The sequence below is a fragment of the Pelophylax lessonae genome (genome assembly GCF_965119305.1).
Source record: "Pelophylax lessonae genome assembly, chromosome: 2".
Taxonomy (NCBI): domain Eukaryota; kingdom Metazoa; phylum Chordata; class Amphibia; order Anura; family Ranidae; genus Pelophylax; species Pelophylax lessonae.
This window is the reverse complement of record NC_138769.1, coordinates 565,050,883-565,122,971: the sequence shown is the minus strand read 5'-3', so window position 1 is coordinate 565,122,971 and position 72,089 is coordinate 565,050,883. Positions and strand designations below refer to the sequence as shown.

The window sequence follows — 72,089 nt, the reverse complement described above, 5'->3', positions numbered from 1 at the left end:
TTTTATAAGTGATCACATTCCCTCTGTTCGCAGCTGCATAAGAGCTGGGGGAGGGGAAACAGCAGTACACTGAGCTTCCAAGTGAATGGCTGTGCAGTAGGGGCATGTCAGGACAAGTCTGATCATTGGAGGAGTTCCCAGCATAGCTAGGGAACTGACCATTGTGTGCTCTCCTGCTTAGTGTGGTCAGCTTTTAATAGAAAAGCAAGGGGATTAGCAGGAACACCAGGGATTTCACATAAAGAAAACAACACAAAGAGAATAGGATACTTTCTTATACAAGTACATAGTACAGCCGGCTCATATAAGGAATATACATTTTTGGGGTACAAACCGCTTTAAGTTTATGCTGGTTAGATAAACTTTAATCAAACTGTTGCTGTTTATATACTGTACATCCTGCCCCTGGCTTACAGCACCGCATTGCTGTGCATGTGATTACATATATTTATTTAATTGCTCCATCTGTCTAGCAGACTTTAGTCATGTCCTGAAATGTGCATGATGCATTTATAGGAGTTACTTCTAGTGCTGCTGTGAATCCCCTGTTACTTTACTACTACAAAAGTTGAACATGAAATGTAAAACCTGGTTATGATAAAAATACATACTTTTAATTTTTCATTTCTTCCAGTTATAAAACAAAGCAGCCCGTGTAAAGAAATCATGTAAAAATGTAATGTCACTGTTTTAATTATTTCTACTCTATAATAAGGTTATTCATCTTTTTCTGATTTATGCTTCTGTTTAAATGTAATATATTTCAGCTTACCAGTCCTTTGATGACGTGGCTGCATTAATTTTCTTATTTTTCAGCTGTTTTTGTTTTCTTTTATTTGCACCTGGGAATCTTGCAAGTAACACACGTCCTGTCCCTGGATGGCTATGCTCAATTACCTGTATCTATAGAGGGAGCCAGGGTTTTAACCAGAGATGTATAGTAACTAAGTAGAACTACTTCACTACTGTACTTAAGTACCGAAAGGCGGTATCTGTACTTTCCTAGAGTAGAATTTTTTTCTCCTACTTCCACTTTTACTTCACTACATTTTTTCGATGATTTCAATACTTCTACTCCAATATTTCTTTTTTGTGCTGCATAGTTACTCGTTACTATTATAAAAGTTACCACTGCCAGAACAGTAGATGGCAGGTTTCATGAAGCTCAAAACGTGTATTATCAGCGCATACGAAAATAAATGCTACTGTATGCATAAATAAAAGCTGCATTTGAAATAATAAAAATCAATATGTTGTTCAAACTTTTGACTTCTTTCTTTAATAACTACATAACACAGTACTGGTACTTTTACTTTCAGTACTTGAGTAGCAAAATTTTTTAAAAAAAAAACTACTTGCAATACTTAAGTAACTACTAATATGCCTGCCTTTGTTTATGTCAATTCTGTGGTGGCTGATGGGATTAGTATTTTACTTGGTGGGTTCTGCTACCCTCTACTGTCTGTAGGTGGCTCTGCTGCTTAACGATCACAGAAAGTATTTATATACATCACTTCCTGTCTCTGGGGTTTGGATCAGAAACTCCAGAATGAGGAACGGGAGACAGAGAACTGAGCCACATGGCCTTATATACACAGAGGCTGCTACTACTGCTGTATTTTTACCCAGACCGGAAACATAGACTTATAAAGCTGTGCGTCTAAATCTTTGTGACAGCCTTATCTCTGTCCTATTGCTATTATCTCACATGCAGGGTGCTAGATAGCTAGGTCTATGCTACTGTATGTGTGCAGTGGTCACTTTGAACTTTGAACTTTTTTATTACAATAGAGATTATATGCAGCTCCTGTTATTTTAGTTAACCCTGCTCCTTCTGGTCTGGGATTCTATAGCATGTTTAGGGACTAAAATGCAGATTAGATAGGCAGACTCTGAGTTCCAGTGGTATACCATGTTTTTTTTGCGTTTTTTGAGATGCTACGTTCCAGGCTGGTTGGATAACAACTAAAGGGGCTCCCCATCACCACAGGTCTTGTCTTTAGGTCCTGACACTAGGATGAATGCTGCATCACGATCATCCTCAGGGATGCAACATTCATCTGGAAATATCTCTAATAATAACTACTCAGAGATGTATAGTAACTAAGTAGAACTACTTCACTACTGTACTTTAGTACCGAAAGGCGGTATCTGTACTTTCCTAGAGTAGAATTTTTTTCTCCTACTTCCACTTTTACTTCACTACATTTTTTCGATGATTTCAATACTTCTACTCCAATATTTTTTTTTGTGCTGCATAGTTACTCGTTACAATTATAAAAATTACCACTGCCAGATGGCAGGTTTCATGAAGTTCAAAATATGTGTATTATCAGCGCATACGAAAATAAATGCTACTGTATGTATAAATAAAAGCTGCATTCGAAATAATAAAAAACAATATGATGTTCAAACTTTTGACTTCTTTCTTTAATAACTACATAATACAGTACTTTTTTTTTTTCAAAACTACTGGTACTTTTACTTTCAGTACTTGAGTAGCAAAATTTAAAAAAAAACTACTTGCAATACTTAAGTACAAAAAATGTTGAATACTTTAGTACTTCTACTCAAGTCACTTTTTGATCGAGCACTTCCACTTCTACTCAAGTCACTTTTTGATCGAGCACTTGTACTTTTACTCAAGTATGGGTTTCGAGTACTTTTTACAACTCTGTAACTACCGTATATACTCGAGTATAAGCCGAGTTTTTCAGCATTTTTTTTTGCATGCTGAAAATGCACCCCTCGGCTTGTACTCGAGTCACTGGCTAGAGTGTCTTTTTAAAAATGGCGCTGCTCGGCGCCGACGCGTCACTGCGCATGTGTCGCATGCCCGGGAATAGCCGAACGTGTTCGGCCTTTCCGGAGCATCGGCGGCACATTTGCGGTGACGTATTGGCGGTGCCGGGTGGCACGATTTTTAGAAAGAAGACGGCGCCTCACCGACAGGTAAGTGAGACTCCTCCACAGATGGGGGAAAAAAGTTGGCGCAATCAGACAGTGTGGGTAGCTGCCGCAGTGTCACCTGTGGGCAGAAAATGGGGGGCAATCCGATGGCTGTGCACTGGGATGGCTGCAGGCTTGTAAAGGGTGAAGTAACCCTGTAAGATACCAAGAAAAGAGAGAGAGAGAGAGCCCAGCGCCGATCTGAGTGTAGCACAGCAGTACTTTAATGACACACAAATTACAATGCTACTCACAAGAGGTAGATAAAAGCAGGCATCTAAAATCAATGGGGGGAAGTCTCTGTGGTCGCATCCACGGTGGAAGGTCCGGTCAGGCGGGAGCGCTGTGATGAGGGAGGGCAGCCGATGTCCTCATATGGGAGGCGGGGGACGTGCCGATCCTCTTTGATGTTGATGCAGCGTGGGACCGCCGGTCGGATGGGTGCGACGTCACTCAGGAGACACCAGGGGATCAAACGGCGACGCGTTGCGGAGCTCAGCTCCTTCTTCAGGCCGTGCGGGGGCCATGTTGGTTGTGGTATTTATGCCAGTAGTCCGGGGTAGGCAGTATGGTGGCTCGGGAGGGACAAAAATGGGGAAAAAGCAAACCAGCAATGGGATAATATGTTGAACGAAGGGGGGAGGAGGCTAGGGGGCGGAGGAGGGGAGGTGTGAATGTGTGGGAAAGGGGGAGGGGGGGGGAACAGGGAAATGGATGCTATTGAATTAGAGGCAATAAAGGCAATGTAGGTGTGGCCATACAGAATGAAGCTGTATGGAGAGGAGAATGATGTACATGAAGGGGCCAAATTTTCTTTTGGGTGCACTCGGGTGCGTGTATAGAGCGACCCGAGGGATGGGAGCGCACTTATCTAGGTGTCTGTGAATAAGGATGTTGTTATGATGTGAATGAGTATGTATAGGGTGTCAGGGAATGTTGGGAGTTTTTAACATGACAAGATAGATGGAATCCAAGTGATGTTAGTGAGGTATATGGACCTACGCTTGGAGGCATACACGGGGGGGGGGGGGGGGGGGAAGAGGGGGAAGGATGGAAAATGTGTGTGCGTGCTAGCATGCATAACTGTGCACGCATGTTGACAGGTTCTAGTTCATGGTCGGAAGTTACGGATGTCAGCCCACAGGCTTGCATGTATGTGTATATAGAAACGCATACTCACAAACATGTACGTGGCGCATTGTGCATACAGATACCGAATTGAAGGTCCAACCACACACGCACAAGCACATACATGGGAATCGTTGTGCCAGTGCGCGGGCGGTTATCGAGCGGGGCATGTCAAAAGAGAGTCGTGCTGGAACTAGGATGTTGGTAAAGAAACTGTATGAAGGGGTTAACTTATATACGGTACTTACTTTGGAGTAGACTTGGTGTAGGGAAGCATATGTAGGAGGGTTCACAAAGATCTCTGGAAGGCGGAGGGAAGAACCTGGGCAAAAAATGGTCATGTTAGTAGAAGGGTTAATGCTTGGGGAGATGGGCTACAGCAGCACATTGATTTCAATTTCTTCGTTCAGGCCTCCAGGCGAGAGCGTTTCAAGGGAGTAGATCCAGAAGGTTTCCCTCTGGCACAACCGCTTGAAACGCTCTGTCCTGGGCAAGGTGTTCGGAATTGATTCGATTACCCACACCTTGAGTCCAGAGGGAGATTTGTTGTGGGACTCTGCAAAGTGTCTGGGGACACTGTGTTTGTCCTTCCCTTTTTCGACCAGCCTGCGATGCTCGCCGAAACGTTTTCTGAGGGGCCTGATGGTGCGGCCTACATAGAATAGTCCACATGGGCAGGTTAGGCAGTAGATTACATATTCTGTGGAGCAGTTGTAAAATTGTTTGATGGGATATGTTTTGCCTTTCATGGTGAACTCAGTCTGGCCGTGTTGGACATGGGCGCAAGTGAGGCACAGAGGTTTCCGGCACTGGTACATCCCTATGAGGGGGATGAGGCAGATGGTGGTGGTGGGGTGGGGAGTGTTGGGTTTGAGTTTACTCGGGGCAATGAGATTTTTGATATTTGAGGATTTTCTGTAGGAGACTTTGGGTACAGGTGGGATGGAGGATTTTAGATGGGGGTCCTCTGATAGGATGGACCAGTGTTTTCGTAAGATCTTTTCCATTTGTTTGTGTTTGGTATGGAATTGTGTGGTAAAACGGAGTGGTTGGGGCAATGAGTTCTTTGGTCGTGGTGAGGCCTGGGGAGCACTAGGGTCATATTTGGACAGATAATCTGAGTGAGCTTGTTGGACCAGGGATGCAGGATATCCTTTATCTACGAATTTTTGGGTTAAGAGGGCACTTTGTTCGCGGTAATCCTGTTGTTTTGTGCAATTGCGTTTCAAGCGGCAGAATTGACTCTTTGGGATGTTTGAGATCCACCTGGGATGGTGGCAACTATGGTAATGTAGGAATGAGTTTCCTGCGGTGGGTTTTGTGTAATTTTTGGCTACGATGTTGCCTTCTTCATGATATAGGGTGAGATCTAGAAATGCCAATTGAGCCGAATCACATTCAGAGGTGAAGGATAGATTGAAGGGATTTTGATTGCAATGTTGTACAAACTGTGTGAAGGTGGGAAGTGAGCCGTCCCAGATGACGATAATATCGTCTATGTATCGGCCATAGAATATGATGTGAGGTGTGAAGGGGTTGTTATGCCAGATGTATTGGGCTTCCCAGAGACCCATGGTGAGGTTGGCATAGCTGGGTGCAAAATTGGCGCCCATCGCTGTGCCAGTGACTTGGAGATAGAAGTCTCCGTTGAACTCAAAGTAGTTCCGGGTGAGGCAGAATTCAGTGGCATCTAGGATGAATTGAGCTTGCTGGGGGTGGATCGTAGGGTCTGCAGATAGGAAGTGTGAGACGGCCCTGAGTCCAACTTGATGGGGGATGGAGGTGTACAGGGAATTGACATCCAGGGAAGCCCACATGTAAGTGGGTTCCCAGGAATAGTGGCTGAGGAGGTCGAGTAGGTAGGCTCCGTCTCTGATGTATGAGGGAAGGCTTTGTGCTAATGGTTGTAGGAATAAATCAATGTATTGGGAAAAGGGGCTGGTGATGCTGTCCATGGCGGCTACGATAGGTCGGCCGGGGGGGTTGGTGCTGTTTTTGTGGATTTTGGGTATGTGATAGAAATATGGGGTGGAAAAGAAATCTCTGTTGAAGAATGAGAGTTCATGTTTGTTGATTATTCCCTCTTCCATAGCGTCTCTGGCGAGGGACTGCGCCTCTGCTTGGAACTTAGTGAGGGGGTCCTGTGGGAGGGGGCGGTATGTGGAGGTGTCTGAGAGAAGCCGGATGGCCTCCTGGATGTAGTCGGCCCTGTTTTGGACAACTATGCCTCCACCTTTGTCCGCGGTTTTGATAATGAGGCTATGGCTCTGGGTGAGGTGTTTCAGGGCAAGTTTTTCTGCTTGACTGAGATTGGAAGCTGGAGCATGGGAGGGATTTTTTGATCGTTTGCACATTTTGAGGATGTCCGCGTAAACTACTTGATAGAACGTTTGGAGATACGGACCTTTGGACTGGGTGGGGTTGAATGTGGATTTGGGCCTGAGTGAGGAATGGCGGACTGGGGGGGAAGAGGAGGGGTGGAGGGTAAATGGAATGAGGTCCTCATCATTATGGTGTTCTATGTGTAATTCTTCTAAAATTTGGAGGGCCAGTGCGTCCATAGAGGAGTCAAGATCAGGAGTGGGAGGGGGGGAGGGTTGTGGGTCAGGAGGAGGGCCAAGAGTGGCCTTGGAGGATTGGATGTTGTAATAACGTTTCAGGGTGAGGTTCCGAATGAACCTGTTGAGGTCTTTGAACAGGGTAAATTGGTTTGGTGGGGTGGCCGGGGCAAAGTTAAGGCCTCTGTTGAGTAAGGAGGTTTCTGCAGGGGATAGTGAGTGGGAGGATAGATTATATATTTTTACTGTGTTAGTAGTTTTGCTCTTTTGTTTATGTCTAAGTCTGCCCCCCCGCTTTCCTCTGTGTCTAGTTTTCTTTTGTTTGTTTGAGGAGTCGGTACATGCGGGGGGGTTGATTCTAAAAAATGGTCTGTGGGAGGGCAACTGGCGAGTTCGTTGGTGTGTTGGTCAGGTGGCCTGTTGGGATCATGTGCTGGGGATGGGGGGACCCTGTCCGTGCCAGTGGAAGAGGGCTTGGATGCGGGGGCGGGGACCGTATGGGGAGGTGTGGGTTTTATGTGAGCTCTGGGGGAGCTGCTGTAGCCCGTTTTGGGGTTGGATGTCACCACTGCTGGGTTGGAGGGGATTTTCTGGGGGTTGGTAATGCGGTGTCCTTCTTGGACCCTGGGTTGGGGCAGTGTGGTTCTGGGTCTTCTAATTCTTTTCGGTTTGGGGGTGGGGGCTGTGGGATGTGTGTTTGCTTGCGGGGTCCAAATGAGATTAGGGCATAGAGGGGGTATAGGCGGGGCAGGGGGTGGATGGAGGGGGCGAGGGAGAGGACCCAGTAGGGATGGGGGTTGGCCTGGGGGGCGTGGAGCTATGGGGCGGCTGGAGGTCTGGGGTGGTAAAGGGTTGGGTGGAATCCCTTGTTTATTCTTTTTCTTTTTCCTCACATCATATTCTATGGCCGATACATAGACGATATTATCGTCATCTGGGACGGCTCACTTCCCACCTTCACACAGTTTGTACAACATTGCAATCAAAATCCCTTCAATCTATCCTTCACCTCTGAATGTGATTCGGCTCAATTGGCATTTCTAGATCTCACCCTATATCATGAAGAAGGCAACATCGTAGCCAAAAATTACACAAAACCCACCGCAGGAAACTCATTCCTACATTACCATAGTTGCCACCATCCCAGGTGGATCTCAAACATCCCAAAGAGTCAATTCTGCCGCTTGAAACGCAATTGCACAAAACAACAGGATTACCGCGAACAAAGTGCCCTCTTAACCCAAAAATTCGTAGATAAAGGATATCCCGCATCCCTGGTCCAACAAGCTCACTCAGATTATCTGTCCAAATATGACCCTAGTGCTCCCCAGGCCTCACCACGACCAAAGAACTCATTGCCCCAACCACTCCGTTTTACCACACAATTCCATACCAAACACAAACAAATGGAAAAGATCTTACGAAAACACTGGTCCATCCTATCAGAGGACCCCCATCTAAAATCCTCCATCCCACCTGTACCCAAAGTCTCCTACAGAAAATCCTCAAATATCAAAAATCTCATTGCCCCGAGTAAACTCAAACCCAACACTCCCCACCCCACCACCACCATCTGCCTCATCCCCCTCATAGGGATGTACCAGTGCCGGAAACCTCTGTGCCTCACTTGCGCCCATGTCCAACACGGCCAGACTGAGTTCACCGTGAAAGGCAAAACATATCCCATCAAACAATTTTACAACTGCTCCACAGAATATGTAATCTACTGCCTAACCTGCCCATGTGGACTATTCTATGTAGGCCGCACCATCAGGCCCCTCAGAAAACGTTTCGGCGAGCATCGCAGGCTGGTCGAAAAAGGGAAGGACAAACAAATTGTCCCCAGACACTTTGCAGAGTCCCACAACAAATCTCCCTCTGGACTCAAGGTGTGGGTAATCGAATCAATTCCGAACACCTTGCCCAGGACAGAGCGTTTCAAGCGGTTGTGCCAGAGGGAAACCTTCTGGATCTACTCCCTTGAAACGCTCTCGCCTGGAGGCCTGAACGAAGAAATTGAAATCAATGTGCTGCTGTAGCCCATCTCCCCAAGCATTAACCCTTCTACTAACATGACCATTTTTTGCCCAGGTTCTTCCCTCCGCCTTCCAGAGATCTTTGTGAACCCTCCTACATATGCTTCCCTACACCAAGTCTACTCCAAAGTAAGTACCGTATATAAGTTAACCCCTTCATACAGTTTCTTTACCAACATCCTAGTTCCAGCACGACTCTCTTTTGACATGCCCCGCTCGATAACCGCCCGCGCACTGGCACAACGATTCCCATGTATGTGCTTGTGCGTGTGTGGTTGGACCTTCAATTCGGTATCTGTATGCACAATGCGCCACGTACATGTTTGTGAGTGTGCGTTTCTATATACACATACATGCAAGCCTGTGGGCTGACATCCGTAACTTCCGACCATGAACTAGAACCTGTCAACATGCGTGCACAGTTATGCATGCTAGCACGCACACACATTTTCCATCCTTCCCCCTCTTCCCCCCCCCCCCCCGTGTATGCCTCCAAGCGTAGGTCCATATACCTCACTAACATCACTTGGATTCCATCTATCTTATCATGTTAAAAACTCCCAACATTCCCTGACACCCTATACATACTCATTCACATCATAACAACATCCTTATTCACAGACACCTAGATAAGTGCGCTCCCATCCCTCGGGTCGCTCTATACACGCACCCGAGTGCACCCAAAAGAAAATTTGGCCCCTTCATGTACATCATTCTCCTCTCCATACAGCTTCATTCTGTATGGCCACACCTACATTGCCTTTATTGCCTCTAATTCAATAACATCCATTTCCCTGTTCCCCCCCCCCTCCCCCTTTCCCACACATTCACACCTCCCCTCCTCCGCCCCCTAGCCTCCTCCCCCCTTCGTTCAACATATTATCCCATTGCTGGTTTGCTTTTTCCCCATTTTTGTCCCTCCCGAGCCACCATACTGCCTACCCCGGACTACTGGCATAAATACCACAACCAACATGGCCCCCGCACGGCCTGAAGAAGGAGCTGAGCTCCGCAACGCGTCGCCGTTTGATCCCCTGGTGTCTCCTGAGTGACGTCGCACCCATCCGACCGGCGGTCCCACGCTGCATCAACATCAAAGAGGATCGGCACGTCCCCCGCCTCCCACATGAGGACATCGGCTGCCCTCCCTCATCACAGCGTTCCCGCCTGACCGGACCTTCCACCGTGGATGCGACCACAGAGACTTCCCCCCATTGATTTTAGATGCCTGCTTTTATCTACCTCTTGTGAGTAGCATTGTAATTTGTGTGTCATTAAAGTACTGCTGTGCTACACTCAGATCGGCGCTGGGCTCTCTCTCTCTCTCTCTTCTTGAGACTCCTCCACAGCCCCTGCATTTCCTCATGCAGTTCTGCGGGCATGGTACAGGACATTCTCCTGTACCATGCCCGCAGCACTGCATCTCCTGTGCCATGCCTGTACATACTGTGCCATGCATGTACTTACTGTGCCATGCCTATACATACTGTGCCATGCCTGTACATATTGTGCCATGCCTGTACATACTGTGCCATCCCTATACCATCACCTGTGCTATGCCTATACCATCACCTGTGCCATGCCTATACCATGCCTGTACCATGACCTGTGACATGCCTGTATCATGACCTGTGACATGCCTGTACCATGACCTGTGACATGCCTGTACCATGACCTGTGCCATGCCAATACCATCACCTGTGCCATGCCTGTACCATCACCTGTGCCCTGACCTGTGCCATGCCCTTACCATGACCTGTGCAATGCCTGTACTATGACCTGCGCCATCTCCTGCACCATGCCCGCAGCCCCTGTTTTGTGTCTCGTGGTGGTCCAGTTGGGTCCAGTAGCTGCTACATTTCCCACCCTAGGCTTATACTCGAGTCAATAAGTTTTCCCACTTTTTTGTGGTAAAATTAGGGGTCTCGGCTTATATTCGGGTCGGCTTATACTCGAGTATATACGGTATATATACCAGGTATATGGGTACAATATTACCAGGACACCAATCAAGCTCTTTGCGGATAATACCTCTTTGTACATTGGATGTTAATACTACGATTATAAATCTATTTCCTATATAAAACTTGTATTTTTTATATACTGGTGTAAATCTATATACTTAGGGTTAGATTTATATACTGGTTGCAGTAGTTCTGCTTCAATCTACTTTGATTAGATTAGCGAATAAATTCCCAGGAAGAGAATCCCCTCTGTCCTCAGAGGCCTTGTCCTGGGTGGAGGCACTGCCAACTTTATTATCAAACCAACTTTTCTTCTTAATGAAGGTTCTGGTTCTCCTATTTACCTACAGATTTAGTGCAACATCCTGTTTGGGTAGGGTCATTTGTCATAACACCCCCAAAGCAGGGCTACATACTTAAGAAAGAAAACATTTTCTGTGCTCAGTGCATCTCACAGAAAGTGACATGGACGCAGTATTTCTTGCAGAATCAACAGGTATTTTCTGCACTTGTTAAAATGTTCTTAACCTGACAATAGAGAAGTAACAGACACCACGTCTAAGGACTGGTTAATTGCAATATGTTACATTTTTTTTTATCGGGTTAAGTTATGCTTAACCTAAAAAAAATACTAATTTCTTCTTTATTGCTGTCTGTGTGCCTACTGGGGAGATGTCTCAATAGTCCGGACAGGAAGTGGTGGTAAACAACTCCAATGGGGGCACAGGCAAAAAAAAAAAAACTATTATTGTAATTGTGACTATAAGTGTTTTTATTACTGTTCTTGGCTCTCCGCATTTCTTGTCCCGTTGTCACAGGGAGAGGAAATGGGGGAAGATCTCCTTAATGGGATCATAGACAGAATTTTTTTTTTGTATAACTCCTGCCCTCTCAATTTTAAACTAATAAGAATAAACTTTTGGTTGGATTTAGGCTTTAACAATTCATTCAAGTTATCTAATTCAGTAGATCAAATAAAAATGACATATATGGTGCAGTCTCTCACAAGCATTAACACAGTAGTCTGCATTTTCCCCAATATAACAGTTCTAATACCTGGTGATCCTACCAGTAAGTCTGTTATTTTGTAAGTTCCTTTAACAGACCAAGCTGTCCAGCAAAAATGGCTGATAGAGGGTTGTGACAAAATAGCTAACACTGAGAGGTGCTTATAATGGTCAGTTTTCATTCATTTCTATATACAGTATAGGAGAGGAAGAACCTACAAAAATAATATCCAGTGTATTATGATATACTGTATAGTATTGTGCAGAAGTTTTAGGCAGGTGTGAAAAAATGCTGTAAATGAAGAATGCTTTCAGAAATAAAGTGTTAATTGTTTATTTTTATCAATTGACAGAAACAAAATCCAATTCAAATCAATAATTGGTGTGACCACCCTTTTCCGTCAAACCAGAATCAATTTTTCTAGGTCCACACAGTGCTTGTGCACACAGTTTTTGAAGGAACTCGGAAGGTAGGTTGTTCCAAATATCTTGAAGAACTAACCACTGTTCTGTTGTGGATGTAGGCTGGCTCCAATCCTTCTGCCTCTTCATGAAATCCCAGACAAACTCAATGATGTCGAGATCAGGGCTCTGTGGGGGCCAAACCATCACTTCCAGGACTCCTTGTTCTTAATGACATTGACTGTATGTTTAGGGTGATTGTCCTGCTGCAGAATACATTTGGGGCCAAACATAAGCCTCCCTGATGGTATGGCATGATGGATAAGTATCTGCCTGTATTTCACGGCATTGAGGATACCATTAATCCTGACGAAATCTCCAACTCCATTTTCAGAAATGCAGCCCTAAACTTGCAAGGACCTTCACCATGCTTCACTGTTGCCTGCAAACACTCATTATTGTATCATTCTCCAGACCATTGGGAAATAAAATAGCTTCTGCTACAGCCAAATATTTCAAATGTTGACTTATCAGTGCAGAGCACCTGCTGCAATTTTTCTGCACTCCAGTTTCTATGTTCCTACATTGGAGGTATGGCTTTTTGGCTGCAATTCTTCCAGGCAGTAGATAGGTGTACCTGGGTCCTACTGGTTTCCCCCCAGTTCTGTGCTGATGGCACTGCATGACATTCTCCATGCTGCATTAGATTTCCTTGACCAAAAACTGCATCTACGATCCTCAATGTTGCTTGATCAATGGTGTTCTCAATGCTGAGAAATACAGGTGGATACTTATCCATCATGCCATACCATCAGAGAGGCGTGCAATCGGCCCCAAATTTATTCTGCAGCAGGACAACAACTCCAAACATACAGCCCATGCCATTGAAAACTACCGTCAGTGTAAAGAAGAACAAGGAGTCCTGGAAATGATGGTTTGGCCCCCACAGAGCCCTGATCTCAACATCAACAATCTTAACATCATCGAGTCTGTCTGGGATTACATGTAGAGAAAAAAGGAATTTAGGCAGTCTACATCCACAGAAGATCTGTGGTTAGTTTTCCAAGATGTTTAGAACAACCTACCTGCCAAGTTCAAAATCTGTGTGCAGAAGCACTGTGTGTACCTAGAAGAGTTGATGCTGGTTTGAAGCCAAATATCCAATCCAGACAACAGACCCCTTGGAACCTTAAAAGCAAACACCAGACAAAACATTTTTTTTCAGTTCTACATAGAAGGGTAAGGCTTAGAACTTCTATCAGGTTTAAATGCTGCCTGTGTTCTCTCTCCTCCAGTTTTGTCCAACACCTGTCACCTGGACAGGACATGATGGGAAAATTCCTTTGTGGGAACACAGGCAGCAATTACATTTGATAGAGATTCTTAGGCTTCATTCACATAGACATAAAAAAACGAATATATAAGTGTTTTTTAATATCTTGCTGTCGGCTGCACGCATATATCTCTTATATATACACAGGGCTTTTTTTCAGCGGGAACGCAGAGGAACGCAATTCCGGCACCTTCAGCACTGAATGTATGTAATGGCAAAGGATGCTGGGGTGTGCTGGAGGGTCTATTGATGATGGCTGCTGGGAATCTATTTTTGCATGGGGTCTTTGGTTGCTAGGGGGGTGGTCTTATGTTGCTGGGGACTCAGTTGTTTGTTGCTATGAGGGATCTACTGTTAAGGGAGGGGGGTCTATTGTTGCTATCTGCTGGAGGGTCAATTGATGCTGGTTGCTGGGGTGCATCTATTGTTGCTGGAGGGGGGGTCTATTTTTTGGGGGGTTTCTACTGTTGCTGTTTGCAGGGGATCTATTTTACTGCTTTTCTTGTTATCATTAACACATTCCATACACATTACTTAGCACCACAAAATGATACTTTGTTCTGTATTCTCTAAAAGAGGTGGCACTGGGAGGTGGGTAGGGGGTGGAACCAAAAGACAGTGTTTGGAGGTGGGTACGGGCAGAGGCAAGGGGTGACTCAAAAGGTGGGGAGTTCCTGCATCTATTCTCTGAGAAAAAAAGCCCTGTATATATATATATATATATATATATATATATATATATATATATACCTCTTGGCGGATGGGCTTTAATGCTGGGAGGCCGCATATATGCGGCCCTATGTAAACACAAAGCTGTGCTGAGAGCGCATATATGCAGCCCGATGCATATATATGTAATGATGCATACTTGCGATCATGCGACTGCTCGACTGCAGGACAACGGTCACGCGACCTGAATGCCCACCCCTGCCTCCTGGCATCTAGAATTTCTTAAAGGGGTTAATGATGGATCTGAATACAGCTGCATTGTTTTCAGTGGAGCCATTCACACAGGTGCGTAAACATGTACTGCATTCAGATCCCTAACACAGAATCCAAAGATCTGCATCTAAGAACATGCGCTTTACACATATAAACGCATAAAAAAGAAAAAAGCAGCGCTGTATGGTTCTGGTGAGTGTGCACTTCTTGGAGGCAACACACAGACAGTGATTCACTGAAATTGTGGAGTAATAACACTGGAACTATTTTATTTACACCTATGGACGTTTTTTCACTTTATTGTGATCTATTTTATTTGATTTAAAACTCAGTTTTGTTTATGCACATTTTTTATACTTATTGAAGAGTATCACTATTATTCATACAGCGCTGCTTTTTTCTTTTTTATGTAATTTTGTGTTTGTATATTTACACATATTGCAAGCTGCTTTTTCCAGACCACTTAAGCGCTGACAGCTGACTTTTTAGATTACATATTAACACATGCATACACGTTTGCAAGCATGTACAATAAAGTGATTGCAAAGTCTAGTTTTTAAAAAATAACAAACATGTTATACTTACAGTACCTCCTCTATGCAGTTGGATCCTCCTCTTCTGGGGGTCCCTCGTTGCTGCTCCTGGCCCCTCCCTCCTGTCAAGTGCCCCCACAGCACGCAGCTTGCCATGGGGGCACTCAAACCGAGCTGCAGCTCTGTGTGTCCATTCAGACACGGAGCTGACATTTGGGCCTGCCCCCTCTTTCTCCTGACTGGCTAACTGACTTTGATTGAGCCGGGGGAGCCAACGGTGTTGCGGCTGTGTTTCAGCTATTCAGGAGAGAGAGTTCTGGATGGTTGAGGGTTATGTGGACATCCCTGGATAGAGAGGGGGCTCAGGTAAGTATTAGAGGGTGTTGGGGAGGCTGCTACAACCAGAAGGTTTTTTATCTTAACCACTTGCTTACCAGCCGCCACCTATATACGGCGGAAGGTTGACAGGTTCCCGCGAATTGCCGTACCTGTACGGGGGTTCGCAGAAGTGATCCTGGGGGTACACACACTCGCACCCACTCGCCAGCGGGGAAGCTGATCCACGGGGCCAGCGGCTGCAATTGCCGCCGGGCACCAGCAATCGCTCCCCGTGAAGAGAGAACGGCTGTTCTCTCAGCTATCAACACATTCCCCTGTATTTCTCCTATTTAGGAACAAAAGTCTCTGTGTTGATTTCACAAGCCCATCCCCCCAACAATTAGAAAACACTCCCTAGGCTCACATTTAGCCCTTTGATCGCCCCTGGGTTAACCCCCTTCCCTGCCATTGTCATCATTACAGTAACAGTGCATATTTTTAGCACTGATTACTGTAGTAATGTCACTGGTCCCCCCGAAAGTGTCAAAAATGTCAGTTAGAGGTTTGATCTGTCTGCCGCAATGTCGCAGTCCCGCAAAAAATCGCTGATCGCCGCCATTACTAGTAAAAATAAAAATGACATAAATATTTCCCCTAAATTGTAGAGGTGATAACTTTTGCGCAAACTAATCAAAATACGCTCACGTGGGAGTGACATCACGTGGCTCCGGCCAGTAATACAACCGGAGTCCGAAGACCCGGAAAGGAGACGGGTGAAGGTGGATGTGCCCGGCAGCAGGGACAACGCGGGCTTCGTTGCAGGTAAGTGTCACATAATGTGCTAGTATGCGATGCATTTACTTTGCAGGGAAAAGAAAAAAAAAGTTAAGAGTTTACTTTACTTACCTCTTTAACCACTTGCCGACCGCCGCACGACTATATACGGCGGCAGTTTGCCCCGTACAGGCAAAACGACGTAGGGCTACGTCACTCGCCCACGAGCCTCTAGGGGGCAAGCGTGTGCCGCTAGAGGCGCTCTCCCGCCCCTGCTTGTTCCCTGCCTTCTCCGCGCAAGTGACTGGCGGCTCCAATGTCTGCCGGTCACTCGCGATCTCCCGCTGCAGAGGGAGAAAGGCAGGCGGCTGATGTAAACAAAGCCGCCTGTCATTCTCCCTGGTGTAACTGCAGAGATCATACGATCCTGCTATGTAGGATTGTATGTCTCTGTGGTTACATAAAAAGCCATGCCCCTTTACAGTTAGAAGCACGCCCCTAGGGACACACTTAACCCCTTGATCTCTAATAAAGTTAACCCCTTCCCTGCCAGTGTCATTTTTTACAGTAACAGTGCATATTTATAGCACTAATTACTGTAGTAATGTCACTGGTACCCCCAAAAGTGTCAAAAATGTCAGCCAAGGGTCCGATCTGTCCGCCGCAATGTCGCAGTCCCGCAAAAAAAATCGCAGATCGCCGCCATTACTAGTAAAAAAAAAAAAAACATAAAAATGACATAAATCTTTCCCGTAGTTAGTAAACGCAATAACTTTTGCGCAAACTAATCGAAATACACTTAATGCGATTTATTTTACCAAACATATGTAGCAGAAAACAAATTGGCCTAAAAGGTTATAAAATTTTGATTTTTACATTTTTTTGGGGGAATTTCATATAAAAAAATGTGAAAAATATTGTTATTTTTTCAAAATTGTCGCATTTTTTGTTTATAGCGTAAAAAGTAAAAATCGCACAGGTGATCAAATACCACCAAAAGAAAGCTCTATTTGTGGGGAAAAAAGGACTTACATTTAATTTGGGTACAGCATTGTACGACCGCGCAATTGTCCGTTAAAGTAACGCAGTGCCGAATCGCAAAATATGGCCTGGTCAGGAATGGGGTGAAATCTTCTGGTCTTAAAGCGGTTAAAAATACGCTCATTGAGAATTTTTTTGTCAAAGACATGTAGCTAAATACATTTTGGCCTAAATATATGACAAAAATTTTATATATTGGATATTTTTTAACTGTCAAATTAGAAAAATATTGTTATTTTTTCAAAATGTTTGCATTTTATTATTAATATCGCAAAAAATAAAAAGCGCAGAGGTGATCAAATACCACCAAAAGAAAGCTCTGTTTGTGGGAAAAAAAGGACGTAAATTTCGTTTGGGCACGGCGTTGCATGACCGCGCAATTGTCAGTTAAAGTCGCACAGTGCCGAATCGCAAAAAGTGGCCTGGACGTAGGACAGCAAAATCCTCCGGTGGTAAAGTGGTTAAAAGTTTTTTCTTCCATTTGATTTTCAGTTGTACTATTTTACCGTTACATGTTTTGTGGCTTAGTCACACACTTCTCCCCCCGACCTGCCTTGATATGTAATTCTCACCTACTTTTAAATAAAATATATTGAAATTTGACATTTAATGGAGAAACCCAAATCCTGAAATGATTTGAGATCCCAATGTTATGACTGTAGAGATGTCCGTTTATCAGACTGCTCTCCGGATGTGTGTCTTGTACAGTGACTCATTCCAGCTTAGTCTTCTCTTATACTCATATACAAGCTGTCAACAATTAGTAACTAGAAAATAGATGAACATCTTCAATGAATGCAAGCTGAATTTTTTATTTAAAAAAAAACAAAAAAAAAAACCCTGCTGAGTCTGCAGGCATGGGTTAACAGCATTCCATGGTCATTTCTCAAGAGGGAGGAGGAGGGAGAAGGGAGAGTTTGAGTCATACTGGCAGTCTTCTTAAAGTCTTACAAGGGGAACCCACAACACAGAGCCAAGAAACAACGCCAGTGACACATCTGACAAGAGCTGAACTTTAGGATGCTGCTTTTTCCTCTCCTGGGGGCTCTGGCCCTCTCTGTTTATGCAAAAACCCTAATGGACCCCGGCACTGAAGAGGAGGCCATGGTGAGTATCGCTGCTTCTTACCAAATGATCTTATATGATGGAAAGCAGAAACTGTAGAAAAGGACAGGAATGTGAGCAGAACATCTGTACATATGATTAATATTTAATAGTGAACAGTCTCATTAAAGGTAGCCCAGATTGAAGAAAATCACGCATAAATTGCTGGTGGGTTTGCTCTCTTTTAGCACATTTCCTGTTTATATATTTTTATTTCTGCAGATGTATCTGCTGGATCTCATTTGCTGTGATGTAATGGAGAAAATATTTATAACATGACCTTTAGACCAACAAATTACATTGAATAATATTGAGAAGACTAAAGTGTATGTCAACTCAAAATCTAATTTTTATATATGCTCACTGTATAAATTTACTTGAAGCATTTTTTTTATGTGTTGCAAAGTTTCTGACCAGGAGACCCGGCTTGCACATGCATTTCATGCTGACAGCACTAATGGCCCGTACACACAATCCCAAAATCAGACGACAGATCGTTCGTTGTTTTTTGCATGCTAGACGCATATTGAAAATGGAGAGGTTACTAAAGTTAGGAAAATTCGACAGAATAAAAAACCGGAAGTGATGTAATGTGTTGTAGTGTATTTGTAGTGTAATTTTGGACGACAACTGTACTGATTAAAGGAAAATCGTACGATCTGGTATCGTATAAGAACATTTTTTATACTTGTCCGATCAGATAATATCAGATGAACTGTCGTAATCGGCTCTTGAATGCTCTGTACTAACAATCCAATTATCGTACGATTGCTTCGAAAGCAGTATTTTTCGTCCAATTTTCGGAACATGTGTACGGGCCATTAGCTACTGTCTTGCAATTAGTAGCAGTGTTGTCAGTCTGCTGTGTATGCTCTTTCAGTTGGCTGTTGGGCTGCCATATTCAGTCTTTTTTATAGGTAGGTGGCCCAACGGCCAACTAACAGCACTACTGCTAACTGCAAGGCAATTGCTTAGTCTTACACAGAAATGGTATAGTGTATAGGTAGTGTAATTTCGGAACGACAACTGTACTGATTAAAGGAAAATCGTACGATCTGGTATCGTATAAGAAATGTTTTTATACTTGTCCGATCAGATAATATCAGATGGACTGTCGTAATCGGCTCTTGAATGCTCTGTACTAACAATCCAATTATCGTACGATTGCTTCAAAAGCAGTATTTTTCATCCAATTTTCGGAACATGTGTACGGGCCATTAGCTACTGTCTTGCAATTAGTAACAGTGTTGTCAGTCTGTTGTGTATGCTCTTTCAGTTGGCCGTTGGGCTGCCATATTCAGTCTTTTTTATAGGTAAGTAGCCCAATGGCCAACTAACAGCACTACTGCTAACTGCAAGGCAATTGCTTAGTCTTACACAAAATGGTAATGACCGCACTCTGATGCAAAATCAAAGCACATGGAGTAGTTTACTCTTCATCACAGACATCAAAGCAAGACTATTAAGACACAGGACAGGTAAAAGGTTGACGCGTTTCACAACAATTCCAGGCGCTTACTCATAACCTTCTAGATTGTAAGCTCTAACGAGCAGGGCCCTCTAGTTCCTCCTGTTTTGAATTGTATTGTAACTATATTGTCTTCCCTCACATTGTAAAGCGCTGCACAAACTGTTGGCGCTATATAAATTCTGTATAATAATAATAATAAATAACCATGGTTATGAGTAAGCGACTGGAATTGTCGTGAAACGCGTCAACCTTTTACCTGTCCTGTGTCCTAATGGTCTGGCTTTGATGTCTGTGATGAAGAATAAACTACTCCATTTGCTTTGATTTTGCATCAGAGTGCGGTCATTACCATTTCTATGTTTGGCTCAACATCTGGACAGCGGATCCGACCTGCACCTGAGCCATATCTCGCCTGAGCGGTTTGCCTGCATTGAATCATTGCAATTGCTTAGTCTTGTCAGCTTGAAGCGGTAAGTGTATTTACTGGCAAGGATCTTCAGGTAAGACACTTTGCAACAGATCCAGAAAAAATATTTGCTTATGAAAATGTATATGGTGAGATGCCAAACATACTGAAAACTGATTTAGAGTTTCCATACACTTTGATGCTTTCAGGCTGAAATACATGACTTGAATTTTACCTGATTCATGATGAAATACAAGCCGTGGGCGTCACTGTCGGCATGACACAGCTCAACAAAAGCCAATTGAACAATTGACTTTTGTTGAATGAGTCAGGTGGAAAATTGTCAGCTGAACGGTGCCTGCATCAAATCAGATGAAAGCACTGTTCAGGTATTCTGACAACCGCTGGAGCTGGCTGTCAGAATACATAAGGCGGCAGAAGAGATTCATCCATTAGCATGGGTGGAGGAATCTATTAGATTCAGCCTGAAGGCTGAAAAAAAAAGTATAGCCCACTTTGGTAAGTCCACGCTCAGTGTTTAGCAGGGTAAAGCAATCAGAAGTGGCTGATTTCTAAACACTGTTGCTATTTGTACCACCAAGTGAGTGATTTTATAACCCTTCTGTGTAAATAGAAGTGTTTTCCCTGATTTTAATGGCATTGCAGATGGAAAAATAGGAAGAGCAGATCTGTTCAATGAAAGCTCACTTGTATTTGTATCTCACCTTTCTATAGATATCTTTTTGAAGAGTTGTACCTGGGAATGTTTATTTTTTAAGGCATTCTTATAACCACTTAGGCATGTAACTATTTTGAATCAATCCCTAGTTTTGTGGGGTCTACAGTCTAAGTACCTACCACTGATACACTCATTTGCAAAGGGTTAAGTAAAGCAGAACTCTAGCCAAGTACGAATACAATTCTGCAGTACTTGTAATTCAACCAGGTATGTGAATTATACAGTCCTGCCACACCACACAGCCTTGTAGGGGATTATATATATATATATATATATATATATATATATACTGTATATAGTTTTTGTGTCACTGCATTATGGTTCTTTACTGGTTATACACTAAAGAGTCCCTTATGATGATACAAAAAAAAAAAAGGGCCAACTATGAAATCCCCCACATTTAATAAATCTCTCACTCGGGGTTGGTAATGACATGCTTTTCAAAGTATTGTCAAATCGGTTAGTTCTACTCTTTGGCAGTGTGTGGTTCTACAATTTTAGGCACCACATGAACACATGGCTTGCTACCTGTGAGGGTATATTTCATTGTTCTCCATTGTATTGTAAAGGTATTTGTAAGCTGAAGCAGTAAATACATATTTCGGTTAATATAAGTCCAAAGGAAAATAATCCTCCATTGAAAAACAAAACACAACTTTTCTTCATTCCATTTCACTTTTTTTCAATTTTTATAAAACAATGTTTCAATGAATAGGAAAAACAAATAACATGTTGAAATGTTACCATACAGATCAAGGTTTCTCAACCAGGGTTCCGTGGAATCTTATGCCTCGTACACACGCAACGATTATCGGCCGACCGATCGGCCGTCTTTTGTCCAGTGTTGTTGTGTTGGTTGAAATGTGCTCTAGACTGCACACAAATTTTTACGGCCAACAAAAACCAACTTCAGAAGTGATGTCATGTGCTGGTTTACTTTCCGTGTGTTTTTTCTTCTCTGAGCATGCCCAGTCTTGCTCATCAGATTTTTGTCTGCCAAAATCTGTACTGACTGACGGAAAATCGGCCGTTGTGTTGACGGCCAACAAAAATTTTATAGCATGCACACCAGATTTTATTCGGCCGAAAAGTCGGAGTCGGTTGTTGAAAGCATCATACTAACAAGCCAAAAATCGTCCAATCGGACGTTGGCCAAAAATTCACGGCCAACTATCGATGCATGTGTACGAGGCATTAGGGTTCCTCCTGAGGTTGTTAGGGGTTACTTGAGCAATGGGCAATTTCTGCCTCTCAGATAAGTTCCCAATGACACCTTTGTTGCTTTTAGCTATCTGTAAGGGGGTAATTCTTCCCAATGATGACAAGAGTAAGGAGAATTCTTCCCACTGACTGTCACACTAATGTATCATGAGTTGTATTGACTCCCAGACACTTATTGACCCTCTTTTGATGTTTTTTTTTTACACCTTGTATAGTTCCATCCACTTCTAGGAGTCAGTATTGACCATTTTGGGGAATACTAATATAGATAAACAGAATAGACTGATACAGTACATCCAGTATTCAAAGAATGAGAAGAAAGCAGATCTTTCATCAATGGACAGGGTATATACTGGACACAATAAGGACCTGTGTTGGGTTTTAGGGTTTCAATATATATTACTTTCAGATGAGATCAGTTTGAGATGCTTCTGAGATCCTGCAGACTTCATTGACAGGTGACCTGCAGCTGACTTTCCTACTAACACGCATCAACCTGCTTCAAACTGCTCTTGCAATCCAATTGCCTTGCATGGGGAGAGAAGCTGTTCTGACATAAACAAAATCCTCAGTACAAACAAATGGCAATCACCCCAACCTATAACTGACCTTTGCAGCAAGAAGCACGCTTGTCAAAAAACAAAAAATCCCAGCTCAATTACCAGCCAGCCTGCCACAAATTGAATTGTCCTGTCTAAAAGTTCACATTAAAACCAAGGGGTTTACTTTGCACTCATTTTGCAAATACATGCGTAAGCTTCAGAGGCCAAGTTACAGCACCGCAGTGTACTGCAGTCCTAAATTTTAATTTAATTTGAACTTTTTCCAAATTTGGAGCACTTATATAATAATGGATAGATTAAGGACAAGTATGCCCGGAGGGCGCCTACCTTTCCTTAAAGGTATAGGAAAGCACTGGATTCCCAGGAATAACACAATGGCAGTGAAGGTAGCCAGTGCGTCCCCTCATCGCTTACCACCAGTACAAACAAATGGCAACCACCTTAACCTAAACAAAATCCTGTCCACACTGACCCTAAAACAAACCTTACCGTAAGGACCTTACTAAAACAACATACCAAAAGGCCTTGATGCAAATATGTATCAAATTGTGCTATACTCATTCTCAGCTTCTAACTTTTGATGGGTTCCTCTCTTCTTTTTTTTTTAAGCAAAGGAGCCCTTTTGAAATACATGGGGTTATAGAAGAATTATTCTATGAATCTGATTGATTCATAGAATTAAAGTTGGTACTTGTCCTCGCTTTGGCAGAACATATACTAAAATTGGAATGATACAGAGAACATTAGCATGACCCATGCGCAAGGATGACATGCAAATTAGTGAGGCGTTCCATATTTTTAGCTCTTTAGGCAGTACCCCAATGCGCCCTTAATGTGATACAAAGGCTCTGATACAAAGGCTCATGATACAAAGGCTCATGATACAAAGGCTCATGATACAAAGGCTCATGCAATGAGTACTTTGTATCACAAAGTACTTTGTACTCCTGAGGGCAAATCTTACTCCGGTCAGGTTGTAAAAAATGGGGATCTTGGATACCCCCACTTGCAGTAAATGATCCAGGGACAATAGGGACTTGATTAATTTAATTTGGCAGTGCCCCAAACTGCACATTTATTGGGTGGGAGTTCTGAGTACGATAAATGCTGTATTTCAGATTTCCATTCCACTTGCCCCCAAACCTTGTTTACTGGGCATCCTAGATGATTTCATAACTATCTGTTCCCATTAGAGAAGCTGTGGCTAGAGCAGAGTGTTGTGCTTTGATACTGGAAGTCTATTAATTTCCCAGCTCATAAGGAAAGGGTACAATGTATGGGTGAAACTCTTAGACTGGAGAAATACATCTACCAGCAAAGAGGATTACCCCGCAAATTTGAAAATCTTTGGGGCTCTTGGCTAGATTTCCCAGGTCTGAGTCCTTTAGAATTGGTTATAGACAGGCTACCTATTGGTTGAGATCACTATACACTTGTTAGTTGGTGGTGTGAACTACGAATGCGAATACTGCTGTATGCCTAAGACAAAGCAGTAGTGTCTTTGTGCGATAGAGACAAGCCCAGGTTTATACCTTTGTGTTCCTTATACATTATACAGTATGAGCTGTTTCCTCATCATGTTCATGGCACTTATAAAGACTGTCTTAAAATTGTTGTGAACTATTGTTTATATGCTTTTAGTTTTCAATAAAACTTTATTTGTTAAAAAAAAAAAAAAGTTGGTATTTGCATAAAATAATATTTTTTTTTTTTTTTTGAGGCTACGTTCACATCTTGACGTTTCTATTTACGGGCGTTTTTTAGCCGTTTTTTTCAGGCATTTTTGTGCAGGCGTTTTTACGTTGACAAGTGACTAATGGAAAAAAATAAAAACGCCCTTAATCTGCCCAAAAAGAAACTCATGTACTTTTTTGAGCATTGCTTAAAATGTCAAAGCGCTCAGATGTGAACATCTGAATGGCCTATCCATTGAATGAATAGGATGTCTTGTTGGGTGTTTTTTGAGCTGATCCTAGAGCAGAAAAATGCCCCAAAAACGCTCCAAAACGCCTACATGTGAACTTAGCCTTACAGTTGCTGTAATTTGCACTATTCTTGAGATGAAAGCTTTGCTGTAAAATACAATCAGGCATTTCCTTGATTTTTTTTTTCTTTCCAAAAAAATGCACATAATCTGATGTATGTGTATGTGTATAATCACTTTTTCCATTGCAAAAGTTGTTGTTTACCAGTAAATTTTATTTATAGAACAGCATATGTGACCGAAAAATGATAGCAGTCATTACTTAATTGAGTCATGTGACTGATAATTGAGGGTCATTAGATTATCTCATCCCCCTAGCTACTATTTGTGGTTACTATTAAAGCTGACATATTTTGGAATGTTTGTAGGAATATGACCTTTGTAGAACACCACTGCAGACAGTCCCGGTACAAACCAACAAACTTCCCATGGATGCTGGTAAAGCAGCAATAAACGTCTCAGTGCCTAATCTGGGGAAGAAATGTTGTGCCTCAGGGTGTAATAAAATAAATCTGCCATGACTGATCATTTCCTCCTACGAACCAGTAATTAAAATTGCCTAGGAATTTTCCTTGTTAATCACACGTTTCCGTATTTCCTTTGAAGACAGAAAAGTAAAAAAATGTATGATTTTTAAAGGGTTAGTTCACCTTTACCAAAAAACTGCAGATGCAGGTAAGGGTGTATAAAAAATAAAATGTGCAGCTTTGAACAAGGTTGGATAATGCTCTTACTATAGATGTAGGCCATTTACAGACCTCCTGAGATATGGCTGAAAATCTCAGTGAGGTGGCATCATCCTGCCCTGACTTGTTGCTAGGACGTTGCTAAGACACTCACAGCCATTACTGTTCACCCCCACCATCACAGGAGTACCCCCATACATTTGTGGTTCACTATCTCCTCTGTTGCAGCATTGTTTAGCTCAGAGCTACTGGGAAAGACTAAGCAATGCCCTAGAGACAAGGTGGAATGGGATGATGCTATCTCTGGAAGTTTCTCACCAGACATTGGGAGGTACATAAATGGCCTACACCTATAGGCAGGGTCATAATTCAACTTTGTTCAAAGCTGCACGGTTTGTTTTATTCTACAGGCACCCCTTACCTGCATAGGCAGTCTTTTGGTAAAAGTAAACTAAACCTTTAAAATCAGTATACAATCAGAGGCAGCTATGGCCATATCTAATTGAATTTTTGGTATTTGTATTCCACATAAAAATGTCTACCTCTAATTTCAGTATATTTTTTTTTTTTCATTAATAGGCTTATCTCAAGCAGTTTGGATATTTGCAAAAACCACTTGAAAGTGATAGTGAAGACTTCAGCTCAGAAGAGGTGCAAAAAGCTATACAGTAAGTTGTTGTTCAGATGACATGTAGTGTTGCCGCTCCAGAGTAATGATCCGGTGTGGTGTGAAGGGTCTATGGCAGTGATCCTCAACTCCGGTCCTCAGGGCCCACTAACAGGCAAGATTTTAAGTATTACCTTGGGGAGATGCAGACTAGAGTACTAGAAATACTAGATGCAGAGGTGTATTTTGGTTTTGTGCTGCCCTAGGCAAGACTAAAATTGGGTGCCCTGCCCCCCCCCCTCCTATGTAAATTTTCCCCACTCCTTTTTTAACGGATGTGACTCCCTCCAAAATTGAAGGACTACAAGTCCCAGCATGAACCTCTGAGATCTCACGAGAGGGGTGGGTGGGAGGGGGTGGGAGACAGAGAAGGGTGAGGGAGAGAGAGCAGGGGCTGGGTGAGGGAGGGAGAGAGAGAGGGGGGGATGAGAGAGAGAGAGAGGGGGAGAGAGAGGAGGGGATGAAAGAGAGGGGGTGAGTGAGAGGGGGGAATCAAAGAGTGAGAGAGAGAGAGGGGGGATGATAGAGAGAGGGGGGATGATAGAGAGAGGGGGATGAGAGAGAGAGGGGTGATGAGAGAGAGAGAGAGGGGGTGAGAGAGAGTGGGTTGAGAGAGGGGGGTGAGAAAGAGAGAGGGGGGATGAGAGGGGGTGAGAGAGAGAGAGAGAGGGGGGTATGAGGGAGAGAGAGAGAGAGAGGGGGGATAAGAGAGAGGAGGGGTGATAGAGAGGGGGTAAATGAGAGAGGGGGTGAGAGAGGCAGCTCTAGCAACCAGTGGCCAATAGAGTCTCAGGTAGAGGGGGGATGTGGCTTTTTTGCTGCCCCCCTGCAAAGTGCCGCCCTAGGCCTGGGCCTTGTTGGCCTAGGCCAAAATACAGCACTGACTAGATGTATTTCAGTTATCTTGCAAACCTGGCCTCTTAGTGGGCCCTGAGGACCAGGGTTGAGGACCACTGGTCTATGGCACTTTCCTGCTCTTAGGTCTTTATCACACTGGCTTCAACTCGTATAAAATCAGTGAGTACAGCAAGCTTTTACAAAGAACTTGCAGAGCTTTCACTTTTGTTCAGAAAAAACATTCCCCTCTGGGGGATCTCTGTACATTGCAGGGATTTTAACAAACTTTGTTGCAGATTCCTACCTTTTGATATTCTGAAGAAATCACTGTTTGTTTCTCTGTGCCCCTGTGCTAAGTGAGTTTATTCATTCGTTCATTTAGGCCCGTTTCACACAGGCTTCAGCTTGTATTAAATTAGTGTAAACAGTAAGCTTTTTCAAAGCATTTGCAAGCTTTTTTGAAGCTTTTAAGGTACCATTAATCTCCAGTTTGTAAATGTTGAACACAGACCCTAACAGGGGGGCTGATTGCCACTTTAAACAAGCTGCTAGCAGATTTCAGCACTACTTGAAGCTTGTTGAAAGCCTGTTGAAGCCTGCTAGCAGCTTGTTTAAAGTTACAATCAGCACTTACATTAGGATCTGTGTTCAACATTTCTAAACAGGAGCTGAAGGGCACTTCAAAGGCTTAGGGAAAGCTGCTTGAAGCTTGTCGAAAACTTTGCAAATGCTTGCTGAATGTTTCATAAAAAGCTTGCCGTCTACACCTGCCTTTTTCAACCAGGGTGCCTCCAAGTTTCTTCAGGGGTGCCGTGACAAAATTCCTAAAAAATGCCCATAAATTGTATAATATCCACAAGGTGGATCAAAGCTAGCTTTTAGTTACACAAAGTCATAGGTTTTCATTGTGCACTATTACAACCTTCCAGCCGCGGCTGCCCTAACAACCAATGACATCATCAGTAATTGGTTAAAACTTTCTTGTTTTCCCCTCCCCTGTCTCCCTCTGCCAGCACTGGGGTGACATTTGCTAAGTGAGGGAGAGAAACAAAGGGAGAAGAGAAACACTGGAATACTAGTCAGTACCAGAGTGCAAAGGTGCATTTACCTTGGAAGAATAAATCACCTCTAATGTTGGGTGTCATACAGGTGTGGATTTTGCTGCGATATTTAAAACTATTATGGGAAAAAAGGAGGTAGGTGGATTTGGCAATGCTGGTGATAAATGTGCTTAAATGTGTCACAATATATATCATAAAAAAAACAAGAATTGTAAAAAACAAGAAGTTTAAAGACAATAATTGTTTCCATAGCGTAACTCTATAGCGGCCACTTCTGATGACGTCTTTGTGACGAAACGTGTAAGACAGAGCTTTACCGTCATTGCATCACATCCAGTTTCAGTCTGTGGAGTGCATCACGTCCCAGACTTCCTGGCTTATCCACACAAACTCCTGATATTATCTGAATTCATGTAATTGCACTATTTATTTGTGCAATAAAGCATTGTAATACGGAGTTACGCTATGGAAACAATTATTGTCTTTACATGAGATCACTGGGGCAGAGAAAACCAAGGAGGCACCTGTTTGGATAAGGATTTTACTTACAGTCAGTGGTACTGTGAATGCTGGTTACCCCCTAGTGGGGAGATTTATCTGGTGAGTGCAGCTAGAAAGGAGGGCACGAGAACGACTCGGACACATAGCTCGATTGCGTGTACCTTGGCAGCGCCGATTTCACCTTATATTATTTTTGATTTTTTTATGAACTTGATTTCGACACTTGTCACCTTATACTGAATCCCGTATGGACTGTGTACAGCAGGGGTCTTCAAACTATGGCCCTCCAGTTGTTCAGGAACTACAATTCCCATCATGTCTAGTCATGTCTGTGAATGTCAGAGTTTTACAATGCCCCATGAGATGTGTAGTTCCGTAACAGCGGGAAGGCCATAGTTTGAGGATCCCTGGTAAACAGGATCACTAATGGGTTCATTTACCAAAGCACCTTTTTTTTAAATGTTGTAACACTTTAAATCATGAAGTTTTTGCACGTTAGCACTTCGTTTGATTTTACCTGCCACAGATCTTCATTAATTAGGATTACAATTTAATTTGAAGTACCTATTGCACTCACTTAGCATTTTGCCACATTGTTGTTATATTGTGACACATTTTAGCACATTTATCTCCAGCAGCGCCAAATCCACCACCCCCTTATTTACCATATCTTGACACCTACCTTGGTAGTTGTTGTCAGTGGAGGCAGCAGTGATACATTTAAGTCCATAGCACGGGAATCATTTTATATTCCCTTTATAAAACAATTTGTTTTGTTTTTTACATTATAGGATGGGGGTGCCTCGAGATTGTGCATAACTTTAAGGAGGGCCTTGATTAAAAGAAGGTTGAGAAACACTGATCTACACTACTCTTATACAAGCTGAAGCCCATGTGAAACAGGCCTTTCACCATCGGTTAGGGGGCATAAAAACACGAGGCTGAGCAGCGTTTCTTATTGCCCAACATCTACTCCTCTTTAAGCTGAAACGGGCAATAGGCAGTGGTGTACATATGCCATGCCACAGCTAAGGATGCATCGCGGTGTGACAAGATTTATCCTCACTTTAGTGCTCGGCAGGCTACTAAATGGGGCCGTGCCGCAACCACATACAATGCGGAAGTGTGGCTCCTGCTCTACGTATTAGCGGCTCTCAGTGGAGCTTAGAGACCTACTGAAGTAATACCAAAGTAACGGGGCTGTAGCACAACTCCAGAAATGATGTGGCTCAAAGACCCCGTTCTGATATACAGTGGGTACGGAAAGTATTCAGACCCCCTTAAATTTTTCACTCTTTGTTATATTGCAGCCATTTGCTAAAATCATTTAGGTTCATTCTTCTTCCTCATGAATGTACACATAGCACCCCATACTGACAGAAAAACACAGAATTGTTGACATTGCTGCAGATTTATTAAAAAAGAAAAACTGAAATATCACATGGTCCTAAGTATTCAGACCCTTTGCTCAGTATTTAGTAGAAGCCCCCTTTTGATCTAATACAGCCAGGAGTCTTTTTGGGAAAGATGCAACAAGTCTTTCACACCTGGATTTGGGGATCCTCTGCCATTCCTCCTTGCAGATCCTCTCCAGTTCTGTCAGGTTGGATGGTAAACATTGGTGGACAGCCATTTTTAGGTCTCTCCAGAGATGCTCAATTGGGTTTAAGTCAGGGCTCTGGCTGGGCCATTCAAGAACAGTCACGGAGTTATTGTGAAGCCACTCCTTCGTTATTTTAGCTGTGTGCTTAGGGTCATTGTCTTGTTGGAAGGTAAACCTTCGGCCCAGTCTGAGGTCCAGAGCACTGTGGAGAAGGTTTTTGTCCAGGATATCCCTGTACTTGGCCGCATTCATCTTTCCCTCGATTGCAACCAGTCGTCCTGTCCCTGCAGCTGAAAAACACCCCCACAGCTGCCACCACCATGCTTCACTGTTGGGACTGTATTGGACAGGCGATGAGCAGTGCCTGGTTTTCTCCACATATACCGCTTAGAATTAAGGCCAAAAAGTTCTATTTTGGTCTCATCAGACCAGAGAATCTTATTTCTCACCATCTTGGAGTCCTTCAGGTGTTTTTTAGCAAACTCCATGTGGGCTTTCATGTGTCTTACACTGAGGAGAGGCTTCCGTCGGGCCTCTCTGCCATAAAGCCCCGACTGGTGGAGGGCTGCAGTGATGGTTGACTTTCTACAACTTTCTCCCATCTCCTGACTGCATTTCTGGAGCTCAGCCACAGTGATCTTTGGGTTCTTCTTTACCTCTCTCACCAAGGCTCTTCTCCCCCGATAGCTCAGTTTGGCCGGACGGCCAGCTCTAGGAAGGGTTCTGGTCGTCCCAAACATCTTCCATTTGAGGATTATGGAGGCCACTGTGCTCTTAGGAACCTTAAGTGCAGCAGAAATCTTTTTGTAACCTTGGCCAGATCTGTGCCTTGCCACAATTCTGTCTCTGAGCTCTTCAGGCAGTTCCTTTGACCTCATGATTCTCATTTGCTCTGACATGCATTGTGATCTGGAAGGTCTTATATAGACAGGTGTGTGGCTTTCCTAATCAAGTCCAATCAGTATAATCAAACACAGCTGGACTCAAATGAAGGTGTAGAACCATCTCAAGGATGATCAGAAGAAATGGAAAGCACCCGAGTTAAATATATAAGTGTCACAGCAAAGGGTCTGAATACTTAGGACCATGTGATATTTCAGTTTTTCTTTTTTAATAAATCTGCAACAATGTCAACAATTCTGTGTTTTTCTGTCAGTATGGGGTGCTATGTGTACATTCATGAGGAAGAAGAATGAACTTAAATGATTTTAGCAAATGGCTGCAATATAACAAAGAGTGAAAAATTTAAGGGGGTCTGAATACTTTCCGTACCCACTGTAGTTGGCAGCTAGAAGTGCAACGCTTGCTGTACATATCAGGAGTTTTCACAAAACTTAAAAAAAGTAGTACCCAACTAAGAGTGAGAAATAATGATTAATATATAAAAAATAAAAATATCTATGTCTTGAGCTTTAAGAATGTCTTAATGCATATTTTATTATTTTGATTTCATTTAGAGCTTTCCAGCTTGCTTCTCAGCTGCCTGAAACAGGGTTACTGGACAATGCCACCCTGGAGAGGATGAGGCAGCCACGATGTGGATTAGAAGACCCATTTAATCAAGTTACCCTCCGATATCTCCTCTTAGGTAAGACAGACCTATAGACAAGGATTCACACTATGGGCCTGTTTAGTTGGAGTCATACAAATCATCATGTGCTCTGTTAGTTTTTGGCTCCATGCACACTGGCGTTTTTTATAACCTTAAAGCGGTAGTATACTCCTTTGTTTAACTTTTATCTACAGGTAAGCCTATAATAAGGCTTACCTGTAGGTACAATTAATATCTCCTAAACCTGCACGGTTTAGGAGATATTCAACCTGCATGCAGCCGCTGACGTCAGCGGCGCATGCGCTTTGAAGCTCCTTGCAGAGCTCCTTGCCGGGCCTTGCCGGAAAGTGAAACGCGTTCAGCCTTTTTTTTTTTTATTGTGCTGGAAAAACGCTCAAAAACTCTACAAAAACAATCATTTTCTTTTCTTAGACGCTGAAGCTCAAAAAACACTAATAGCCTAAAGTAGTGTGCATGGGCGCATAGAATAACACTATTTAGCTTCTTGGAGCAGAAAAAAAATGCTAATAACAGCTTAAAGGTCCTAGGAGCCTAAAAAAACACTAGTGTGCATGGAGCCTTTGGATTCTTAAAATCCCACCAGAGAGGAAGGCTTAGTTTATAATTGCAGTTGGGTTGGTAGTTAAACTAGGTGGTCAGTGGCGAAGCCAGAGGGCTAGCTGGGGTGGCAATTGCCACCCCAGACAAAGTCCTTGCCACCCCTGTTGCCACCCCGCTCGCTGAAAACATTCGCATTAGCTGAACGAGTGGGCGCCTGCAGCTAGTTCTCCTGACTGTGACAGTGACTGAGCGCGGTGACTAGCAGCGGCGCCGTGAGCTGCTGCACAGCTAACCAATCTCTGGTCTCTGCATGATTGAAGGGGACACGGCATGCTGGTCACTACATTGATGGGGGGCATGCTGGTCACTACATTGATGGGGGGCATGCTGGTCACTACATTGATGGGGGGCATGCTGGTCACTACATTGATGGGGGGTACGCTGGTCACTACATTGATGGATGCTGGCTGATGCTGTAATTGAACACTTTGTATATTGACCCCCCCAAAATAATACCTGGCCACCCCTTTGCCACCCCTGTTTTAAAAGTCTAGCTCCGCCACTGTAGGTGGTTGTTTTTGACCCCCCCCCACCCCCTCCCTCCTAAAACGTATTGCCACCAAATGCGATCTATTGAAATTGGACAAGCATTAGGCTGGCCATACATGTTCAATGCCCTTGTACAATTTTCCTTTAGATTTACCCTAAACTGTGTAGTACAAGGGCCTGCCTAATTGTATACAATTATAAGTTGTTTCTTTTTACCTCATGTTATATGGTTTTTCGTAAATCGAAAGGAAACTTGTACAAGAGAATTGAACATGTATGGCCAGCCTTAGGCCCCTTTCACACGATCGGACCAATCAGGTCCACCTGTCCGTTTTTCAGGCAGACATGAGCGGGCCACCCATTCTCCTGTATGGAGAGGTAGATTCCAGCGGAGATGTGTCCGCTGACACCGGTCTGTCATCCGATCCGACAAGATCCACATAAAAAAGACGGATGGCGATACGTTCGCCATCCGTCCAGCAGGTCGGATCTAATGGGATCATGCTGTCCATTTTCATTCAATCTCCCTATAGAGGAGAGCGGGACTCTGATAGGTCTGTCTCTGCACAGAGAGCAGATATGGACCTGTCATCCGCCTTCTCAGCTGGAATCAACGGAGCAGCACAGTATTCCCATTGAAAAAGGGCATCTAGCTGTCAGAAAAAAAAAAAAAACACGTGAAGTATTGCCTCCTACATGCCTATCAGCTGCCTCTGCACCACTCTGTGAAAAGTGATCTACCCCGGATCCCATTCACAGACTGACGCAGGTGTAAACAAGCCCTAAATGAAACAAAAGGTGAGAGGCACCTCCTATTAAGGCTGTATTCACACAGCGCTTTACCACTCCAGCGGGTCTCCGTTGCGGCTGCAGTAGGGGGCAGTGTGGTGCACGATCCAGCGCATCACATGGCTCCCCTTTTTCTTTTTTGCTTTATTTTTTGTTTTGTATAAGCTCATAGGTGTGCGCAGCCTATTGCATTAGGGTGTGCACCCCAAAGTTTAAATACACATGCATGTGTTTGCCTACATGTATATGGCCCCGGTACATTACACTCCCTGCTGGCAAAGTGAAATAGAAGTGTGTGGCACTTCTCTTATGGCAGAGCAGGTCAGAGGGAGATCTTTCCCATCTCCTCACTGGCAAACAGAGCGATAATGCTAATGTGCCCTAGGTGATTAGGGTGTGCCCAGGCACACCCGGCACACCCTGTGCGCACGCCTATGTATAAACTTTATTTAAAGTGTACAAAACGTACACTTCATTCATGGCGAGGTACAGCAGGTGATGTGCTGTGTTGCTGTACAGTGCTATGCTATTCGGCACAGTGTCCTGGCCTGCATTTTATCGCAGCATGCTGCTGTGTTGCAGTATGAATGGGACACATAGGAAACAATTGTTTCAGGTGTGTCCCTGCAGTGACAGACATTTTACCATGAGGTAAAACGTCTGTCACCCCATACATTGTGAATTCACCCTTACACTCTTCTTTATAGATACTTCCCCCAGAAGAGAATTTCTAATGGTTTTTGTTCATTTTTATAACTGTTTATTAAAATGCTAGTTCCATGGCTGTCATTTGGATGCTTTGGTTTCAATGCTGTCTGGGTCACTGACCTGGAACAAGTATAGAGATAAGCAGTTTTAACACTTTCTGGCACTAATTTATATCATACACAGCCAGATACCTAGCCCCCATACTTCTCTCATGGCACAGTCACTTTAATCTGGCTGACAGGTTCTCTTTAAAAGTAAAGTGCAGCCTGCACCTTCTTCTGAACCTCAGCCCCTCTAGGCTGCCGTCCCCTAAATATAGGCCTGACATAAGTGGATAAATATGTTTATTGGTCTTTGCAGGCAGACAGTGTAAAACAAGCTTGAATACACAGACACTCAAACAAAAAAAGTCCCTGGAACTCTCCAGTATAGAACATAACTGCAGACTTTTCACTTCTCTGTCTTTTCACGCTGTCCCTGGAATTATTCCAAACTTTTATTAAATAAAACCATAAGTTTAGACTGTCCTGCCAGGAAAATCAAGGAATAGTCAGCTAACCATGGTGTTTAGTGAGGCCCCACTCAACTCCATATTGATGATTAATATTTCATTGTATCTTAGAAGTGTTCATTAAAACATAATTAGGTTCACAAGGACATGGATTAATCTTTATATGCACACATATAACGTGTGACTTTTGCCATTATTTTTATTGGTTAGTAGAGTTGGTAAGAGTTATTGCATCCCACTGACAATGTTGGCACTGTGAAAGGAATTGAAGAGAAATCTCCCAAACATCAACAAGAAAAACCTGACAGAGGTTCTAACCCCTTCCCAGTTTTGCTTTACGTGCATCAGATGTTCTACTTTTGGCTGGTGTTCCACTTTGCATTTCATGTTTTTAGAATGGCATATCATCTATAATTCTATATCAATGATCAATACTAATTTAAAAAAATGTTAAATCCTTGTTGTCGCCCAGTTCTTCCAAATAAGATTGGGAGGTTCAAGTGACCATTATGTAATAATGTAGGATTATAGATGATACATTAAAATATAGGATGATAGATAGACAGACAGACAGATAGACAAAATAAATTATAGGTGATAGAATAAAATATAAGACTATAGATTATAAATGATAGCTAGCTAGACAGACGGACAGATAGACAAATTAAATTATAGGTGATAGAATAGAATAAAATATAAGACTATAGATTATAAATGGTAGCTAGCTAGACAGACAGACAGATAGACAAAATAAATTATAGGTGATTGATTAGAGGGAGATTAGATAGATAGATAGATTTGATTATAGGATTATAGATTTAAATATAAAATTATAGATTATAAATGATAGCTATCTAGATAGATAGATAGATAGATAGATAGATAGATAGATAGATAGATAGATAGATAGATAGATAGATAGATAGATAGATAGATAGATAGATAGATAGATAGATAGATAGATAGATAGATAGATAGATAGATAGATGCTAGATAAATTAGATCATGGGATTATAGATTTAAATATAAGATTAGAGATTATAAATGATAGCTAGCTAGCTAACCAGACAGACAGCCGGCCAGATAGGCAGGCAGGCAGGCAGACGGACGGACAGATTATAGGATTATAGATTTAATTATAAGATTATAGATTATAAATGCTAGCTAGACAGACACATGTGATGATAGATAGATAGATAGATAGATAGATAGATAGATAGATAGATAGATAGATAGATAGATAGATAGATAGATAGATAGATAGATAGATAGATAGATAGATAGATAGATAGATAGATAGATAGATAGATAGATAGATAGATAGATAGATAGATAGATAGATAGATAGATAGATAGATAGATAGATAGATAGATAGATAGATAGATAGATAGATAGATAGATAGATAAATTTAAATATAGGATTATAGATGATAGATTTGAATATAATATTATAGATTATAAATGATAGCTAGACAGACAAATGTGATTATAGGAAGATAGACAGACAGACAGACAGACAGACAGAGCTAAAGTGTAATGATGGTTTTCAGGATGTTTTTTTGTCTTCATATTGAACAGGTCGATGGAGGAAGAAGAACCTGACCTATCGCATATACAATTACACACCAGACATGACAAAGGAAAAAGTGAGGGAGGCCATTAAAGCAGCTTTTAAATACTGGAGTGACATTACCCCACTGAAATTCAGGGAGATTGACTATGGAAGAGCAGACATACGGATTTCTTTCCATCAGCGTGGTGTCGGCTGTTCACGACCATTTGATGGGCCTGGTAAGCATTACCTTTTTGAACAATTTTTACCTTATCATTCACACAAGATACGGTAGGACTGCCATTCCAGCACAGTCCCACCACATGACAAGGCAAAATGCCTTGTCCCCTGTGTGCCCATTTCACACCACTTCATGAAGTACCCTTCTCCGCCGGAGCACAGTGTGAGGCATCCACCACCTTGCACTGCTCGGCTGACAATTAGACCGAATGAAATAATTTATAAAAGGTGAACAGTGTAATGCGCCAAGATCGGCACTGTGGCTGTTGCAATGCAGCAGTGTTAAAGTTAAAGTGGTTGTAAACTTCTGACATCAAATATGAAGAAGGCATATTCCTCTATCGTGTATACTTGTCTTAATAAAGAGCACTAAGTGTAATTTTTCTCTGCTGCCCCATTTCTGTGCTATCTGCCTAAGTCACTTCTGACAAGTTTACCTGATACCACGAGAAAAAAGGTGACAGGAGAGGGAGCTCCAGCACACAGTCTGTGATTGACAGCCTTATCTCTGTTCCTGTGTGTTGTGTGAAGGGGGCGGTGAGTCCCTTTCCTTCAATCAGTTCTCTGCTCCTCACTGAGTGTAAATTTAGCTCCCCTCCCCCTGTTTTCAGAAAGTTCAGACAAACTGTACAGTGGCTAACACGTCCGTCTACGAGCACTAGGTTTGGCAGGCAGTTTGAATCTCAACCATGACACTACTTGTATGGAGTCTGCATGACCTCCCTGTACCTGCGGGGGTTTCCACGGGGTACCCCATTTGGATACGGGTACCCCATTTGGATACGGATAGGCCAGGTAGCATTCCGCCCCTCAAGACATACACTGTTTGCACATCCGAGACCTGCTCTACTACATATTGCTGTTACAGCCTGTTCCTGGTTGGGTGCCTTCCCACCGGGCTTGTTGTGAACTGCAGAACTTTAATACAAGTTCTGTTTCCTGGAACTGGACTATGAGTTTTTACTGCCGCCGCACCTCCCCACATGGAGCTACACAGCCCCATACACAAAAAACTGCAATGCCCATTTTTCTGCTTTTAACACACTTTTTACTTGCGGTCTAATATACCCCACCAACTTTGAGAGCCCATTATAACAAGATAATTAATATTATTCACTTAACCTGTCAGTGGTCATAAAGTTGCTGATTGGTGTATAATCCAATGCAAATAAACTCAATTTCCCCTCTCTAGACCCAACTGCTTCACTGTCTTAAAGTAGAAGTCCACCCTAACACTAAAATCTTTAAATCTACAAGCATCCATGATCTAAGACTAACTTATCTAGCCCTGTAAAGAAGAAATTGGCATACATATCTTTTTTAAAGCTGCTCTGGTCTGGTCTCCAACGGCGGAAGCTCTGCAGAGGACACAGCCAAGAACAGGTGCGAAATGCCAGGGAAGTGATGTCACCCATAGACTTACTATGGGGCTTCCATTGTTGGCTGCATCCTCTGCACCCACCTCCACAGCAAAGCCACCGCTTACAGCTCAACGTGGGACCAGACCGGATCAGCTTCAGAAAAGGTATGCATAGCGATCTCTTCTTTACAGGGCTAGATAAGTTAGTCTCAGATCATGGATGCCTGTAGATTTAGAGATTTTAGCATTAAGGTGGACTTCTACTTCAAGCCTGGTACACACTAGTAGTTCAGCTGACAGCTCAGGAGGAGCAGCTGTACTAACTATCCAATGTTAGTACAGCGATCTCCCCTGATATGATATTGTGTTCTGACAGGGACCGACCCCCCCCCCCCCCCGCCAGAACACTTCGGTCAGCGCCTTTGGCTGAGAGCACTGATCGTGAGCCAATCGGCAAACGTTTTTTAGTTATGGCCCTTCTATAGAAGCCAGCCAAATGCCTGTCTTCTGTCGGACCAGCTGCCATACACAGGGACCGAATGTCGGACGGTTTCTATTGAACTGGCCGATGCTGTCCGGCAATCAGCCTGTGTGTACTAGGCTTTAGGTAACAATATTTTGACCCTTAACTTATTTACTATTTGATTGCAGGAGATTTCCAGGGTGATTATACTGTAAACTACTTTAAATGAATGGTTTCCAGGCCAAAGTAGGTCTAGATCGAATGGGCAGATCACTATGATAACTAGGGGGTAGTTTATTTGGAATCATCTGTAATTCTCAGTGCAGATTACCATGTCTATGTACAGTATAAATTCTAGCAAAGAAAAGCCAGTCAGGTGAAGCCAGTATCTCCTGGTGCGAGTCGGATCCGCCATCCAAAAAACTTCACAGTCAATAGAAAATGACCGCACTCAGGATCTTAATGAAAGCATAAAAATCTTTATTCCTCACCACAAGTAAAATGTAGACAGTACATCACAGGGACATATAAAGGTTGACGCGTTTCACGATACTGAAGATCGCTTACTCATAACCACACATAGAATGTTGGTGGGATAGCTGCTTATGAAGGCAACATAACAACTGGAACCAATCTGGGTGTAATTAACACACCACAATTCAATTAACCAGAAGACGCCTCCCCATGCAGCTGAAAAATCCTCAACCAACATGTTTCTATTGAACTGGCCGATGCCGTCCAACATTCAGCCCGTGTGTACTAGGCTTTAGGTAACAATATTTTGACCCTTAACTTCTTTACTATTTGATTGCTGGAGAGTTCCAGTGTGATTATACTGTAAACTACTTTAAATGAATGGTTTCCAGGCCAAAGTAGGTCTAGATCGAATGGGCAGATCACTATGATAACTAGGGGGTAGTTTATTTGGAATCATCTGTAATTCTCAGTGCAGATTACCATGTCTATGTACCGTATAAGACCATTTCCTAGTGCAATGTTTCTCAACCTTTTTTCAGTCTAGGCACCCTTTACAATTCCGCAAACTCTCGAGGCACCCCATTCTAAAAGTTAAAAAATGAAATTAATAATTTTACATAATGCAGGACACCCATATGTGTAGGACACCCAACATTAGTAGTGATTTGTTCTGCCAAAGCAAATAAACTTTTGCACACTGGTACTGACTAGTTTTCCAGTGTTTCTCTTCTCCCTCAGTTTCTCTCTCTCACTCAGCTAATGTGACCCCCAGCACTGATGGAGAGGGGCAGGAGAAGGGCAAATAAGGGTATTGTGCAGGTGCCCAACACCCTTCTTATCAATTGATGATGATAGGACACTGGCAACTAGAAGGTTGTAATGGTGCACAACGAAAACCTGTGGTTTTGTGTAACTAATAGGCAGGCTTGATCCACCTGCTGACTTGTATACAATTTTTAAGCAGTTTCTAGGCATTTTGCCAAGGCACCCGGAAGACATCTGAAGGCACCCTAATGTGCCTAGGCACCCTGGTTGAAAAAGGCTGTCCTAGTGTATGTGTTTTGGGTAATGATGGGATATTTCAATAGTGATAGTTGGATCCTTTTTACTCAAAATTTTCATAACTAAAAACCAAAACAAGCAACTCAGCCTTGTGTTATTGTGTTTGATCATTATGGTTGTCACATATTAAGATTTCTGCAATGGACTGTTTCTTTTGCAGGGAAAGTTCTGGCACACGCTGATATTCCTGAGTTGGGCACAGTACATTTTGATGAGGATGAAGAGTGGACTGAGGGATCGTTCTTTGGTGTCAACCTGCGAATTATTGCAGCACATGAGCTGGGGCATGCACTGGGTCTGGGTCACTCTTACTATAGCAATGCCCTGATGGCCCCTGTCTATGCTGGATATAGACCCAACTTCCGTCTCCATGATGACGATGTGAAGGGGATGCAAGCTTTGTATGGTAAGATTTTTTTTCTTTTTTTTTTTTTTAAGGTGAGCTTTGGAGTGCTACAAAAAATGCAGATAGTGACATTTTCCACAACTCACTGCTGTACACTTCTGTGCTTTGTTGTAATGTGAAGACAGCACATAATAGACAATTGTTTTGTATGTGCCCTAGCTGTGATCTGCATTGTTCTTATGCAGAAAAATGCAGGTCACCACACATAGAAGTTGCATTGCCATGTGTGTCAGTGCACTATAACGCAGGTTCATTGGTTAGGGATGCCACACAGAATGAACATCCCCACAACATGTTTATACATTCCCATTCACACAGCATACGGTACTTAATTAATTGTCTTGCCTTTTAGATATTTCTAAAACCATGGCTGATTCTAAGAATTTCTGGAGACTTTCATAGGGTCTTTTTTCCTCACACAGACCTCATTAACATACAATTCAGGAAGGTGATTTCAAAACGTTCAACCCTTTTTTGCCTAGTGTCACACTGAGGTTTGGAATCGTGCTAGTTCAGCTGAACTGGCATTTCAGTCTGACTTCGGGGCGATTTGACAGACATCTGTGCGGGTTCCTGCAAAGATGTCTATTGAAAAGCCCCAATAGTCGCCAAAAGTAGTGCAGAAACGGAATCCGTGCGGAATCGCTTTGAGGGAGTCTACGTTGCAGTGTCGCGCCGATTCAGGTGGTGCAATTGCCGGCAATAGGCTCTGATTTGGCACGCGATCTGACATGTGAAATCAGCTTAATGTGAACGTGGGCTTTAGGAGAGATAATGTTCAACTCTAGTTTACAGCTGATATTGAAGAATTGTGGACACAGTACAGACAGGCTTTTTTATATTAAACATTACTCATCAGTTACTCTAAATATTACAAAGCAGGAAGAGCATGCAGAGATTTTAAGCAAGTAAAAAGCACTTAAAATTTAACCAGCATTTTTTTTTGTGCTATGTCAATGAAATCATGTAACAAATATAAGGTAGGTGTTATCCCAATTTGGCTGCAAAAGTGGAAATACACTTAAGGTTGCTGTGAAAAAAGATACAGGCAGTCCCCGGGTTACAAACATCCAACTTACAAATGACTCCTACTTACAAACAGAGGGAGACAATAGGAAGTGAGAGGAAATCTACCCCTAGGAAGGGAAATTCACTCCTGTAGGAGTTCTCATGGGGAAAAGATGTCTCTACTGAAGCTTCATCACCAATCCTTGTTTCTACAACAACGCAAAATTTTCAAAATCCAATTGTCATAGGGACAGAAAGTGAAACATTTTCTGAACAGGGAAATAGACAGCAAAACAAATGTTACAGGGGTGTTAACCCTTCCCTATGCTAACCAAAAAACTTAAAAACATTTTTTTTGGCTTTAAAAAAAGGTTCCCGTTCGGAACAAATTCAACTCAAGAACAAACCTACAGACCTTATCTTCTTTGTAACCAAGGGACTGCCTGTACCAGCATAGAAATCTTGGTTACACAAACTGAGGCTTCAACCCCAAACTGATTTAAAAAAAAAACCTTAGCATTAAGCTTTTTATGGAGATGTGGATAGAACATGGTGGGTTAGAATCAATGCGTTTTTATTGTGCCCCTGGGGCTTGGTGTCCAAACCATGCATTACAGCGTAAAGGCATGTGTATGTGTATGTAATGTAGCTAAGTAAAGTGCTCACTATTCATGGATTTTTTAAAGTTTAATTATTGAACCGTGGTAATGATCCTGATTGTACCATGTAGCAACTGACTTGTGCTGTTCAGTTGATCACACTGTTCTCAGTAGCTCCAGATTCAGACAAACAGTGAAATCAGCAAGCCTTCCGCCCCCTCCTCTCTACACCTCCCAGGAGATGTCTTCGTTACTGGTGTCTTAGGTGCACCTAAAGTTTGACTATTTTTATTTTTGATGTATTGTATCTTTTACACTAACAGTGATAGAAGACTCACAGTTGGTTATTATTTTTTAAGGTAAAAATGAAAAACATGAAGAAGAGAAAAAGCCAGTCACAACATTAGCACCAGCTGTTCCAACCCCTACAAGCCTAGTGCCTGATCCATGCCACGATAACCTTGATGCCATAATATTAGGTAAGTAGCCAACACTACACTGTGTTAGAATTTATTTTCAGCCATAAGGCCTTCCTGTTGATGTGCCTTCAAGGGAATGGTAAAAAAAATACCCACAGACATTAGACAGGGGTCAGAATATTTTGAGTCAAACCTTTATTCCTCTAGAACAGTGGTCTCCAAACTGTGGTTGAGGGCCAATTGCAGCCCCAACAATGAGGCATAATTCCCCCCACTTACACCAATGAAGGGGAACATTTCCTCCCAATGATACCAACTATGGGGCAAAATTCCTCCGACTGACACCAACAATGTGGTACAATTCCTCCCAATGACATCAATGATGGGGCACAATTCCTCTCAATGAAAGCAATGTTGGGGCCCATTTCCTCACACACACACACTATTAATGGGACTCAATTACTCACACTGAAACAATGGGGCATTACTTTTTCCCTCGGATGTTGGGACCTTTACTACTCCCACTATCCACAGTCCGGCCCTCCTAAATTCTGGAGGAAAGTAAACTGGCCTTTTGTTTAGAAAGTTTGGGGACCCCTGCTCTAGAACAACCAGAAAGTTGATGTAAAAATTGAAAAAAGGAATGAGTGGGAGGAGGTGCCACTATAAGGGACCCTCTAAGAGTTGGACAATTGTTGTCCGGTGCCACATCCTATAATAGAAATTGCTCAAAAAATCCCTAGAAACTAAACTGAGGACTTTAAAGGTACCACTTCAATAAAATATCAAAGGTTTATTATACAAAATCTAAAATTATTTACACGGGACATTAAAATATGTAGCTTGTACAAGCACAGACATTATTACACAAAAAAAGTGTGTTATAATACTCTATATATTTTCCTCATCAACCCTACTAAGTCCATGTGATGAGTAGCTCGCTGTGACTTCAATTCAAGACAGTGAAGTCACAGCAAGCTGCTCATCACCTGGCCTCAGTAGGGTTGATGAGGAAAATACAGTATATAGAGCATTATAACACACATTTCTTTTTTGTGTGTTTATGTCTGTGTTTGTACAAACTACATACACTGCTCAAAAAAATTAAAGGAACACTTTGAAAACACTTCAGATCTCAATGGGGAAAAATATCATGTGGGCTGAATTCAAAGACACCCCTAAAATCAAAGTGAAAAAATGATGCAGTAGGCTAGTCCATTTTAATGAAATTGCATGCAGCAACTCAAAATGGTGCACAGTAGTTTGTATGGCCCCCATGTGCTTGTATGCATGCCTGACAATATCAGGGCATGCTCCTAATGAGATATCGGATGGTGCCCTGGGGTATTTCCTCCCAGATCTGGACCAGGGCATCACTGAGCTCCTGAACAGACTGAGGTGCAACTTAGCGGTGTCAGATGGAACAAAACATAATGTCCCAGAGATGTTCTATTAGATTTAGGTCAGGCGAGTGTGGGGGCCATTCTATGGTATCAATTGCTTTATCTGCCAGGAACTGGCTGCAAACTCTCACCACATAAGGCTGGGCATTACCGTGCACCAGGAGGAACCCAGGACCCACTGCATCAGCGTAGGTTTTGACTATGGGTCCAAGGATTTCATCCCAATACCTAATGGCAGTCAGGGTGCCATTGTCTACCCTGTAGAGGTCTGTGCGTCCCTCCATGGATATGCCTCCCCAGACCAACACTGACCCACCACCAAACCAGTCATGCTGAACGATGTAATGGACAGCATAACGTTCTCCATGGCTTTTCCAGGACCTTTCACATCTGTCAAATATGCTCAGGGTGAACCTGCTCTCATCTGTGAAACGCACAGGGCACCAGTGACAGACCTGCTAATTCTGGTATTCAATGGCCAGGGCCGGATTAAGAGCATCATGGGCTTGGTGCTGAGGATTTTGAAGGGCCTTAAGGGCCGTGCCTTGGCATGCACCCAGAGGAGGAAGGGTGCAGCCATGCATGCCTAATTCAACATGGGATGCTGTCTCTGAAGCCCATAAACACATCCATGCATCGGCAACTGTCCCTCCTTGTCCGGCCTTCGCGCTGTGTGGGGAAGTTCTGAGGGTGCTGCCTGGGGAAGCGAGCATAGAAGCCAGACTTCTGTGTTTACAAGTGACAGAAGAGCGGTAACAGTGAATATGGCCAACCCGGGGCCTATATAAAAGGTAGGGGCCTGGAGCTGCAGCTCCAATAGCCCCTACGTTAATCTGGCCCTGTCAATGGCAACTGGCAATCGAGCTCCATGGTGCCGGGAGCCGGGAGTGAGCACAGGGCACACCAGAGGACATCAGGCCCTCAGGCAACCCTCATGAAATCTGTTTCTGATTGTTTGGTCAGAGACACTCACACCAGTGGCCTGCTGGAGGTAATTTTGTAGAGCTATGGCAGTGTTCATCCAGTTACGCCTTGCACAAAGGAGCAGGTACTGGTCCTGCTGATGGGTTAGGGACCTTCTACAGGCCTGGCCAGCTCTCCTGGAGTAACTGTCTGTCTCCTGGAATCTCCTTCATGCTCTTGAGACTGTGCTGGGAGACACAGCAAACCTTCTGGTAATGGCACGTATTGATGTGCCATCCTGGAGGAATAGGACTGCCTGTGCAACCTCTATAGGGTCCAGGTATTGCCTCATAGAAACATAGAAACATAGAATGTGTCGGCAGATAAGAACCATTTGGCCCATCTAGTCTGCCCAATATGATTCAGTTTCACTCATGCTACCAGTAGTGAAACTGACCCTAGCCAAATGCAAAACTAGTAAAAAAACAGTCAGAAAAGATGAGTAGGGACAAAAATGTCAGTGGCCTCCACTTGTAAAACCATTCCGTTTTTGGAGGTTGTCTCATTGTTGCCCCTCTAGTGCACCTGTTGTTAATTTCATTAACACCAAAGCCGCTGAAACTGATTAACAACCCCCTCTGCTACCTAACTGACCAGATCAATATCCCAGGAGTTTAATTGACTTGATGCTATACTCTGATTAAAAAGCGTTCCTTTAATTTTTTTGAGCAGTGTATTTTTGTGTCCTGTGTACATGATTTTAGAATTTGTATAATAGACTTTTGATATTTTATTCAAGTGGTACCTTAAAGTCCTCGATTTATTTTCTAGGGTTTTTTTCAGACAATTCATGCCCAAGGTTTTTTGCTACAACACGTGGCAAACTTATAGTTTGTTTCGGTGGTAGTCTCAGTGCCCCTTTTCTAGTGTGGCCCCATCCACAGACTTCTTTTGAGAAAATTCTTCTATCCAAAGGTAATTGTTAGGTTTCTTAGCAAAAGTCCCTTAGGGATCAATTGTCTGGTTGTTATTTGCATTTAAGGTAATGTAGAAATGCCAATTTTGTGCATGAGATCACACATGGTATACATTTAATTTATTCCTCTAGAAAAGTTCCTAAGGATACTCATATGAGAGATTTTTGTTTAACAAGCCGCACCAGAAAATCTGTGAAGTCAGGAATTTTGTGTCTTTTTTCCATAACGTTAAATATACTTTTTGCACGTGAACTTTTCTATATTAAAATGGTTAACTAATCTTGCACAATACACCAGCACATTTCTTGTACCTGAGGTGGTTGAATTGTGGGTATCATAAAATGAACATAACCTTAGGACTCTAGAGCTGTGCATTTAAGACTGATATCTCTCCATAGTGGACCAGCCAGACTTACCAAGGAGACCTGAGTGAGTTTATATTGCAAGAATGTTTTGAGGAATCCTTTTTCTCATAACTCAGCATTTAACATGTTTACCAATACCCGTGTTAAAGATTGCCTAAGGGCTCTTTCACACGGGCGGTCCGATCAGATCCACCTGTCAGTTTTTTAGGCGGATCTGATCGGATCCTCCATGCAGCTCTATGGGGCAGCGGGTGTCAGCGGAGACACCTCCGCTGACACCCGCTGCCATCCGTATCCGATCCTGTCCGTGAAATCTGGACGGATGGAAACCCTATTTTTCCATCCGTTCAATAATCGGATCGGATCGGATGAGAGCGGACAGGCGGTTCGCTCTCATCCGATCCCCCATAGAGGGCAGCGGGGGCTGAGACACCTCCCTCTCCGCTCTGCAAGCGGAGACGGAGCTGTCATCCGCCGGTTCAGCGGGGATCGCAGATCGATCCCAGATGAGCAGCACGGATCCGCCTACGGAGGCGGACCGTGTGAAAGAGCCCTAAAAGATTTCTTGAAAGATAAGAGTGGCCTGCTATTGCTTAGAGAGAACCTGTCAGCAGCAGTGTTAATTTTGGCAGCAAATTTCAATTTAGTTTTAGTCTTAGGACTAAAATGGCATTTTAGTTTTAGTCCCATTTTAGTCTTCTGCAAGTGTTTTAGTCGTATTTAGTTTTAGTCATTTTAGTCATCTATAATCGAATGGGTGTAGTTCAATTGTAATTTGTAATGCATTATTTAAGCATTTCTTTACAATTTCCTCATTATATACTATTGCTGGTCCTGGAGTGAAAAATCTAATATGTTATTATTTATGGTATTAAGCTTTGAGCATGCACCAGTGTTAATTTTGGCAGCAAATTTCGATTTAGTTTTTGTTATAGTCTTTTGACTAAAATGCCATTTTAGTTTTAGTCGTATTTTAGTCATCTGAATTGTTTTAGTTTTAGTCGACTAAAATTGTGTTAATTTAGTCGACGAAAACGTTTTTAATCGGTTTTAGTCGACGAAATTAACACTGGTCAGCAGTCAGGCTGAGCATCAGGTTGTAAGGTCATCCTTTCTTCTGCCTGAACTAAGTGCTGGTAACTGTCACTCAATATAACCTGCTGCTATAAGGATAGCATTACTTTGTTTACCCTTCTTAGCTACCCAGACAGAGTGCCAGTTATCTGCCTAAAGCTCCTTTCACACGGGCTTTCCGATCCGGTCCGCCTGTTTTTCAGGCGGGCGGGCTCGGATGCTCCATGCAGCCCTATGGAGCAGCCAATGTCAGCGGAGACATCTCCGCTGACATCTGCTGCTATCCGATCTGATCCTGTCCGTGAAACCCTTTTTTCCATCAGTCTGGAGGATCGGATCAGATAAGACTGGATGAAAACGGACAGGCGGTCCATTCTCATCCGATCTCCTATAGATGAGAGCGGGGCCCTGACCGCTCCGTCTCTGCACACATCACGGACCTGTCATCCGCCTGCTCAGCGGGGATCGGAGGATCAATCCCCGCTCAGCAAAATGGACTCAGTCGGGCGCACCGCCTGTGTGAAAGGAGCCTTAAGCCTAGTACACACGCAACGAATTTCCGCCGACCGGTCGTCCATCTTTTGTCCAGAGTGGTGTTTTGTTGGTTGGAATGTGCCTAGACTGCACACAAATTTTCCCGCACGACAAAATTCTACTTCAGAAGTGATGTCATGTGTTGGTTTGCTTTCTTTGTGTTCTTTCTTCTCTGAGCATGCCCAGTCTTGCTCATAAGATTTTTCCCTGTCGAAATCTGTACTGACTGCACGAAAATCGGACGCGTTTTGACAGAGGACAAAAATTTTATAGCCTGCACACCAGATTTTTTTCGGCCAAAAAGTCGGAGTCGGTTGTCGGAAGCATCATACTAACAAGCCGAAAATCGGCAGATCGGTCGTCAGATGAAAATTCCCGGCCAAATTTCGACTCGTGTGTATGAGGCTTTAGTCTGGAAGAGAATACAAGTAAATAACATCACACACACCTTTTCATTGAGAGGTAAGATTCTATACCAATGGGTGGGATTCCTGGCTTACAGGCAGGTCCAGCACAACACAATGGTTACCCAGACCATACAGCTACTAAATGGAGATCAATCACCATGAAACATAAAATGGTTATTCAAAACTTAAACTGAAAAGCTTTACCCTAAAAGGCTGATCCTCTGATCTTTTATCCCTACAGGACCCTATGGGAAAACCTATGCTTTTAAAGGAGAATACGTGTGGACTATTACAGACTATGGCATTGGTCCTCTTACCAGGATCAAGTCCCTGTGGAAAGGACTTCCAGGAAATCTGGATGCCGCTGTGCATTCCAAGCGTACCAAACGGACATATTTTTTTAAAGGTGAGATGTAAAGGCTTCAACTAAAGTTTTATTTTTATTGGATTTCTCTTGCAACCTTAAAGGATAACTAAAGGCAAAACTTTTTTTTTTTAGTTTTGGATGGAGTGGAGAATGGTTAGAATGTCAGTTTTTATTGTTGTCTGTGTCCCAGTTAGGGGAGATTCAACCTCTCGAATTGTCCTGTTTACCATTATCATTGAAAGTGAAAGTAAAAGGAAATCCCAAATTTTGGGTTGTCCCCAGAAAAGTAATAGAGGGGAAATCTTCCAATGGGTACACTAGTTTAGGTGATCTGGGAGACCCCAAGGAATTCCCCTGATTTACAGGGATTTCATTTTACTTCCGGTTTGGCGAATGGACAGGAAGGTAAGGGAAATCTCCGCAATGGGACACAGATGGTGAAAAAAAAAAATTGACAGGGGTTATAATCTTATCTTGCTCTATCCAAAATGAAAAAAAAAAGTTTTGCCTATTGTTTTACTTTAATTATATAGCTCCATTCCAGATCGCCATTTTTTTATAAAACATACTGTACATCCCAGTCCATAGTGGCTCTAAGATGAAACATGTCCTCAGCCAGCTAGAAGGCTCTAAGCCATGGATGTCCAACCTTTTGGCCTCTCTGGGCCACGTTGAGTGTAGAGAAATTTTCTCGGGCCGCATATAAAATATATACTGTAGTTAAGGCATGTAATAAAATGCCGCCGCGCCCCCCGCACTAATTTAACACAACTAGAGGATGATCAAATTAAATGGAATCAGTATACAGAGGTTTACTTCTTCTGAGAGACAATAAAGGAACACTCATAACCACCATGACCACTTCAGTGATTTGAAGTGGTCATGGTGGTAGGAGTCAGAAACACTGCACATCCTCCCCCCCCCCCTCCCTCCCCTCAGCCTCTGCCTACCATTAGTTGAAAGCTGCTGTGGCCGTGCCCCCGACCCGACTTCCTTCCTCCCCAGCAAAAAAAGATTGTCAGGGGGCAGTGGGCCGCATTGCCTGAGGTTCTGAGCAGCATGCGGCCCTCGGACCGCAGGTTGGACATGCCTGCTCTAAGCCAATCCATTCAGGTAATGAGCTTCCCAATGCCAAATGAAGTATAATGGACAGCACAGGTCAGGGCTCATAGAGGGATAAGTTTCTGTCCAATACTTCTTGAGGTCGATTCATTAACCTTTTGCCTGTTGGACCAATTTTAAAACGTGTTTATCATTTTACATTTATATTAAAACACTCATTTTGGGCTTGAAAACGCAAGCATAACTAAAATGGAAGTTCCGCCTTATATCCTTCCTACCTCCCCCCCTTCTTCCTCTGTTAGAACTTTTTTGGAGGGGGGGTACCTGGTTTTGACCTGATTACCATCAGTAAAAATCTGATAGTATGGTATAAGCTTTTCTTGAGTGATGGTTTAGAATGGATTCACCTTTAATACTAGTTCATTTCAGGACTTAACACTTGGTTTTATATGGTCTTTTTCAGGTGACAAATTTTGGAGATACACAGATTTTAAACTGAACTATGGATACCCTAAAGTGTTAACTCGAGTACCCCCGAATATTAGTGCAGCCTTATTCTGGGAAGGAAACCAGAAGATATTCCTGTTTAAGGTAAACAATGATTCCAAACTATTCACTGTCTGGAACCCAGCTTGTAATGATTTTTATACGGGAGCTTTTGACATTAGAGAGGGGTACTTAACCACTTAAGCCCCAGCCCTATTTCGGACACTTTTTGTTTAGAAGTTAAAACCAGTATTTTTTCCTAGAAAACTACTTAGAACCCCCAAACATTATATATATTTTTTTAGCAAAGACTCTGGAGAATAAAATGTCGGTCATTGCAATATTTTTTGTCCCGCAGTATTTGCGCAGCGGTCTTTAAAACGCCATTTTTTTGGAAAAATTTTGAAAAAAATCACATTTCACTGCATTTAAAAAATACTAAACAGTAAAGTTAGCCCCTTTTTTTGTATATTGTGAAAGATGATGTCACGCCGAGTATATAGATACCCAACATGTTACGTTTTAAAATTGCGCCCCTCCCCCGTGAGATGGCGACAAACTATGGTCAATAGAGATCTCAATAGGCGACCCTTAAACTTTTTTTTAACGGTTACCAGTTTAGAGTTAGAGTGTAGCTCTTTTTTTTTTAATTATTGCCCACACTCTGTCGATCGCGGCGATACCTCACATGTGTGGTTTGAACAGCGATTTTCATTAGCGGTTCGACTTCCGCATACGTTTTTTTTTGTGCGCGAGCTAACGGTGACGGGGGCGGCTAAAATTTTTTTTTTTTTATTTGATCCCCATCTGGGTTTTTTTTTTATTTTGTATTATAAACCAAAAAGACTGAACATTTTAGAAAAAAATATATATATTTTCTACATATCCAATAAAAGGTAAAAAAATCTAATTTCTTCATACATTTTGACCAAAATGTAGTCTGCTACATGTCTTTGATAAAAAAAATCCCAATAGGTGTATATTAATTGGTTTGTGTGAAAGTTATAGCGTCTACAAACTATGGTATATATACTGTAATTTATGCAGCTATAGACGCTATACTGTAATGGCGGTGATCATCCCCTTATAGTGGGACTGTGATAGGGTGGTGGGCAATCTGGTGCTAACAGACACTGACTGGGAAGGTCACTAACTGACACTGATGTCACTAGTGACACTAATACAGTGATAATACTGTACACTGAACTAATGACACTGGCTGGGAAGGGGTTAAGGTCAAGGGGCAATCAAGGGCTTAACTGTGTGCCTAACAATGTGTAATGTGTGCTGCTTTTACCCTCTGGTCTGGTTTATTTTCCTCTGCTTTTTTTTTAGAGAGCAGAAACAGCCAGATCGCTGTTCCTGTGCACACAGAGTTCTGTGTGTTTGTAAACACAGAACTCTGTGTGTGATTGGACACAGCCGATCAGCAGGTTTCAGCCTAAATCATTGGCTGAAATCTGCTGCCAAACAGGTGCTGTGTCGAATCACAGCACGGGTTGGCAGGGGGAGTATACATACACGCCCCAAACCCAGAAGTAGGCTGCTCACTGTATAAGTATATCTATACTGTGAGCAGATGGCAGGTGGTTAAAGGGTAAGGGGGAAATTTACAAAACTGGAGCACTCAGAATTTGGTTCAGCTGCTCATAGTAGCCAATCAGCTTCTAACGTCAGCTTGTCCAATTAAGCTTTGACAATAAAACCTGGAAGTTGATTGGGTTCTGTGCAGAGATGCACCAGGTTTTGCACGCTCCAGCTTTAGTAAATCTCCCACTACATTCACCTTTAGGAACATGTTACACCTGTATTGAGGCTGTAACATATTGCTAAGCATTTGCCTCAACCCCTCCCCCCACCTTTCCCCCGTTACAGCACCTAGGGGTTAATTTCTCCGCAGATAATGTCTCTTTTTAAATTGGCGCAGCTGTGCTGGGCTCCGCCCACACAGTCACATCATCATTCATAGAGATTTGTGAATGAATAAACTACAAGTCTCATCTTCCAAAGCGATAGATGGACTAGCAGTTCTCAATGGACAACAAGTGAGATAATCAGTGCACTCGCAGTCCACTGACAGTTCCTCCAGTTGAAAGCCCATACAGAGCGATGGGCAGAGAGCTGGAGGAAGAGATTGCTGACTTTACTCCCAAAATCCACTGATCACTGGTGCAATGCTTTGTAGGCTAATGTAAAAAGAAATTATAAATGCACATTTTCACAGAGGTGAACTAATGGGCCATACACACTATACAATTTTCTTTAGCTTTTTCCTTTAGATTTACCAAAACCATATGATATGAGGTCAAATCTAAACACTTTTAATTTGCATGCAATCCGGCAGTCCCTTGCACTACATAGTTGAAGGTAAATCTAAAGGAAATCTAACAACAAAAGTTGTATAGTGTGTATCCAGCTTTAGCCTTTAATTCACCATTTAAGAACACCCAACCAATGCCTTTGAAGCTCTAAGAGCTTCTCATTTCCCTTTCATTTTACTCTAAGCAGCTTGCTGGTTTCTTTCTCTCAGAACTTGCTGCATTCCCAGAATCATGACACTAAGCAGAGCTTGTCTGCTTAAATAATTTCTTTCAAATGTTTATCATGAGTAATAACAAAGATGGGAGAGTGCTATATTCTCAGAATGAGTGTGGTTCATTGCCCCCTGTATATGAATCAACTGGATTGATACCACTGCTATAGTCTCTTATCTGGGACATGTTAGAATAATAAACACCAGATTTCCAACAAGTGGCTCATTAACTGTGAGAACCATTGGCACCTGGCACACAAACGAGGAAGATAATTCAGTGTAACTTCAGAATAGTTCAGCCAAAATGCTTTAGGAATTATTGTGGTGTTCCGAAGCAAAAGAGGCTGTTTAAAGATGCACTATATTACCAAAAGTATTGGGGCACCTGCCTTTACACGCATAGTCTTTAACGGCATCCCCGTCTAAAGGCCCGCACACACGGACTAAATTTTCCTTACGATTTCCGTATCGACAAACGATCTGACGATTTTTAGATTGTTAGTATGGTGCTTTCGACAGCCGATTATGAATTTTCAGACGACAAAAACGGGATGTGCAGGCTATAAATTTTTTATCGTACGTCAACACAACGTCCGATTTTAGTATAATCAGTACAGTTTTCGTCTGAAAAAAATCGTAAGAGCAAGACTAGGCATGCTCAGAGACGAAAGAACACATACAAAGCAATTCAACACATGACATCATTTCTGAAGTTGAATTCGGTCGCACGGGAATCTTCGTATGAAAGTAACCTCTTCACTTTCAACATGAGACTAGCATGCAACAAAAAACGGACGACAGATCGTTCGATAATCTGATCGTGTGTACGAGGCTTTAGTCCGTAGAATTCAATATTGAGTTGGCCCACCCTTTGCAGCTATAACGGCTTCAACTCTTCTGGGAAGGCTGTCCACAAGGTTTAGGAGTGTGTCTATAGCAGTGATGACGAACCAAGGCACCATAGATGTTTTGGAACTACATTTCTCATGATGCTCATGCACTCTGAAGTGTAGTTGAGCATCATGGGAAATGTAATTTCAAAACATCTGGGGTGCCAAAATTTGCCATCACTGGTCTATGCAGATGTTTGACCATTCTTCCAGAAGCGCAATTGTGAGGTCGGGCACTAATGTTGGAGAGAAGGCCTGGCTCGCAGTCTCTGTTCTAATTTATCCCAAAGGTGTTCTATCAGGTTAAAGCGGAGTTCCACCCAAAAGTGGAACTTCCGCTTTAGGGAGTCCTGACCCCCCGACATGTCACATTTGGCATGTCATTTTTTGGGGGGGGGAGCGGGTACCTAGTTTTGACAGGTACCCGCTCCCACTTACGCTCGGAGCGCCGCGGCGCCCTGAGCGGAAGTTCTCCTCTCCCCCTCCCTCCCTGCAATCTTCTGGGACACGTCACAGAAGATTGCCGGCCAATCACGGCGCGCAGCGCGACTCGCGCATGCGCAGTGGGTACCCGGCTGTGAAGCCGCAAACTGTAACAGCCGGGTGCCCACAGCAGTGATGCCGGCGCCGAGGGAGAGGATCGAGGCTTCCGGCGGCCGCATCGCTGGACCGTTGGACAGGTGAGTAAATGGCTGGAACTCCGCTTTAAGATCAAGACTCTGTGCAGGCCAGTCAAGTTCCTCCTCCCCAAACTCGCTCAGCCATGTCTTTTTGGACCTTGCTTTGTGCACTAGTGTGCAGTCACGTTGGAGCAGGAAGGGGCCATTCCCAAAAACTGTTCCCACAAAGTTGGGAGCATGAAATTGTGAAATTGTCCAAAATGTCTTGGTATGCTGGTGCCTTAAGAGTTCCCTTCACTGGAACTAAAGCGTCCAAGCCCAACCCCATACCATAATCCCCCTCCACCAAATGATTTGGACCAGTTCTTAAAGCAAGGTCCATAAAGAGATGAGCGAGTTTGGGATGGAAGAACTTGACTGGCCTGCACAGAGTCCTGAGATCAACCTACTAGAACACCTTTGGGTTGAATTAGAGCAGAGACTGTAAGCCAGGCCTTCTCGTCCAATATCAGTGCCTGACCTCACAAATGCGCTTCTGGAAGAATGGTCAAACATTCCCATAGACACACTCCTAAACCTTGTGGACAGCCTTCCCAGAAGAGTTAAGGTTGTTATAGCTGCAAAGGGTGGGTCAACTCAATATTGAACCCTACTGACTAAGACTGGAACCCCAAAGACTGGGATACTATTAAAGTTCATATGTGTGTAAAAGCAGGCGTCCCAATACTTTTGGTAATATAGTGTATTAATAAGTCAGACTTATCTAATAATAAGACAAACTGTTCATTACTATGAGCTGGCCAAGTCCTGCAGAAGAAAGGCATATAGTACGAAGGGGCCTGATTTATCATCATGTGTTAAGGGTGAGGGAGCAGTTTCCTCTGCACATGACATATGTTCAGTTTATGGGACATTAGTCCTAAAGTCAGGGCTTCAGATAGAGACTGGACACGTTTGGGGAAACTACGTGGACACAGGGGGACATTTCTGTGATGATGTAAGCTAAATAAGAAGTCGTGTAATAGCAACAAAGTTTGTCAAGCCTCTCCTAATACTAAACATGGGGGGGCACTATCCCTCCCAATGATGGGACACTATTCCTCCCCTATACTAAATATGCAACACTATCGCTCTCGATGATGGAACACTATTCCTCCCCCAATACTAAACATGGGGCACTATCTCTCTCAATGATAGGACACTATTCCTCCCTTAATACTAAACATGAGACACTATCCCTTCCAAGGATGGGACACTACTCTTCCCCTAATACTAAACATGGGTCACTATCCCTCTCAATGATACCAATGAGGTAACGCTATTCCTCCCCTAATACTTAACATGGGGCACTATCCCTCTCAATGATGGGACACTAGTCCTCCCTTAATACTAAACATGAGACAACATCCCTCCCAAGGATGAGACACTACTCCTCCCCTAATACTAAATATGGGGCACTATACCTCCAAATGATACCAATGATGGGAGACTACTCTTACCCTAATACTAAACATGGGTCACTATCCCTCTCAATGATACCAATGATGGGACACTACTCCTCCCCTAATACTAAACATGGGGCACTATTCCTTCCAATGATGGGACACTACACCTCCACGCATACTAAACATGGGGCACTATCCCTCCCAATGATATCAATGATGGGACACTACTCCTCCCCTAATACTAAACATGGCGCACTATTCCTCCCACTGGAGCCAGGGACAGTCCAGCCCCCTAAGGTCTGAGCAACGGTAAAGTGTCCCTTTGGTTAGAAAGTTTGAAGACCCCTGTTATAGAGTATTAGTATAGTAGTTTAGTTCTGAGTCTGCTGAGACTGCAGACATCACATCTAAAGGCACTTTTCCAGTGCATGGAACCGAACGGTTCGGCTCGCTTTTGTGCTTTTCCACTGCTGGTACCGCATGGTATAGTGTAGGAACGGTTCAGTACGGTACGGCGACGCTTTTCCACTGCATGGAACCGAACGGTACGGCTCTCAAAAACAGCACCTCGATTGTGGTTCCAAGAGGTACCATACCAGGTACCATATCCCACAATCCTTTGCATGCAGTCACTACTAGCCACTGATTGGTCAGAGAATCCCACCCACCCCGTTGTTATCCCACCCACTTAACTTTAGTACTACTTTAGTGGAAAAGCAAAACATACCGTACCGTACCGTACCGAACCGTTCCAACACCGTACCATGTGGTACCAGCAGTGGAAAAGCAAACCGGGCCAAGCAGGGCCAAGCAGGGCCGAGTAGAGCCGAGCCGGTACTTGCAGTGGAAAAGTGCCATAAGATAGCAGTTCCCAGCAGCAGCCTGAGACCCCGTTCACATAGGGGCGACGCTACTTGCTGGGGCGACCTGTGAAGTTGTGGTGCACAGCGTGCACCGCGACCTCGGCGCGACATGCACGGACTTCATATCATTGAAGTCTATGCAGGTCGCCTCCAGGTTGCCCCAAAGTAGTACAGGACCCTTTTTCTAAGTCGGAGCGACTTGTGTCGCTCCTATTAGAACGGGTCCTGTGCTAATCTATGGCAGGCAACCCACCGTGACTTGTCAGGCGACCCAGTCGCCTGACAAGTCGCGCTAGTGTGAACCGGGTCTCAGGGTTTTTGGATTTCTACACAAGGCATAAAATATGTTACATTCACATACAAACGTTATGAGAAGATTTTTGTTGGAATCAATGGTCTCTCCACAGGGTCTCAAAGAGAAGAACCTAATAGCAATGTTATTTTTCAGGGTGAAGAATACTGGCAATGGGATGAGCTGGCCTGGAGTATATTACAGCCCAAGAAAATATCCAGTCTGTTTACTGGAGTTCCTGCAAAACTGGATGCAGCTCTTACCTGGAAGAATGGCAAGATCTATTTCTTTAAAGGAGACAAGTATTGGCGGGTGAACAAGCAGTTACGCGTGGATCGCGGATACCCTCTGAGCAAGGCAGAACGCTGGATGCAGTGCAACCATCTAGACTGATGAAACTGTTATACATTCACCCTACCAGAGCACATCTATACCTATAAATGGACTAAAGATCACTTGGTACAAACTTTCTCTGTGTACTGACCACTGCTGCATTCTGAGGTGTGCCCACCTGCCAGGAACAACATTCAGCAGCACTACTCTGCCATTATTTATCGCTGATATCTTTGAATGGATGCACAAAACCTGAAAAGAAAGGCAGTGGCAGATTTACATATTTCAGCTCTGTGCAACTGCTGTCTTCATATGTGAACTTCATGCCAAAAAAACAATTTATAGAATCCTGGACATTTTATATATAATAGAATTTGCACAATTCTTGCCCACAAACCTTCAGATATATTCCTACCCAAACAGCACCACCTACAGCTGAATATATGTACTGCACTATGCAACCCCCTCATAAAAAACAAACACATTCTTCCTCTTATGTAATGATCCAAACACATGGGCATTTTTATAGAAAGGTTAAATTAACCTTCTGCTCTGTTTACATGCAAAATATCGATTTCAACAGTTCTGCATGTTTATATAGCTAGTCTGGGGTATTGTTGTACTCATGTTCACTATATTGTTATTAAGGTAAAAAATAACACATCAAAGCCTATAGAAGGAATAGATTTTACTAACAAATCATTCTAAAACAGGCATCATAAATATGATCTTTATATACTTCAGCACTTATAAAGCCCTTATTAAGCTAAGAATACTTCTATACTAGTTGGTATAATGAGGTAACCTAGATTAGTCATACATCAAAATAAATACCTTTACATCCAATATTTTTGGACTGCATTCGGTTGTGAAATATGATGCAGGCATGCAGCATGTATGTGGGATAATAGCAGTGAATAATGTATAAACTGTATGCATCTGGATTTAAAGGGCTAATTCATGAACCTGCTATGAATTATAAGGCTCTGCAGTGCCACCTGCTGGCAGGTGATGAAACTTAACTTCAAGCAATAAAACATTTTGTAGAAATGTTTATTTTCTAACATTGTATTTCTGTCTCAGGAAAACCAGGGTAAACACATCATCTTATGCTTTATAAACATTTGAGTATACCATTTCATTTTTCCTTAATTTTTGTTTTCCATATGTATAATTTAGTTCAGTGTCCATCAAGAAATAGAAAAAAAAAAAAAAATATATATATATATATATATATATATATATATATATATATATATATATATATACCCCCATCTTTACCCCTTTAGCCATATTGGTTGTGGAAAAATTACACTACACAACTCACCCATATATTGAAGCAAGCCAATTATTTGAAATCTATTTAAGTCTGGTCACATGATCTCTCCTTGTTCTCTGCAAAGCCCAATCTGTGGGTGGGGCTAAAGCACAGCGCATCATGTGCCTTTACTGTCATTATTGGGGTTGACTTACTAAAACCGGAAAGTGCAAAATCTGGCACAGCTGTGTATGGTAGCCAATCAGCTTCTAACTTCAGCTTGTTCATTTAAACTTTGACAAAAAAAATTAAAAAACACTGGAAGCTGATTCGTTTCTATGCAGAGCAGCACCAAATTTTGCACTCTCCAGTTTTAGTAAATCAACCTGCTTGTGTACTAGTATATTCTGCCCTGCACTGTGGATTACCTAGCTGGACCCTTTCCAGGCTCCCTGTACAGTTCCACCCATGGGCAGGCATAAGGCACAGAGCGTCATTTCTGAAAATGTCCCTATATTTACTCTCCTGCGCTGTGCGATAAGTCTCATCGTGGTGTTAAAACTCTTATCTTGACATATTACTGCATGTGGATAATATGCTCCTCGCTGCCCTCAAAAGACTGGAGACATCTGATATGACTAAGTATAGGGCCTAGCGCATTAAACACGTTTTCTTAAATGGTAAAAAAAACGGAGTTGAATGTACTCCCAAACCAATGCTTGCATCATAGCTTAATAACACCATCTGCTTAAGTCCATATACGTAAATTCACAATGCTCATAGACATCGACTAACGTGTTTCGAGGTTACCCTCTTCTTCAGAGCCTAAGAGAAGGACACCCCTGGACTGACTGCCTAGAGCACTTCCGACACCCACCTAAGCTATGATGCAAACATTGGTTTATGAGTACATTCACCTCTGCTTTATACCATTTAACCGGTTGCCGACCGCCGCACGACTATATACTGCGGCGGTCAGCCCCGGCCAGGCAGAGTGACGTATGGATACGTCACTCGCCTGTCACCGACTTGCGAGCCTATTGCGGGTGGGCGCGCGCCCGCCGCGGCTCGTTCACAGACAAGTCAGTGCGTGTGTCCGGCGGACTCGATGTCCGCCGGTCACACTACGATCGCTCCTGTGAAGGGAGAAAGGCGGAGCGGCTTATGTAAACAAGCCGCCCGTCATTCTCCCTGGTGTAAAAATTAAGATCTGACGGTTCTACTATGTAGAACCGTTGATCTTTGCTTTTACACCAATAGCCATGTCCCTGCACAGTTAGAAACACGCCCCTAGGACACACTTAACCCCTCTCTGTCCAATAAAGTTAACCCCTTCCCTGCCAGTGTCATTTTTGCAGTAACAGTGCATATATATAGCACTGATTACTGCAGTAATGTCACTGGTACCCCCAAAAGTGTCAAAAATGTCAGTCAAGGGTCCGATCTGTCCGCCGCAATGTTGCAGTACCGCAAAAAAAAAATCGCAGCTCGCCGCCATTACTCGTTAAAAAAAAAAAACACCAAAAATGACAAAAATCTTTCCCTTTCCCAAACATATGTAGAGTAAAACAATTTGGCCGAAAATGTTAAAAAATTTTGATTTTTACATTTTTTTGGGGGGAATTTCATATAAAAAAATGTGAAAAATAGTTATTTTTGCAAAAATTACGCTCTTTTTTTGTTTATAGCGCATGATCAAAAAATCGCACAGGTGATCAAATACCACCAAAAGAAAGCTCTGTTTGTGGGAAAAAAAGGACGTGAAATACGTTTAGGTACAGCGTCGCACGACCGCGCAATTGTCCGTCAAAGTCACGCAGTAAAAAATCGCAAAAAACCCCCTGGTCTTTTAGCAGCCAAATCCTCCGGGGCTTAAGTGGTTAATAAAACATATTTTTAGGATAATGCACTAGGCCTATGTGCCTTCTTTGTTTCCTACACTTACAGAGCGTCATTTGGCTTTCTGGATCCTCCTTGAGCATGTGCAGATAGGTGGCAGCACTGCAGAGGAAGGATCAGCCAGAAGACTGTTGAGAAAGTCCTAGTAACGGAAGGATAACCACAATTTCACAAGAACAAGCATAAACAGACAAATGTATTTGGTAAAAAAAGAAGGGTGATTTTCTGCGCTAAAAAATAACTCGGTGTATTTTAATAGACCTATGTGATATAGGGGGGGAAGCAGCTACACGGACCTATAGAAAATCCTATAAAGAGTAATACAAAATGTGTAGCGCTAACCCAGAGAATTCTGAAGATGTGTGTAACTGCTACTGGTGTTCACCAAAGAGTACGTTCACAAGAAAAAAGGAAAAGAAAAAAAATGTGTATAAACAGAAAATGTTCACTGCGATTTTGAGTCGCTAAGATATAACCAATCCAATTATGTGAAGTGATTGTTCACCAAAGACATGTCGTTCCGGATGTGGTCTGCAGAGCAGCGTCTTGGTCGTCCATTCACACATTTATGTCACATTATTGTGTTGAGCCGGCGGCTCTTTCCTCTGTTGGTTTTGGTGCTATCTGTTGCAGGTGTTAATTAAATTTTGTCAGCATCTGCCCACCCAAGTGTGTTTTGGCGAGTTATTTCCCAAACGTATGCTGCCATGGAGTCTGTCAGAAAAACGGAAAATTGATATCAAATACTAAAGGCCCGTACACACGTACCGATCGTCGGCATACAAACGTCGGTGGACGAAGGATCTGCCGATTGTACGCGTGTTAGTATGGTGCCTCCGACAGATGTCTGCGCACAATCCGCGGACAAAAGTCTTTCTTGCAAACATGAAAATTTTTGTATGCCGACACCAGAACGGACGATTGTTCGCCTGTCAGTACACAATTCGGCCGACAGACCGCAGATTTGCAAGACTGGGCATGCTCAGAAAATAGAAAACACAGGGAAAGTTAACCATTACATGACATCACTTCTGCAGTCGGCGGACAAAATTCTTGTGCTGTCCTTGTGCTGTCTTTGCACTTTTCAGCAGACACCGACATCCCGGGGAGAAAAGAGGAACATTTGTATGCCGACCATCGGTACGTGTGTACGGGGCTTTACCGTAATTTTCCTTTCCTGATGGACTCCATGGCAGCAGGAGTCCCCTCCCAATTCCTGAGTAGGCTAGTTACAGAACACGGATGCTGAAAGGGAGCAAAGATTTATGGGAGTGGGGTCCTATAGGGTAGGAGTGGAGGCGGGACTACACAAACGTATGCTGCCATGGAGTCCATCAGGAAAGGAAAATTATGGTAAGTATTTGATATCAATTTTCCATTATAGTGTAATACTGTAGGTGTAATGGTAAAAAGAAAGGAAATGGAGGAATGACACTCACACAGTGTCCCACTATTATAGGTGTCTCATAATAGTCGCCATGCAAGGGAAGTGTTTTTTTTGCGTGAATAATTTGCCTTTACTTGGGATCTGCGGTTCTTTCCTTCCCTTGCATGGCGACTATTATGAGACACCTATAATAGCAGTTTTTCCGTTAGCACAAGTCTTCATGGAATATCTACAAAAGACATCACTCATTTTTTAAACACTATGGGACTTGTTCAATTATAGCGACTCTATAATCGCAAGGACTATTTATAATTTTTTATTTTATTTTCACAACAAACATTGTTCTTGTTGGTTTGTAATTTGTGAACAATCACTTCACGCAATTGGATTGGTTATACCTTAGCGACTCAAAATCGCAGTGAATATTTTCCGTTTATCCACTTGCCGACCGCCGCCCAACTACATACGGCGGCGGTCAGCCCCTCCCAGGCAAAGTGACGTACCGGTACGTCACTAGCCTGGGAACCAATAGGGGGCGAGCGTGCGCCGCCGGAGGCGCGCTCCCGCCACGTTCCCTAAGCAGCACGCGCGTGTGACCGGCGGACCCGATGTCCGCCGGTCACTCGCGATCGTTGGGTGGAGAGGGAGAAACGCAGGTGGCTAATGTAAACACAGCCGCCTGTCATTCTCCCCTGTGTAAAAGCACAGATCATACAGTCCTGCTATGTAGGACCGTTGATCTCTGCTGTTACACACACAGCCACATCCAATCACAGTTAGAAGCACGCCCCTAGGGACACACTTAACCCATCCCTCTCCAATAAAGTTAACCCCTTCCCTCCCAGTGTCATTTTTACAGTAACAGTGCATATGTATAGCACTGATTACTGTAGTAATGTCACTGGTACCCCCAAAAATGTCAGTCAAGGGTCCGATCTGTCCGCCGCAATGTTGCAGTCCCGCAAAAAAAAATCGTAGATCGCCACCATTACTCGTTAAAAAAAAAAAAAACAATAAAAATGACAAAAGCCTTTCCCTTTTGTTAGTAAACGCAATAACTTTTGCGCAAACCAATCAAAATACGCTTTTTGCGATTTTTTTTTCTTTACCAAACATATGTAGCAGAAAACAAATTGGCCTAAAATGTTAAAAAATTTTGATTTTTACATTTTTTTGGGGAATTTCATATAAAAAAATGTGAAAAATATTGTTATTTTTGCAAAATTGTCGCACTTTTTTGTTTATAGCGCATGATCAAAAAATCGCACAGATGATCAAATACCAGCAAAAGAAAGCTCTGTTTGTGGGAAAAAAAGGACGTCAATTTCATTAGGGTAAAGCGTCGCACGACCGCGCAATTGTCCGTTAAAATCACGCAGTGCTGAATCGCAAAATAGGCCCTGGTCAGGAAGGGGGTAAAATCTTCCGGGGCTTAAGTGGTTATACACGTTTTTTTTTTTTTCCTTTTTTCTTGTGAACTTACTCTTTGGTGAACACCAGTAGCAGTCACACACATCTTCAGAATTCTCTGGGTTAGCGCTACACATTTTGTATTACTCTTTCTAGAAATGTATTTGGTAGCCTGTAAGAAACACAAATTAGTATATAGCATCAGGGAAGGACTGGGAACAATTGATCTCAGAGGTAGCAAATACAACCAAAAGGATTTTTCATGGTGGAGGCAAATTGAACATGGAGTATTAGGATACACCTTTTACTGTCTTCTAGAATCAACTTCCTTGGTAGCAGTCTTTATCTGGTCACAGGACACTTTAAAGCGGTAGTAAACTGCTGAAAAAAAAACCTGCAAGACAATAGCATAATGTACTAGTATGCATCACATACTAGCACATTATGAAATACTTACCTTAGAACTAAGTCACCGCTGAGGGAGCTGACATGTTCCCTCTGCGTTTCTTCCGGGTTCGTGGTCTGCTGTGCTAGGAGTGGCTGGAGCCCTGATGACGTGGCATACGCGAGGGGGCCCTCGGTTCCAGCAAGCAGCTCTGAAATTTCGGCACGAGACGCCGGACCTTCAGAGCACATGCGACGCGGCTGCATGCAGGGTGAGTATCTCCTAAACAGTGCAAGTTTACGGTATATTCATTTTATCTACAGGTAAGCCTTAATATAGGCTTACCTGTAGGTAAAAAAAATCAACAAGCAGGGTATACAACTGCTTTAAGGGCTTATGCACACTGCAGCTCACCAAAAAAGAGAAAAGAAAAGCAGCTTTTAGAGCCCATTCACACTAGAACGACTTGTGAGGCGACTTGTGTTGCCCCAGGTCGCTTGACATAACAAAAGCAATGTTAATCAATCAGTGCCGTCTTAATTGGCACTACTGAAGTCGCTCCGACTTCAGAAAAGGGTCCTGTACTACTTTGAGGCGACCTGTGATCCGACTGTCCCATATACTTCAATGGGAGTCGCCTCCTTATCTTAATTGAAGCGACTTGTTATCAGACTTTTCAGGAAGAAGAAAGAGATTAGCCAGGCATTCCCCACATTGCAGCCATGCCTATATGGTATATATATTCCATTATCTCTGCTTGGTCTGTGTGAGTGGCACTGGTGGACACTGATTCATGGCACTGATACGTGGCACTGGTGGACACTGATTCATGGCACTGATACGTGGCACTGGTGGACACTGATACGTGGCACTCATACGTGGCACTGGCGGATACTGATTCGTAGCACTGATACGTGGCACTGGTGGACACTGATTCGTGGCACTGATATGTGGCACTGGTGGACACTGATTCGTGGCACTGATACATGGCACTGAAACGTGGCACTGGTGGACACTGATTTGTGGCACTGATACGTGGCACTGGTGGACACTGATTCGTGGCACTGATATGTGGCACTGGTGGACACTGATTCGTGGCACTGGTGGACAAATACGTGGCACTGGTGGACACTGATACGTGGCACTGGTGGGCAATGAGGAAATGAGTAAAAAAAAAAAAAGAAAAGGGGAATTAGGTCACAACACATCATATTCTGATTGGCCAAACAAGTCGGGCAAAATAATTCACAAGTCACGCTAAAGTCGCGGTAAAATCGCGGTAAAAAGTCGCTCCGACATGGGGCGACTTATGGTCGCGGCAGTGTGAACCTGCTCTTACAGGCATTTGAGCTTTTATTTCAAAGCTTTTTTGTGCTCTTGTGCATGTTTTTATTGAGTTACTTCAAGCTCCTTTGAGCTTTTTTGAGCATAAGCGTTTTTTTTTTCCAGAAATCCTCCTAGATAGTATTTTCTTAAGCACGTTATAAACAAAACAAAAAGCTGGAAAAAACGTTTTTGCACATTTTCAATCTTCTTTGAGCTCTTTGGGGCACTAGCTCCTCTCAAAAACGAGAGTTTGGTCGAGTTTTTTTCTGCCTGTAAGAGCATATGCCTGAAAATTTTACTTTGTTTGGGCTCTTTTGCACTTCTTTGAGCTCCTTTGAGCATAAGCATTTTTTTTCACAAACCCTCTTCTCAGTTAATTTTTCCAAATTTTTTAATTTTTTTTGCATGTTTTCGAGCTTCATTGAGCTTTTTCACACGTTTTTGGGCACTTCGGCATCTTTTCTACTCAAAAGCTCCTCTCAAAAACACAAGTTTGGTGGGTTTATTTTTCTGCTTGTAAACACCTGAAAAAGCCATAGTGTGCATGGACATGGACACTATTGGCACTTTTCCACTGCAAGTACCGGCTCGGCTCCACTTGGCACTGCTTGGCCCAGCTCTGCTCAGTTTGCTTTTCCACTGTGTGGTACAAATCAGCACGTTTCAGCACTGAATAGGCTCTACTCGGCTCGGTTTGCTTGTTGTAGTACTTAGTAGTAAGTGGGTGGGATTACAACGATTCTCTGACCAATCAGTGGCTAGTAGTGACAAACAATCAATGCTGCATCCAAAGGATTGTGGGATATGGTATAGGTACGGCCTGCTTGGAACCCCAACGAGGTGGTACTGTTTAAGCGAGCCATACCGAGCCGTACCATGTAGTGGAAAAGCGTCGCTGTACCAAACCGTACCGAACCGTTCTAACCCGTACCATGCGGTACCATGCAGTGGAAAAGCGCCAAACCGATCCGTACCATGCAGTGGAAAAGCACCAATTGGCTAACAGAGGGGAGTTTCCAAGCAGGAAAAAAATAAAAGCTCAAAAGCCTTTAGGAGCAGCTTCTTTGAGCTGCAGTGTGCATGAGCCCTTAGAGTTGCATAGGAAATTGGTGCTGGAAGACCTCCCTCTGGCATACACTGTGATCACAGGTCCGAATAGGAAGCTGATAGCTATATAACACACAGCATGTGTGACTGCAGCTCTATATGATATCTGAATGGCAAATGCCTTCAAGCCATTCTCCTATGTATAGCATACATCAAACTAAATGAATATCACAGACAAAAGAAAATTACACCAACATCTATTAAAAGAAAGCAATGTAATTCTTGTGGATCCCCAACTATATACACAAATGGGGAGCAGTCCTTTCTGCTAAAGAGATTGATAACCTATACTTATTTTCCTAGAAGTCCTCCATATGAACCCATCATTAGAAGACATTATACAATTGCAAGCTTGCTGCTAAATCTGTCTGTTCTTCACAAACATCCTTTTCACAGTTACCCATTTTCCTTAGTATCAGTTCTTAAAAATGGCCTGCTTCTTACAGATCTCAGTAGCTCAAGCTAAAACATTCTTACACAAGGGATTGAGTCAGTGGAAGGACTCACCTCTTGTTGGACAACTCATTGATGGAGACACACAGCCTCAAGACAGGCAAGTACTTCTGTGTGGTTTAGCTTACCCATAATACTCTGGGAATCATTTATCATGTAAGGTTTATTTGTATAATAAAGAATGTGAACATGTAATTAAAAACAGATGTAAAACATCTGTTTTTTAAATTCTTTTTATGAAGGGTCAGTTCACACGAGTGCATTTTTTTTCTGCATAGATAGTAGGTTATGTGGTTTTCAATGGCATAGTTCACACCAATGTGGTCAGTTACAGTGCGTTCCAGTAAAAAAAAAAAGAAAAAAAAAACCTCACAACATGCTGCATTCTGCACTGCACTGTACTGGAACAGGGGGGAAATGCATCAAAAACGGACTGGAACACAAATGGTGAGGGAAAAAAAGAAAAAGAAAAATGCACTGGAACGCATCCAAAACATGTCAAAACCGCACATGCAGAAAAGCATCCAGACTGCATCCGGACTGCGTTTCTATGGTGTATAAACTGGCCCTAAAAGGGATTTCTTTAAAAGTGATCAAAAACCATTGTAGTTTCCTGTAAGGAAGAATGAAGGTTTTCTGCTCGAAGCTTGCTATTTCTTTGCCTCAATGACAGCACCATCTGTCAAATCACTTAAGCACTTGCTACTGTAAGGTGTGCAATCAAGGTACATTACTGTGGACAGAGAGAGAGACTATTGCTTACGTTTTGGTCATGTATAAAACTTTATTCTGGATTCAGGCCCAGTGCTGTGGTCATATGAGTACCATATCTTGCACCATCTTGCATACATCCAATGTGGAGCAGCACAGTGGCTGGTAGGTTAACCACTTTTGGACTGGAAGGTTTTTTTCCCCTTAAATGACCAGGCAATTTTTTTTTTGCGATATGGCACTGCGTTACTTTAACTGACAATCGTGCGCCGCTGTACCCAAATAAAATGAATGTCCTTTTTTTCCTACAAATAGAGCTTTCTTTTAGTTGTATTTGATCACCTGTGCGATTTTTATTTTTTGCACTATAAACAAAAAAAAGAGCGACAATTCTTAAAAAAAAAAAAAAATAATAATAATAATTTTTTGTCATTTTAGGCCAATTTGTATTCTGCTACATATTTTTGGTAAAAAAAATCCCAATAAGTGTATATTGATTGGTTTGCGCAAAAGTTATTGCATCTATAAATTTGCCTTTTTTTTTTCCAGCGATTTTTAGCGGGACTGCGACATTTTGACAGACAGATCGGACCACTAACTGACATTTTTGACACTTATGGGGGGGGGGGGGGGGACCAGTGACATTACTACAGTAATCAGTGCTAAAAACCTGCACTGTTACTGTACTGACACTGGCAGGGAAGGGGTTAACACCAGGGGCTATCAAAGAGTTAAATGTGTCCCTAGGGGGCGCTTTCTAACTGTGAGAGGGATGGACTTGCTGCATGAATACAGAGACCTGTGTTCCTAAATAGGAGGGACACAGGATTCCTATGTTCAAAACTGACAGAACAGCGGTCTGCCGTTCTGTCTCCACGGGGAAGAGATTGCGGGTGGCCAGCGGCAATTGCGGAGGCCGGACCCGCTGATTGGCTCCCTCTGTGGCAAATGGGCACACGCTCTTACGCACGATCCCACAAAACGACGTACAGTTATGTCGTTTCGCGGGACAGAGCCGACTTGCCGCAGTATATGTACTGCTTGGGGTCGGCAAGCGGTTAATTGGCTCCTGTGTTTGGATTGTATCACTTACGCTGATGTTAAAGTTATAAAATTAAAGTGTATGCTGCGACTATGGATTTCCTTTAACCCCTTGGTGCCGGCCATACGCAAATATGCAGCCTCTCCAGGCCTGGGCCTTAGTGCCGCATAATTTGCGTGAATTACTGTGTATACACGTTCCTGAGAGTGCACGCTCCCAGCATAGGTTTCCACTACCCAACCAAAAGATTTCGGGCCATGTGACAGCCAATCACAGTGGCCACTTAAGCTGCACCCTGCCTTCCGACATCATAAACTTTTTAAAGGGCCAGGAGGTGCCAGCAGTAAGAGGTTAAAGCCGAACTCCAGCTGGCTATCATTTTAAAGTACTTTGTTTGGATCTGCTTGGTTCAAACAAATGATTACCTTCACTAACAGATACATCCAGTGGGAGCACCGTATACAGTAATCTCTGGGTCACGTCAACTTTATAAAGTATACAGCGCTGGGTTTCAGCAGCAGGATGGGGAATTCCTGTCCTGTTCCCAGAAATCGAGTTGGGCTGAGCGCAAGCTGCTTGCTATGGGGACACTAAGCAGGAGGGAGGTGCCAGGAGCACCAGCGGGAGACCCGAGAAGGAGGATGCTCTGTGCAAAACTGCTACACAGAGCAGGTAAGTACGACATGTGCACCATTTTAAAAAAAGGGGGGGACTCCTCCTTTAAGACAGTGCAAAGAGCAATGAGGGTATGCAACCATTTTTAAAGAAAAAGAAAAAACTGCTCTATCCTCTTCGTTATAGTTCATATTTTGGCGATATGGGCTTCTGCACTTTCCATATCGTCCACCCTCCACTTTCATGTCTAAACTGCTATACATATGAGAGATCTCAATCCCATCATCTGGGGGAAAAAAAAGGCTTGACAAGATGTGACTGGAGTATGGGACTCATGGATAACGTCTGAAAGGAACCCAAGTTTGCTACGTATGCATCCAGTGCATCCTGGAAAGGATTCTCTGGTATGCTGCCTGTACAACTCACAATCTCTGGACTTTCTGTTCCAGGATCTCACAGACAGCCCATTGCTCTGTGGGGCACCAGCTGCCTGCTTTTGGCTTGATCTTCTCCACTCCTCAAGTCCAAGGGAGAAAATTTGTGGACCAGGGGGGGGTTTCCTCATCCGGGAGGACACTGAGCCATTTGGACCAAGTGTATTAGGCTATCCAATATCCATTGGTTATATGTGAAGGTTCAGATAACTATAATCATTTTTGTTATCTATGCTTCTCCTAAAGAAGAGAGTTCTGTACCTCACGAAACGCGTAGAGACACTAATCGCACAGACGATCTAGAATTGTTGGAATGTTTATACATTGACATTTAATTTTTTTCCATGTATTTTCCACTGTTGGATCTTTTTTGGCAACCATCATGATATAGTTTAAAAATGTATGTGATTTTAAAGAACACATTTTTGTATTTTTTTTATTTGTGGGTTGTGTCTCTTTAAAAGTCCTGTGGGCTAGGATCTTTGTGTGTGTTTGCACTATTTAGGACTGAGACACCTCACTCCCATATATACCAGCTCCCCTTCTGTATATGGACTATTTATTGGCCTTTTGACCCATTTTTCATTAAATCCACTCTTGTTTTTTTTTTCTGCTCCCTTGTTACACCCTCTGTGAGCTCCTACAAATCTCCTTTTCTCTTCACTTTTGTTTGTTTGGAAGGAGCAGCGCCCTGCTCTATGCACACTACAAATCCCAAAGTCCATCTCAGGAGTGAGCAAGAGGGTGGCTACATTCCTCATACACTAGGACTATGGAAAATGAACGTAGCCACCCAGTAATAGGTGGTCAGATCACAGCTGCAAAAAAAAAAATTTGGAAGAGGCAGAAAACAGAGTATACATATTTGAATAGATTCGGTTTTAAAGATTTCAGTGTTATTGGACGAGGCCTTGAATTCTCAGAAACAGGACTGTATTCAGCAGCTTATTTTATTTTTATTTTAAAGAGGAAGTAAACTTCCCTCTAATGTTTGTACCTAGATGTAAGCCTAAATTAAGGCTTACCTATAGGCACGGTAAATATCTCCTAAACTTGCACCATTTAGGAGATATTTACTGTATACTGCATCGATGAAGTCATCGGTGCATGCGCTCTAAAGGAACGGCTGTCCGTGCCATTTCTTCTGAGCCCTGTGCCGTGACCGGCGGCTCTGGCCAGTCACACAGCCAAAGTCCGCAGACCCGGAAAGGAAGACGAGCGAAGATGGATGCGGCCTTCAGCGGGGATGACAAGGGCTTTGTTTGCAGGCAAGTGTCACAATGTGCTAGTATGTGATGCATACTAGTACATTATACCTTTGCCTTTTACCTGCAAAGTAGAGTTTACTTCCACTTTAACCCTCACACGGAAACTGCAAAATAACCAGAATCACAAGTAAATCTTGTTCTGCACATTTTATTTTACAATAGCTTTTAAGAGGCATTTATAATATTATTCAGGGTAAAGACCAATAAGGCCCCATTTAATTTTAGTTTTTAATTTTTTTTTTTAATTTTTTTTAGAAAAAACATTGCTAACTTCAATGACATTTGTAGGATGTGCCTGTGGGAAAAAAAAAACAATGAAAAAGGGTGAGGATCCAGGACTCTGTTAATAGAAAGGTTGTTAAATCAAAGCAAAGCCGATTTAGTAATTGCTCAGTATACATTTTAACAAAAACATTGGTTTTATTAACAGAAATACAGGTCTGCAAAAACAGTATTTAAAAAGGAATACCTTACTAATATAAAAACTCTGTACAAGGCCTTCCTATTACCGTCATGTAAAATTAAATTGTCACAGTGGCTCAGGCAGATTCCACAGAATACAAGATATTATGACTGTAGCATACCAATGGGATAATTTAAAGCCCATCCACAGGGAACAGAAAAATCCTCTTGCAGTGGAGCTGCCCTCGAACTGCAAAAATAACGTGCTAATTTAGGTCTCGGGAAGCCGGTGCGCTCCTCTATTGTGCCCATCCTCACATCCCATTCCAGGCTATGGGCTCTGTATTGGACTGGATGACATCAGAGGACCTGGGACAGCTGAGTGTAGGGCAGAAGAGAATGCAGTGACTGATCCTAGCGCCTGGGGGGAAGCGGGGGGGGGGGGTCAGGTAAGTAAAACTGTTTTTTGTGGCTCCCTAGACCTAAACACGCATTTAACCCTTGTAGGATAGCCCCACTGCAAAGGCAGATTTTTATTTTACCTGCAGTTCAGTGTTAATGTAACAAGGATGTCCAATATTGTGGTTCAAGGATTTGGTTTGCCCTCTTTTAATAAACCCCAACAAAACAGACATTTTTTTTTAGAAGATTGGCAAATATGGTGTCAAATCTAATTGCATAGCAAACTTTAAATATTTGTTATTAGGAGCCAGTCAGTCTGACCTGCGCAGACTTTTAGAAAGCAAAGTATTATGTGATCCCAAAGAAAACAGAAAAGGTTAGGCCCCAGCTGTCATGTACCTAGCCATTTTTCTCTTGGGGTCTCTTGCCCTGCTATTTAATTTTTTTTTTTGTCTCTCAACATTAATAACATTTCAAATATTACTAGTCGATTTACTTCCAAAAACCTGACCTTGTTTATAATTATTATTTATATATCTCTCATTGGCTCTTTCCATACTTGAACACTAGGTGGCAGCATGTGAGCCGATTATGGCAGCAGCACACATTTTCCACAATGCTGTTGATCAGAGCCACCCATACAAGAAGTATCAAAATGGTGTATAAAACATTTTGCACTACTAATTTAATTCTGCAGAACATTAAATATACACACCCATGCAAAAAAAAAATGGTATGTCCCATTTTCTTAAATTTGTAAAGTGAATATAGAACACCTATAAAGGGCCGTCAGCACTGCGCTTTCCTTCATCACCATGTACAGGTAAATGAAAGGAGTCTGTCAGACTAAAAATATAGCCGCTATGGCTGACTTTCTTCAAAGTTCACTGTCATCCTGACCCTTCCTGCACTACCTTACAATACAAAGGGGGACATTTATCAAGTAAACTAGCAAAATGATTAGTCACAAATAAGGCTGCGTCTCTTTCAGCAAAGTCTCCACTACATGTTTATAGACCCATGTATCTGTATATTCTCGGGCAGCCAAGTGAGACAGTTTGCACAATTAAAAATCAGATTTATTACTGTAGACAAGATAGATTTCTCCTCTATACAGACACATTAGTGGTCAGGGTCAGGTTTACAGCAGACACATGGAGACATAGCAGCCAAAAAGAAGGATCTTATGACTTGTAATAAATCTGTCCCATAGCTCCAGTTTAGCCGTGTGACAAGATTGATAAAGGTCTCCCCTTGGCTCAGAACAAGTATGTGCATATGAGTGGTCTTACAAGCCACTGGGTTACATGCTTGTGCCAGGCCAGTGGTTTATGAATTAGAATGACAACCT

The 72,089-nt window shown here is 42.9% G+C and overlaps 1 protein-coding gene across 1 annotated transcript; it reads left to right on the top strand.

Moving 5' to 3' along the window:
* The first annotated feature begins 17,934 nt into the window (after positions 1 to 17,934).
* MMP19 (matrix metallopeptidase 19) lies at positions 17,935 to 56,980 on the top strand. The gene is made up of 9 exons (XM_082246285.1): positions 17,935 to 18,092; positions 25,739 to 25,827; positions 31,286 to 31,416; positions 36,078 to 36,290; positions 39,814 to 40,059; positions 42,026 to 42,145; positions 47,990 to 48,154; positions 49,641 to 49,768; positions 56,463 to 56,980. The coding sequence occupies exons 1-9, from the start codon at positions 18,006 to 18,008 to the stop codon at positions 56,697 to 56,699; spliced, it is 1,416 nt and encodes a 471-aa protein (XP_082102411.1). The 5' UTR covers positions 17,935 to 18,005; the 3' UTR covers positions 56,700 to 56,980.
* The last annotated feature ends 15,109 nt before the right edge of the window (positions 56,981 to 72,089 follow it).

Coding starts and splice junctions, on each gene's coding strand:
- MMP19 (XM_082246285.1), top strand. CDS start 18,006: ATGCTGCTTTTTCCTCTCCTGGGGGCTCTGGCCCTCTCTGTTTATGCA. Junction 18,093..25,738: donor GCACTGAAGAGGAGGCCATG/GTGAGTATCGCT, acceptor TTTCATTAATAG/GCTTATCTCAAGCAGTTTGG. Junction 40,060..42,025: donor GGGGATGCAAGCTTTGTATG/GTAAGATTTTTT, acceptor TTATTTTTTAAG/GTAAAAATGAAAAACATGAA.